The following is a 72,089-nucleotide window of genomic DNA, read 5'->3' on the forward strand; positions in this document are numbered from 1 at the left end:
ACCTACATAGAAGAAAAGACCTTTCCGGCGGGCAGATTCTGCCGGGGGGAACTCCTCCCAGAAGGGGAGATTGTCCTCATCATCATCACCATCGTCACGGGCATCATCAAGATCATCATCACCATCATCACCATCACCAGCACCATCTCCATCTTCATCCCATCTACTTCACCATTGCAATCGGAGTTGAACCTTGCACTATTCATCCCCTCTACTCTACCGGTGTTGATTACTCTTTTGTGGTGAATGCTATTGAGTTTTGTTGGAGAATTATTATTATGACCAAAATGTTAATCATATTTTCATCACCTATAATCATGATATCATTTATGTCTTTTGAGTAGTTTCATTAGTTCTCGAGGACATGGGAAAAGTCTAGATGCTAGTAGTCATATGATGTTGAAGTAATATGTGTTGATTGATATTTAAGTTATGGTGTTATCCTTCTAGTGGTGTTATGTGAACGTCGACTACATAACACTTCGCCTTTTGAAGGACCTAGGGGAATGCATCGTGTATAAAGAGTGCTTATGGTGGTTGCCGGAGTGACACAAACCTGAACCCCAGTTCGCATACTTTTGCATGAGGGAGTATTGGATCCTAAAGCTTATTGCTATGGTTAGGCTTCGCCTTAATTTCTCTGTTGTATTTGTGGATGCTTGCAAGAGGGATTAATCATAAGAGTGTACTTGTCTTAGCCTAGACGGTGCACTAGTTAAGATCCACCCACATAACACTTATGAATACAAAACATAGTACTAGACAGAGTATGGCGAAAGCACTTGACTATCTCTCCCGTGTGTCCTCTGGAACGCCTTAGTCTTTATATGTTTAGTCCATCGATTTATCCTTTCTGTTCAAAAGGATTGGGCCACTTGCTGCACCTCGACACCATTAACTTTCCTTTCATTTATTTCCTTGTTGCTATTACTAGAAAACCCATAAAAAGTTACCTTTCAGTACTTGCAGTTATTCCTTGCTCAACATCACTTGTCAGTACCTTCTGCTCCTCATTGGGTTCGACACTCTTACTTATGAAAAAGGCTATGATAGATCCCCTACACTTGTGGGTCATCAAGCACTATAGGTGAAAATAGAATATGGTGGAGGTTGCAAAAAGAAAGAGGAGAAGATAGTCTCACATCAACTAGGCGTATCAATGGGCTATGGAGATGGCCATCAATAGATATCAATGTGAGTGGGTAGGGATTGCCATGCAACATATCCACTAGAGCTATAAGTGTATGAAAGCTCAAAAAGAAAACTAACTGGTCGTGCAAAATATGAAATTCCACTATTTATATGAAAATGACAAAATAGGAGACTCTCTATGAAGAACATGGTGCTAGTTTGAAGCACAAGTGTGGAAAAAGATAGTAGCATTGTCCCGTCTCTCTTTCTCTCACTTTTTTGGTGGGCATCTTTGGCCTCTCTTTTTAATGGACTTCGCTGGCCTCTTTTATTTTTTGTAAAGTCCGGAGACACATCCCATCTTGTGAGGGAATCATAGCTTCCATCATCCTTTTCTCACACGGGACAATGCTCTAATAATGCAAATCATCACACTTTTATTTACTTACAACCCAAAGATTACAACTCCATACCTAGAGCAAAATATGACTCTATATGTATGCCCCCGATGGTGTACCGGGATATGCTATGATCTAGCATAGCAATGACATAAAAAACGGACAAGCCATGAAAACATCATGCTAGCTATCTTACGATCATGCAAAGCAATATGAAAATAATGGTGTGTGTCATAAAAAAGGAACGGCGGTGTTGCATGGAAATACATCTCGGAATGGCTATGAAAATTCTATAATAGGTAAGTATGGTGTCTGTTTTGAGGAAAGTATATGGTGGATGTTTTGAGGAATGTGGGTTTAATGTACCAACGAAAGTTGTGCGGCACTAGAGAGGCTAGCAAAGGTGGAAGGGTGAGAGTGCGTATAATCCATGAACTCAACATTAGTCATAAAGCACTCACATACTTATTGCAAAAGCCTATTAGTTATCGAAGCAAAGTATTAGAAGAATGCTCGTAGGAGAAGGGTTGGTAGGAGTTAACCATCGCGTGATCCCGACTTCCACACAAAGGTTGACAATCATTACACAAATCATGCTCCGACTTCATCACATAACGGTTCACCATACGTGCATGCTACAGGAATCACAAACTTTAACACAAATATTTCTTTCAATTCACAATTACTTACTAGCATGACTCTCATATTACCATCTTCATATCTCAAAACTATATGCAAGGAATCAAACTTCTCATCATATTCAATGCAATTAAGATGAAAGTTTTTATTATATCCCTCTTGGATGCCATTATATTAGGACTAAATTCATAACCTAAACCAATTACCATGCTATTTCAAGACTCTCAAAATAATATAAGCGGGGTACGAGAATTTAACAATTTCTATAAATTAAAACACCCACTACAAGAAATATTCTAATACACGATGCTATATTTTCGTCGCTACATCGACACGGTTTTTAATTTACGATGATCTTACGATGAAAAACCAAGCGTCGAAAACGAGGCGTCAAAAACTGACAGCACCGACGTTCTGATTGAAATCGTCATAACTTCTATGACGATTCCTGGATCATCGTAACCTTTACGACGATCCTAAATCGTCGTTGGCAATCTAACCCAATCCTACGTGGCTGTCCTATGTGGCAAAATTACGACGAAATCAAAACGTCATGGCTGAAATCAGCCCAACCCATTTCATTTGATCACATGTGCTGGTTTTAGTTTTTTTGGGGGTGGGGGGGGGTTCTTATTGGGCTTCTTTTGGGGCCTTAGCCTATTTACATCCACTTCTAGTATTTTTTTGAATTTTGGTTTGTGGCCTTTTACTTTCTATTGATTTTATTTTTTGGCCATTTTATTTTTGTACTGGTCCCACATGTCATGCTGATCTCAAAATTAGTCCCACACGTCAGAAATTTCACATTTTGTCAAATAAATATCATAATTTGGTCCCCTTGTAAAGTTGCCATTTCATATGTATTCAAATCACATTCAGAATCAACATTTCAAACAGGCTAGGGAGAAAATGAAATTCGTCCAAACCAACATTAAATTTGTCTATTACAATCTTCACACTACACCACAACCCAGATATACCTACTACTGCCTACTATTACCATACATATGCTACTCTTTGTTGATGCGCTTCCTAGCTTCACACTTGGGTTTGTACTTCACCTGTGCAAAAAATAAGAATAAGATGTGAACTAACACTACAGGTATTTAAATAACAGCATGTACAAAGAAGTGTGAACTAACATATGTAAGAGACGTCGTCTTCTTCTCGGCAACGACTTGGTATTTGCATCAATTGAAATTACATATGCAAAACTAGTCATAATGGAAACTAGCAGGAGCTTCTGAATGCCAACAATACTAAACTACGCATGTTGTTACAATTAGGAAACAGACAGATTCAGCGAGCTATACTTAGGCCGAACCAAGGCACGGTTTAAATCAAGCCTAGAAATTGCAGTTGCATTGCGGAATAAAAGGATTAGTTTTGGCACTACTAAATTCACATCAATTTCTCGCAACTGAACTACCATTATAGCTGAATAAAAGGAAAAATGTGAGTGACTAAGTGAGTTCCGGAATCATATAGTTACCATGTTAGAGAGCCTCTTCCTATGATTGAAGTTCTTCTTAATGAGCAGATGTTGCGATTGACGTTTTTCCTGTGATTAATGCAAGCACGTAATTCAGAACCATAATATGAACCACACACATGTGGAACTAGCATTACACGTTAGTTAATTATTGGCAACTGGCACTGAAAGCTGCATGTATATAAACGACCAAAGATTACATCTATTTTAAATACCACAATGGAACAATAGTCACTGTGTGGAACAAATAGATTCCTCGAATCTGGAACTGTAAAAATATTCTCCACGGGAAGTGAGGACTATAACTAACATATACAAAAGGCACTTGGAAAGCAGATCTAACAGTACCATCACAAAACTCATAGGTCCTTTTGACATACTACGTGTTCTCATCGTCCAACCAACCCTGCAACGCGCTTGCTAGGCTACGAGTTTTAGTCATGGTTTAGTATAGTTTCAAAAGGAAAATTCATGGTTGGTTGGGTCATCTTCGGCTGGGTGAGCCTGTCATCAAAATTGAAAATATACACTTAAAAGACTGGTCGAAATCAGTTGCCCGCGTAACAGAACGAATGCAATTACATAAGAGGTAGCAAAACCATCTAATGCGAATATGTTGTGTTTTTTGGGGATGTATAGAGAAAAATAATTTTGTCCTTGTTGATTTGATCATACAAAAACCAGCACTGTGGTTTATCTGTAACACCAGAGCATGAAAAGTATTAGTAATCCGTAGCAAGATAAGAGATGGGTGCCAGCTACCTCTAAAGATCCATTACTAGTTAAGTTACTACTAAATCAACTATGCAAGGCAACAACGGACAGTTCAGAACTTCAGGTAGTGCTTACAGTATCATCTTGTTAGAATCAACAAATAAATGTATATGCTAGCAGGTAGCATTCCACGGGAAAAATAACAATTTCTTACTGAATCATGCTTATAGAGCTAGCCATTAATATCTATACAACCTTTACTAAATATATGTATTTACTTAGTTTCTTTAGCCATCATGCTCAAAGGTTCTAAACATGTCTTATACATCAATTAAACCTGCAATTAGACAGCAAAGTGAAGCAAGCAAACAAACAAACAAAAACAAAAACAGAAATATTGGCATGAGCTTAGAAAAATGGATCAGAAGAGAGAGAGAGAGAGAGAGAGAGAGAAACCTGAGAGCATGATTGAGTCCACCAAGTACTCCTTCCACTTCCTCCTGCCTAATCAAAATATGGAAGGATGTGATCTTTGATTAGTTCCATGGAGAAAATCAAACTTTATAAGTAACCAGAAAATGAAAATAAGAAGGAATAACATTACTGCTATAAGCTGAAAGATCAGAAGACCATAGTCTACTTGCAAACTTGGGTCGTCAGCGATTCAAAGGAACATCCTATATTTAATTTCTTGCTGGGCTTATGGTCAGATTCAATGCAAGATATATGTGCAGTCCTGCCAGATTTTTTTATTCGGTTTAGAGTGGAATAAGCATTCTTTACAGTGGAGCTTTTTACAAACCAAAGCCATTCTATACAGAGCTAGCTTCATTTGCAATAATGGTAAACAGTTTGACAGTCACAACCTGAAAAGGACGTGGATGTCGCCTAGAGGGGGGGTGAATAGGCGCTTTAAAATAGTTAAGGTTTAGGCTTGAACAAATGCGGAATAAAACTAACGTTTAATATGTCAAGCACAAAACCTACAAACAACTAGGCTCACCTATGTGCACCAACAACTTATGCTAAGCAAGATAAACAACTAAGTGATAGCAAGATATATTACAATAAACAATATGTCTATCACAAAGTAAAGTGCATAAGTAAAGGGTTCGGGTAAGAGATAACCGAGGCACGGGGAGACGATGATGTATCCCGAAGTTCACACCCTTGCGGATGCTAATCTCCGTTAGAGCGGTGTGGAGGCACAATGCTCCCCAAGATGCCACTAAGGCCACCGTAATCTCCTCACGCCCTCGCACAATGCAAGATGTCGTGATTCCACTAAGGGACCCTTGAGGGCGGTCACCGAACCCGTACAAATGGCAACCCTTGGGGGCGGTCACCGAACCCGTACACGTGGCAACCCTTGGGAGCGGTTACCGGTACCCGTACAAATTGCTCGGGGCAATCTCCACAACCTAATTGGAGACCCCGACGCTTCCCGGAGCTTCACACCACAATGATTGAGCTCCGAGACACCACCAAGCTTCTAGGACGCCAACGCATCCACGAAGAACAATATCAAGGGTACTAAGTACCAAAGGTAGTAAACTTCTCAACTTCTCACTTCCACGTATCACCGTGGAGAACTCAAACCGATGCAACTAATGCAATGGCAAGAACACATGAAGTGGTCAAGTCCCTCACACTCAAATCCCTCCACAACAACAAAAGCTATGGAGAAATATGAGAGGAAGAACAAGGAGCTCACAAAGAACTCCAAGATCAAGATCCAAGGGGTTCCCCTCACATAGAGGAGAAAGTGATTGGTGGAGATGTGGATCTAGATCTCCTCTCTCTTTTCCCTCAAGAACAAGCAAGAATCATTGGAGGGATAGAGAGTAATCAAGCTCTAATAATGTCAACAATGGAGGTAGAACAAGAGCTCAACGGATGGATAAGACCAAGGGGGAAGAAGACCCCCTTTATATAGTGGGGGAAGGAATCAGACCGTTACCCCCACTTTCTGCCCGAGCTCCAGCGGTACTACCGCTGGCTGCAGCTGTACTACCGCTGGCACTCCAGTGGTACTACCGCTGGCCCCAGCGGTGCTACCGCTGGGCCCCTGGTAGTGCAACGGCACTACCCGCCAAGAAAGTCTTCGCAAAAAGGTCCGTCCACGAACAACCGCTAGGCAGGCGGTACTAAGCTCCTGGAGCGGTACTACCGCTGACCAGGGGCGGTACTACCGCCAGCCAGCGGTACTACCGCTTGGGCCAGCGGTACTACCGCCAACTCTAGCGGTACTACCGCTAGGTCCAGCGGTACTACCGCTCGCCACTGAAACAGCCATAACTTTCGCATACGAGCTCCGAATCGAGCAAACCCAAGCTTGTTGGATTCAGGATGACACGCTTTATCCTGGAAATCTTAAGACCATGCGGTTATGAAAATGCCAATGATATAAAGATGTGAGTCCTCTAAGAATGAAGAACCGGCAAAAACTCCAACATCGGAAACATCATAGTAGTTGCATATGGACTCCGTTTTCGATGAACTCGAGCTTGTCATGAAGATGACCATAAGCTCTAAAACTCACAAAGAGAAACACCAAATAAGAACCAAGAAGTATGATGCAAGGATGCAAATGGTTTGAGCTCTCAACGAACGATACGATCAAGCTACTCACTTGAGAGCCCCCCTTGATAGTACATCAATCTATCCTAAACAGAAAACCTATCAAGGGCAAACCTATACCTTGCACCTCGTCCTCTTGAGCTAGATGATGATGATCTTGGCTTCCTCAAGATGGACCACCTTTCTTGATTGTGTTGGCTTGACGAAGACTAGTTGATTGCTCCCCCATACTCACTATGGGTGAGCCACTCTTCAGCATATCTTCACAAGTCCATTGCCACCACAATGAACAGCAGGCTTCAAGCAAGATATCTTCGTGTTGATCCACTTGAACTTGCACACCGCCATGTTGATGACGATCACCACTTGGCGTCATCCTTCATAGGTTGTATGAGATCTTCCTCTAGACGCAAGCCCATGGAAACACACCTAACCCCCACATAGAACTCTCACAAAGACCATGGGTTAGTACACAAACACGTAATGGACAATGCTTACCATACCATGGGATCACTTGATCCCTCTCGATACATCTTGTACACTTTGTGTGTTGATCATCTTGATTTACGCTTTGTCTGAGATCTTGATCAACCTTGTGTCTTGATGACGATCACCACTTGACGGCATCCTTCATGGGTTGTATGAGATCTTCCTCTAGACGCAAGCCCATGGAAACACACCTAACCCCCACATAGAACTCTCACGAAGACCATGGGTTAGTACACAAATACGTAATGGACAATGCTTACCATACCATGGGATCACTTGATCCCTCTCGGTACATCTTGTACGCTTTGTGTGTTGATCATCTTGATTTACTCTTTGTCTGAGATCTTGATCAACCATATGTCTCTATGACCATTCTTTGGATAATACCTTGAATACCATCTTGGTCATCATATAAACTCCTTGAACCCAACAGATGGACTTCAAGAAGTGCCTATGGACAAATCCTATAAATGTAACTTAAGGCAACCATTAGTCCATAGGAATTGTCATCAATTACCAAAACCACATATGGAGATATATGCTCTAACACAACCAATTACAAAGTGTGAGATACTTGAAAGTGCACGGACTGGCCCAGTAACAATTTATGCACACAAAAACTCTTTCATAATTAAGCCAAGCCCCAAATACTGTTATACATGTAGAAAAGAACAAAAACATCAACATTCCATGCACAAAGGAACAATAATTGTCGGAGAAGGATCTTATTCGCCAGCCTGCACACTAAGCATATGTCTAACAATAAACTGAAAATACAAGCATACGCATATGAATGTAGATAGCAATAACCCATGATAGAAAGTAGGACAACACTTACCCATGCGTAACAGAGAAACCTCTATCAGACCATTGTCCACTCATTACTGTAAACCTCTATCAGGCCATTGTCCACTCATTACTGTAATTACTATAAAATTACACATCACCAAGTGAAACAGAAATGAGTGAGTGATGGGACCAAAATCACTTGGCTGAACAGATGTAGTAGAGATGGAGAACAGTTGTTTACCCAGTACTAGTCGAATGACCAGATCGGCAACTTCTTCTACTTCTCCTCCATCGGCATGCAGCGGGTCGTTGGGGGCTTCGGCCTCATCAGCGTCGTCAGCCATCTCCTCATCCTGATCCCCTTCGACCCCCCGCCGACGACCTGCAGGTCGTCATCCGCGACTGGTACACCAAGGACCACGTCGTCATGGCCAGCCTCCTTGACGTCAGGCATAGCTTCGGCCGCCCCGTGGGCGTGCTCATCAGCGGCAGGGGCGGCAAGGAGGCCACCAACCCACCCATGTTCACCTGGTAGGCCGCCAAGACGTACCGCCTCCGCATCTGCAACGTCGGCATCAAGTCGTCACTCAACTTCCGCATCCAGGGCCATGACATGAAGCTCGTGGAGATTGATGGCTACCACACGCTGCAGGACTCGTACGGCCACCGCATCGGAAGCGGGTGGGGACGCGGTCGACGCGGCGGCGACGGCAACGAGCTCGACATCGGGGCACTGGAGCCACAAGCCTATGGGGAAATCTGGATCTGCAATGGACGGAGGAGGGCCGAGAGGAGATCAAGGATGGCAAGGGCTAGGGAGGATGGCAGGGGCTAGGGCGACGGTTGTGGCAAGGTGCGAGAGGTTGCGGCGTCGACCTAGATCGGGGAGGCGGCGGCGATGTGGGAGACGAGGGGAGGGGTGGATCTGGGTAGGGTTTGCATTTGTTTTTCTTTTCTGTGTTTGCATCTGGATCTGTTGAGAGACGTTGGATCTGGTTAGCTTTGACGGCTCAGATCAGCTACACTCGTGTGATCCGTGGGAAGGATAGTTCTACGCTCTGATTGGTCAGTGATATGTTTCATTTAAAATGCATTTTAAAACAACATAAAAATTCAAAAAATGAAAAACTTTCACATTTATCATTACATGTGACCAAGTTATGAGGAAAGATCGCAAACTTGGAATACGGCAAATATTTCAAAAAAACAATTCTCTAAAATGAGATGTTATGTATAAAGATTTGTACTTTCCAAGTTAAATGACCAAAGTTATGTTAAAATTCATGCCATGGTTTATTCAAATGATGTAATATTGTGGACAGGGGTGCATCTTGGAATGGCAAACAATGTTGCCTAAGGAAGTTTTTATTTTCTTTGGACAAAAAATTCATTTTCCATTTTTTGAGTGCCCAAAATGAGTTTCTTTTGTGAAGGACCTACCATATATTTGTTGAAAAATTGGACCAAATCATTTTTCTAAAATACTAGGCCATATTTAATGTACAATTGACAAAATGGTTGGGTGCTAAAGGCTTTTATCCACCTCTCGTGGAAAAGACAAATTTATGTCGATTCAGCTGGAAGCGGGTCAAATTTGAACTACAACTTCCTCATACTTTGCTCTTTGTTTTTTCCAAAAATAATTTCTTGGTACAAAAGTATCTATTTAATCATAGAAACACCAAAAGTTTTTTAAGATTCAATCCCTAGATAGGAACGGCCATGCCCTCCGCTTTGACCGCATTTTGAAACACGCATGCAAAATTCAAAAAAAATCAAAAAATTAGAAAACCTTCGCATTGTGTAATTATATGTGACCAAGTTACCAGGAAAAATAATAAAGTTGTAATATGGCAATTATTTAAAAAAATGTTCTCAGAAATGGGCTATCATGTGTTTCAAGCCAAATGATCAATCTTATGGCCACATTCATGACATAGTTTGTTCAAATGATCTAATATTGTGCACAAGAGTGCATATTGGAATGGCAAACAATGTGGATTAAGGAAGTTTTCATTTTCCTTGTATGAAAAATTCATTTTCCATTTTTCAAGTGCCCAAAATGAGTTTTTTGTGAAGGACCTACCATATATTTGTAGCAAAATTGGACCAAATCATTTTTCTAACATACTAGGACATATTTAATGTACAATTGACCAAATGGTTGGGTGTTAAAAGCTTTTATCGACCTCTCGTGAAAAAGACAAATTTTCGTTGAATCAGCTGAAAGCGGGTCAAATTTGAACTATAGCTACATTATAGTTTGCTCTTTATTTTTCCCAAAACTCATTTCTAGGTAAACAAGTATCTATTTAATCAGAGAAACACCAAAATATTTCCAAGATTCAACCACTAGGTAGGAACGGTCATACCCGCTATTTTGACCGCATTTTGAAATGGCCATGAAAAAATCAAAAAATGCAAAAAAAATGGAAACCTTTGCATTGTGTCATTATATGTGACAAAGTTACCAGGAAAAATAATAAACTTGTAATACGACAATTATTTAAAAAAAATGTTCTTAGAAATGGGCTATCATGTGTGAAGATTCACGGCTTTCAAGCCAAATGATCAATCTTATGGCCACATTCATGACATAGTTTGTTGAAATGATATAATACTATGCACAAGGGTGCATATTGGAATGGAAAACAATGTTGATTAAGGAAGTTTTCATTTTCCTTGTATGTAAAAATCATTTTCCATTTTTCCAGTGCCCAAAATGAATTTTTGTGTGAAGGACCTACCGTATATTTGTTTCAAAATTGGACCAAATCATTTTTATAAAATACTAGGCCATATTTAATGTAAATTTGACAAAATGTTTGGGTGTTAAAAGCTTTTGTCCACCTCTCATGAAAAAAACAAATTTATGTCGATTCAGCTGGAAGCGGGTTAAATTTGAACTGCAGCTGCATTATAGTTTGCTCTTTATTTTTCCCAAAAAAAATTATAGGTATATAATTATTTATTTAACCATAAATACATTGTGTGGTGGCTTGACGTCGAGATTTGGATGGTGGTCGAGGGCCCCAACTCGAGAACGCGTGAACTTGCATGCCAGCCGCATGGTCACCGCCTGACCGTTGTGTTGCCACGCGTTCTAGCTGGAATAGGCATGTCTGGTAGGTTGGAGAATCCCTCGGTAGGTGTTAGGAAGAAGAATACAATAGAATAATATCACGAGGAGACTGAACTAAGCTCAAACATGAATTAGCAGCCAAGTGTTTGATTAGCGGTGCGGGTAATGCACATAGACAATGGGCCTAAATTTTGGCTGAGGATGATCAACTACTAAGGAGACTCTCTTGGCAAATTTTTAGCTCAAATGGATGAATCTAGGTGGCACTTGCTCTGCAAAGTAACACACTGTGCAGAAATATGGATGTTGAAGTTGGGATCAAATGAATGAATGGATTAAGCTAAAATTTGATATACGATGTTAATTTCGGCATATGAAGGCACTGTAAAAAAATTATACCATTCGGACATGCCAAAGTGACACTTCCTTCACAATGTGCCAATCTGAACAGAAAATGACAATTGAAACTGGGCTCACATAGATGATTGGATTCAGCTAAAATTTGGAGGAGGATGATAATTTGGGCACATTAAGACACTGTAAAAATTTCATAAAATTTGGATAAAAAAATTGTACTTCCTTCACGATGCTCTCTACTGAACAAAATATTGGGAAAAATATTGAGGGAAACTGGCTGAATTAAATGAGCTAAAATTTGGTGGAGTGAGGTTATATGGTCAGTTTCATCCCGTGGTAAATTTTCATCAACTATAAAGCAATATAAAATGTAGTTCCTTCACAAAATGAAAATATTACCAGAAACAAAGATTGGATGATGAGCTCACATGATTGTTAGATGGGGCTAAAATTTTGTGGAGGGCTATGTTTTGGGCACATAGAAGATGTGGAAAAAATCAAATCATGGGGATATTCCTATCTAATACTTCCTTCACAAAGTTGTTAGCTGAACACAAACTTTGGAAATTTGCTGAGAAAGATTTACTAGGCAAATCATTATGAAAGTTTTCATGAGGCAATGATTTGGATTGGAAAGAGTGCCCAAAAAATATGAGGGTAATCAAAGAAATAGAAATAGCACTTCCTTCACAAAGTGCTATTCTGAACAGAATAGGAAAATGAATATTGCTGAATTATTTTTGAAATATGGAAGGAAATGTTTTCACATATTTGAGGAATATATGATCCAAAGTATTTATGAGAATTTTTTGAGAATTTTTGGAATGACAGAATAGTAGGTTGCTTCACAAACTAGGATGAGGTGGGATAGAATGGACCCACGAGTGACATGTCAACATAGTTAGAACATGTTACGACATTTTTACAATCGTCGTAAAAGTTATGAGGATCTCATCTTATGCAGTTACGACGTTTTTGACTCACATCATCGTAATTTATATGTAGATTTGATCCCCTCAAACGGCTTACGACAATCTCGGATGAAATCGTCATAGATTTATGACGAATTCATCAACGACATCTTAAAGAACATCATGTATGAGCATATTTCTTGTAGTTACCGCCGTGCTCTAAAAGATATAAGTGAACTTCTAGAGCAACATTGCCTAGCTCAAAAGATATAAGTGAAGCTCATGTAGTATTCTAATAAATTCACGATTCAACATGTCCTTCTCAAAAGATGTGTGCATCAAGGATGATTGTGGAAAAATAAAAAGTGAAGACTCATATCATACAAGACGCTCAAAGAAAAACACATATCATGTGGGGAATAAAAATACAGCCTCAAGTAAATTTATCGATGGATTGAAGACGAAAGAGGGGATGCTCAAGCTTAGGCTTTTTTGTATCCTTGAATATGGCTTGGGGTGCCCTGTGCATTTGCATGATATGAGTCTTTACAACAAAAGTGCTGCATCTTGGTCGTTCCCAGCTGGTAATCAGAGCCTTATGACCATAGGAGCCTTTGTGTGATCGAACTTGGCCGAGTCGAGTCAGCAAAAACTATTTTAATTCTTAGTTATATCGGCGAATAGGTTTCTTTTTTCTCCTCTTCTATGCTCTGGTGAGGTTCATGACTTAGGAAATTTTAATTCTACTCCTCTTCTCACTCAAAAAAAAATTAGGATCACCTGGATATTTTGGAATCTATATGATACCGATGTGACAGAGTTCTGTATTGGTGCCTCCTGTTGTGTTGATTTTATTCTGGGGAGTTGAGCTACACGGAATTCTTGAGCACATCATTATCATTCAGACTTCTTAGTATCTCAGGACGGAGGATGTTCGAAATTACTTCAATACTAGTAGTGGTGAGATAACCTCGACATCCCCAGTACTGGTGCAGAGAGTTCGGGAGTACTGCCACACTTTGTATCATTGTGATTATGAGGGTCTGATATAGATGAAGTTCCGAGATTCTGGTTATGTGTTGACGGATGTGATACACTGGACGGGTTAGTATAGGATTTGAGTGATATATTACTCCTTGTATACATGGACCAGATTGCATGACCACAAATTTCGGGAGTTCTTAGGTGGGATTGGGGTAGTTACTTATAGGACAATCTTCCAACAAATGCATGATGTGAGGTTGGGATTCGACATACAGTGGATTCGTTTGTTCACGGTCATCTTACAGCGGTTCTCGTTGTGTCCTAAAGAGTCCTTGTAGCTTGCTACGACTCGCGGATGCTTCGTATGTCGTGTGCACTACCTTGTACATGATGGCTACTGTAGGGTAGAGCTCGTGAGATCATATCCACGAAAATATCGGATGGAATCTCTGTCATACATTTGTTCTGAGAAATCCTAGCTCATACTTGGTTTACGAGCGGCTTTGAATCACTTGTTGTGAGCATTTACTTTGAGGAAGCATTCTTACTAATTATTGTTCGAGTGCAGTTGCTAAGTATTCTTGTTCACATATTTATGTTCGTTGATTCAGCTTATCTTTGAATTTAATCTCTGGTCTAACGTTGTTGTCCGTCTCCAGGATGGCTCCACCAACTCGCCAGAATCCGGGTCGTGAGAGTGCTGATCCTCCACCACCCCCTCCTCCGCCACCTCCTCCGACATCGCCTCCTCCTCCAGAGGCATTGCAAGCAGTGATGGCTGCAACCAATACAAACACTCACATGTTACTTCAGTTGTTGCAAGAGAGGAACAATCAGCAGCAGGGCAATTTCAACTATGGTGGACATCAGTTTCCAACTCTGAATCAATTCCTCGCGAACCAGCCGAAGTCCTTCACTTCATATGACCAGCCATTTGATGCAGATGACTGGATTCGTGACATGAACAAGCACTTCGAGTGCAGTAATGTGCGACCAGAGGACTTCGTCAAGTTTGCAACTTTTCAGCTCAAGGCTCAGGCAGCAGAATGGTGGCAACATTTGAAGGATTCCAGAGGCGACAGAATGATCAGTTGGGATGATTTCTGGAGGGATTTCACGGCTCACTATATTCCAGCTAGCTTCGTGGAAGAGATGCGTGATAAATTCACGCGCTTGAAGCAAGGGGGTTCATCTGTGTACAAGTACAATGTGGAGTTCCAAGAGCTGGCTCGGTATGCTAAACAGGACATCCCAGATCAGAAGAGCAAGATTTATCAGTTCAGAGGTGGTCTCAAGGAAGACTTACAGCTGTCCCTTGCCTTGCACGAGCCTCTTGAGTTTGACCAGTTCTACAACTTGGCTTTCGGGGCTGAAGCGGCTTTGCTCAAAGTGGAGAACTCAAGGAAGCGTTTCAGAGATTCCAGTTCCTCGTCCTCAGCTCAGGTGGTTCAGAATCAGCAGAAATATTGGGTGTCTCCTCCTCCTTGGCAGATTCAGCAGTTCAAGCAGTCAGGTGGTCGTGGATCTTCCCATCCACCCAACCCAGCCTTCCAGTACACGTTTCACCAGCAGAAGCAAGGTAATCCTCAAGTGCAATTCCGTCCGCTGTCAGAGGTGACTTGTCGCAAGTGTGGGCAGAAGGGTCATTACTATAACAAGTGCACCACTCAGCAGCGTCTTTCGCCTCCTCCTCCAGTCAAGCCTCCAGGCAATGCAATGGTGAAGTTCAATCCCAAGTCTGCGAGAGTCAATATGGTGAATGCAGCAGAAGCACAAAACTCCTCAGATGTGATCATGGGTAATCTCTCAGTTAATGATATTCCTGCTAAGGTTTTATTTGACTCTGGTGCATCGTGTTCGTTCATTTCCAAGCCTTTTGCAACCAAGCATCATTTGCATCATGATCAGTTGCCTAAACCTTTGTTAGTGGTTTCCCTGGGTTTATTTATGCATGCAAACATGGTGGTTCCGGATGTCTCTATCAAGATGTGCGGCTATTCCTTCTCGGCTTCTCCAATTGTCCTTGGCAAGTCCGATATTGATCTGATCCTTGGTATGGATTGGCTGGCTATGAACAAGGCATTTCTTGATTGTCAAGCAAAAGAAGTCAAGCTAGCTCATCCTTCGGAGGACGTGATTATCTTCGCTGCGCGCGATGACACGGTCTGACTCTTTTCCTTGAATGAGAAGGGTGAGGTCTCTCCACTTTCTAAAGTCCCGGTGGTCTATGAGTATGAAGATGTTTTTCCGGAAGAACTGCCAGGAATGCCTCCGCACCGGGCAGTTGAGTTCGTAATTCAGCTTGAACCGAGAACTGAACCAGTATGCAAGCGGCCATATAAACTGGGTCCAGAAGAGCTGAAAGAGTTGAAGAAGCAGCTTGATGAGCAAGAGCATTTGGGTCTGATCAGACCAAGCTCATCTCCTTGGGTTTGTGGAGTTCTGTTTGTCAAGAAGACGGATGGAACGGACCGACTCTCTGTCGATTACCGTCCATTGAATAAGAAGACGATCACAAACAAGTATCCACTTCCCAACATCAATGAATTGTTTGAGAAATTGAAAGGGGCCAAGATTTTCTCTAAGCTTGATCTCCGGATGGGCTATCATCATATTCGCATTCGTGAAGAAGACATTCCCAAGACTGCTTTCAGGACAAGCTTTGGCTATTATGAGTACATAGTGATGTATTTTGGTCTTGCCAATGCTCCACCGACCTTCTATCGGATGATGAATTATATTATCTCCCCATTCAAGAATGAATTCGTCTTGCTGTATCTTGATGACATTTTGGTCTTTTCTGAAACTGAGGAAGAACATGAAGAACATCTCCGGCTTGTGCTTGATAAGCTAAGAGAGCATAAGTTCTATGCTAATTATTCCAAATGTGAGTTATGGTTGAAGGAAGTTGTGTACCTTGGGCACATTATCCCTGCCGAGGGCATAAAAGTTGATCCGTCTAAGGTGCACGCCATTGTTGAGTGGGAACCTCCTCAGAATGTGAAGCAGCTTCGAAGCTTTCTCGGGCTTGCAAGCTATTGCAGAAGGTTTGTTGAGAACTTCTCCAAGATTGCTAAGCCTCTGTCAAGCCTTCTTCAGAAGAGTGTGAAGTTTGTCTGGTCTCCAGAGTGTCAGTTGGCCTTCGACGCACTCAAAGAGAAGCTCACTTCTACTCAAGTCTTGGCTCCTCCTGATGATTCCAAGCCCTATCAAGTGTTCTGTGATGCCTCTCTTCAAGGTCTTGGTGCAGTTCTGATGCAAGAGAAGAAAGTGGTAGCTTATACCTCGAGGTAGTTGAAGCCAAGTGAGAAGAATTACCCCACTCATGATCTTGAGTTGGCGGCGGTGGTACATACTCTGATGACTTGGAGACATCTCTTGTTGGGCAGACAGGTTGAGGTCTACACCGATCACAAGAGTCTCAAATACATCTTCACCCAGCCTAGTCTCAATCTTCGGCAAACTCATTGGGTGGAAATGATCCAAGATTATAATCCGAGCATTGACTACACTCCAGGCAAAGCAAATGTCATTGCACATGCTTTGAGCAGAAAGGCTTACTGCAACAGTCTCATTCTCAAGCCTCTCCAGCCTGATCTTTGTGAATCTTTCAGGAAGCTCAACCTTCAGATAGTACCTTAGGGATTTCTTGCTAATCTCCAGATTTCTCCTACCTTGGAAGACCAAGTCCGACAAGGTCAACTTCTTGATGTGATGGTGAAGAAAGTTAAGATTGGCTTGGCAAAGAGTATTCCGAAATATAAGTGCTTCCATGTTGATGACAGGGATACTTTGTTCTTCTAGGACCGCCTTATCGTTCCGAAAGGAGAGCTCAAGAAAGTTATCATGGATGAAGCCCATAATTCCATTCTCTCGATACATCCAGGAAGCTCCAAAATGTATGAGGATGTGAAGCAGACCTTCTGGTGGACTCGCATGAAACGTGAGATTGCTCAATTTGTGAACGAGTGTGATGTGTGTCATAGAGTGAAGGTGGAGCATCAACGTCCAGCGGGTCTCCTGCATCCCTTGCCTATACCCGAGTGGAAATTCGAGCATGTGGAAATGGATTTTGTCACTGGGTTTCCGAATTCCAAGAAAGGCAACGATGCCATCTTCGTCGTCATCGACAAGTTGACCAAAGTTGATCATTTCCTACCGATCAAAGAGTCTATCTCGGTAGCTCAACTGACAAAGTTGTATACGTCAAGGACAGTCTCATTGCACGGTATTCCTATGCTCATTTCTTCAGGTCGTGGAAGTATCTTTACTTCCAAGTTCTGGGATTCCTTTTAGTCTGCAATAGGTACTAAGATCCATTTTAGTACGGCTTTCCATCCTCAAACTAGTGGGAAAGTCGAGAGAGTCAATCAGATCCTTGAAGATATGCTCAGAGTTTGTGTGATTTCTGTTAGCATGAAGTGGGAATATTGCCTACCATTTACCGAGTTCTCATACAACAATAGCTTTCAAGCAAGCTCAGGCAAGGCTCCATTCGACATTCTATTTGGCAGAAGTGTCGTACCCTGCTCAATTGGTCAGAGACTAGTGAGGTCAGATTCTTGGAAATGACATGATTGCAGAAGCAGAAGAAATGTGTCGTGTCATTCGGGATAATGTCAAAGCAGCTCAGTCCCGTCAGAAGAGCTATTACGATAGCAAGCATCCTGACATGACTTTTCAGCTCGATGATTTTGTGTATCTAAAAGTATCTCCCATGAAGGGCACTCAGCACTTCGGAATCAAAGGAAAGCTCGCTCCTCGCTTTGTTGGTCCTTTCAGAATTGTTGGCAAGAGATGTGATCTTGCATATCAGTTAGAGCTTCCATCCAACTTCTCCAATGTGCATGATGTGTTTCACGTCTCTAAGCTCTGAAGATGCTTCAAGACTCCCAAGCGCACAGTTGATATCCAGGATATCGATCTCCAGCCCGACCTATCCTACCATGAGCATCCGATGGCAATACTTGAAGAGACTGAGCGCAAGACCCACAATAAGTCAATCAAGTTCCTTAAAGTGCAATGGTCACATCATTCAGACAAAAATCTACTAGGGAGCGCGAGGACCACCTCCGTTCCGAGTACCCGGAGTTCTTCCAGTCAAAGATCTCGGGTCGAGATCCTCTTGTAGTGTGGGAGAGTTGTGACAGCCCCAATGCTTTTCCTTCCCCTTTGTAACTCCATACGATGTTTGGCAACCTTGTGATGCAATGTGATAGATGAGAGACTTGGTGATGTTGTCATTTCATGTGCATCATGCATCATGCATCATGCATAGCATTTATTTCTTGTCTTCCTTGTTTGATCTCGGTGTGGTTGTGTCCCCTTGGTGGTTATGTGATTGCATGTGTTCTTGTGTTTGATCTTGTGAAGTGTGGTGTCAGCGCAACAAGAGCCCTTCAAAACCCTTAGTTGCACCATGTCCAAAACCCTCTCTCTTTTCAAATGACTTAGGGCAGATTTGAAGTTTCTGTTTTGGCCTATTAAAAATGTTCAAGATCTTTGAAAACCCTTTTAAATAATTGTGGGAGGCAACACACACTTATTTGAATTTATTTTTCATTTTGTTTTATTTTAACACAGAGCCACATTCAAATAAAACATGTTATTTTTCTTTACTCTAAAATGTCCCACCTATTTTTATAAATAGGAGGTTCATTTTGTATTTACAAAAGTATTTTTACTTTGACAAAAACCATTTTTCTTTCCTCCCTGGTTTTTATTTCAAAGTTGTTGTGGGTTTTAATTAATTATCTCCCTAGTGTTTTAATTCTTTGAGAGAGAGAAAGAGGCCGAGGGCCCAACTTACCCCTTCGGTCCAGCCCGTTCCCGCGTCCCTTCTTCCTCCTGTGGTCGTCACCTCCTGTACTACCTCCTCCTCCATCGCTGATGCTCTCCAGCCATCATCAGACGCCCAGGAGCATGTGGATGGGGATATTTAGGAACCCTGCCATAGCCTAGGGTTGTGTGCATCCCTCCTCGCCGCCGCCATCTCCTCTTCCCCTCCTTCTTCACCCTCTGCAAAGTTAGATTGAGAGAGGTAGTGAGTATCAATTAGTTCAGAGAAAGAACAGGGGAGCTTCGCCGCCATCCCCGCATCCCCTCATCACCGGTAGCCTTCCCCTGTGGCATCCAAGATGGCTGCAAGGATGCACATGGCATCCTCCTTCATTCCTGCAGCTAGGGGAGGTCGGAGACCTCCCCGGCTCGCCTCCACCGTCGCCATCATCAGAGCTAGAGGAGCTCCGTCGCGGAGCCGCCTCTCCTATTTTTCCTCTTCCTCGTGCCGTTAATCCTCGTCTTCGTGCTCTTGGGTGAGCCGCCGTCGTCTCTCCCCCTTCCCCGCGCGCCTGTCCCCCTCTCTGTGCAAGAACGTTGCCGTCGTCGTGCTCTGCCATGACCAGGAGCAGCAGCTCGTTGCGCCGCCGTTGGGTTCCCGCTTCGAGTGAGTTAGGCACGGGAACGAGTTCCCCTATGTCCCCGCATCCCCCGCTGGTAGCCACCCCCGTCGATTAGTACCTGTAGCATCGTCACCATCCTCCCCTGTTCCGGTCACCGCCGTAGTAGGTGCAGGTGCAGAAGGGCCTGCTCTAGTGCACCTGTGTCCCCTCTCTGTCAAGTTCTGGTGCAGTAGCGTAGTGGTCAGAACCTTATCTGTTGGCCTTGGCGTCGCGGGTTCGAGTCCCCATCGCTCCCCTTTTTTATTGTGTGTGCACATGAGCAGAGGTGCAGGGTTCGAATCCCCTTCCTTGGACCATTCTTTTTCTTTCTTTTATTTTGTTTTGAGCGTATGTGTTGTGTTGTGTGTGTATGAGTGTGTGTGTGCCTTAGTGTGGATGGCATTGTGCTCATGCACAAGTGTGTGTATGAGTGTGTGTGTGTGCACCATGTGTGCAAGTCTGCACATGGGTGTGTGCATGTGTCTGTGGTGCACATGTGCATGTGTGTGGTGCACATGTGCGTGTGTGGGTGCACTTGTTCATGTGTGTGGGTGTATGTGTGTATGTGGGTGCACAATGTGCATGTGTGTGTGTGCATGTGAGTGTGAGTGAATGTGTGTGTGTCTGTATGTGGGCATGGCCCACTTGCATACACTCACTAGGGGCCATGGTGCAGGGTTCGAATCCCCTTCCTTGCACCATTCTTTTTCTTTCTTTTATTTTGTTTTGAGCTTATGTGTTGTGTTGTGTGTGTATGAGTGTGTGTGTGTGTCACATCCCTAACCCTTAAGCAAGATAGCATTGTGCTCATGTCTTCTTTGCATTTGCATCTAAGAAGTTTCAACAAAAACAACAAAGTGGCAAAGGAAAAACTCAAAACTCTAGCCACCATTTCAATTAAAGGAAATTTCAAACTAGTTCAAATCAGTGAACCCAAAATGGCCTCAAGAAATGTTCAAACTTTCTGATAAATCATGAAAGTAAATGAGCATTGGAGAAAACTATTTTCTTGACACTTTAAGCATTTTAAATAAATGCAAAAGCCACTCGTTTCAAATTTAAAAATTGAAATCAGAAACTATAATTTTCTAAAAATGTTGAAAACCTTGGAAATGAGTGGGGATATTATAACAAATATTTCAGGAGGGCTAAAATAGTTTTTACTTTTTGTTTTGGAGCTGAAATAATTAGCAAAGCAATAAATAGCAAAACAGAAAAACAAAAACAGAGAAAATGGGAAAAAACTTACCTGTCGCCCAAGCCTGGCCCAGCCCATCTCCCCGCTCGTCCCCTCCCTCGCGCCAGTAGGCAGCAGGAGGTGGCCGCCGCCTCCTCCGGCGCGGCCACGCACCTGCGTGCCTGCCTGGCCGCCGGTTCGCGCTAGCGATGACGGGGATAAGCTCCACAGAGCTTCCCCTATCCATTCCCCGCCTCGGTTCTTCCCCTCCTCCCGGATCCCCTCCTTCTCCGTGCTGCCGCCATTAGAGCCGAGCTCGAGCTCGAGCTGGCCGTGCCCCTGGCCATAGGATCCCCTCCCAGAGCACACCATTAGCTCTGCCTCGTCGCCCTGGTCGTCTCTGCAGAAGCCGAAGCTTCCTCGAGCCCTGCAACGCCCGCAACGCCGTCGTCTTCCTCCTCCGGCCGCCGGACCTCTCCCGTCGATTCGTCGCCCCAGGCCTTCCCCGAGCCGTCTAAGCTCTCCTCTGCACTCCCCGTGAGCATGCGGTCGTTTCCCCTAAGTTTTCCCCCTCGATACCCTCCTCTAGCCCTAGTTTCACCGGAGCCCGACGAGGACCGCCGCTGCCGCTCGTCGCCGGTAGCCCTCCGATGTCCAGCTCGTCCTTCCGATGGCACCAACAGCTCCAAGACGACGCGTAGATGCCGTAGCAGCTAAGAACTGAGCGTAGATCCCTCTGATTCAAAGCCCCCGACGACGCCCGAGCTTCGGCCGCCGCTCCGGCTCGTCGCCGACGCCTCTTCCGGCGACCCTAGCCTCCCCAGTTGGTCCTGCCAGATCGGCCACTTCGCGAGCATGCTGTAGCTGCAAACCGCGTGCGTTTTGGTGCTGTGCAGCGCCGTCTAGGTCGCCTTCGGCGAGCCCTCCGCCGCGGGTCTGGTCGCCGGCGACCACCCTCCGGTGGACGTCGACGTGGCCGACCATTAGGGCGTAATCGCCCTCCCCTCAGTCGTTGACAGAGGGCCCCACGCCTGGTCAAACCCCAATTAGGGGCTGGTCAGCGCGGGATTAGTCCCAGAGAGGCTGACCAGTGGGGCCCCCCTGTCAGGTTTGACCTGAACAGGTCGGCTGACCTGCTGACGTCAGCCTGATGTAATAAATGGAATTTCCAGTTTAAAACTAATTCAGGAAATTGCTAAAAATTGCAAAAATCATAGAAATTAATCTGTAACTCCAATGAAAATAAATTATATATGGAAAAGTATCAGAAAAATTCAAGGATTCTGATTATGCTATTTTCAACTATGTTTGAAAAAGTTACAGGACCCTAAATTGTGAAATAAGGAATAATTCAATTCTTTAATCACTTTATAAATGGAATTTGCAAAAATATCCAAATTTCATTATAAATACAATGATCACACACTGCCCTAGATATAAATCAGTACCATAACATGACATTTCATGCATGTTAACATTAGGTTGATCTGAGCATCAGGTCGAATCAATTAAACCGGTATCCGAGAATACCCGTTTGAATTGCTACTCGAATGTGATTCAAATCAACTCTAAACCTAAAACATCTTGATTATAATAACTTATCACTTTGCATTCTCATGCCATGCTCATGCATCATTTTGATTGCATATGATTGTTATTGAATGTTGCCATTCATTTCGGTAGGCTCCGCACCCCCGGATTCCACCGAATATCCGTCTGACGGATATCGTTCCTCCTCTAAGCAACAAGGCAAGCAACCCTTTTGATCATCACGATAACTCCTATGTTCTTGCTCCTGCACCTATTTATTGCATTAGGAACAAATGCTTCAACTGCTTTTGCCACGATAGTTGGACCCACTTCCTTTGCATGACTTAACCTTGTCACACTAAATAGCCGAACCTTGCAACCTAGCATACCTGGTAGTTGCTTGAGCTATGATGTGCCTTATCCTGCTATGCATGCTATGCTTAGAGTTGTGTATGGTCTGTCATCTGGGAGATGAACAGAAATGTGGAATGTGTTCGGTGAGCAAAGGTTGTGTGTTGAACTTGATTTGGTAAAGGTACCGGTGAAAGTCTGTGTAGGAGTACATGGCGGTTTGTTTCATTGGAACCGTCCTTAGGAACTGAGTTCCGTGTATGTAATCCAAGACTAGATACTACCACATGCTACGCCCTGAAATATGACCCCGCTCGGCCTATTAATCGCGTAGTACTCGGTCCAGGAGTTGCAAGTAGTTTCTGGTGTTTATAGTAATGCTGGAGGCCGTGCATGGTGCTGACCTGAGACGTGGACCGTGATGCGGTAGGCAGTGGCACGGTGTACCAAGTGGCACCCGGATGGTGGGCTTGGGAACCCTGCGCACATCGTTTGAGGCCGTGGCAGAAACCTCGGCCGGACTTCCGTACGGGTTACTCTTAGATAGGCGATAAACCTGGACTAGGTACTAGTGTGGTTAACGGTCGTGGCCGACTCCCTCGCTGGGCTTCCGCTTGAAGGTTGCCGAGGTGCATGACGTGCACATGGCGATAAGTGGCGGGAGCGTGTGTGACGAAGTACACCCCTGCAGGGTTATGATCTATTCGAATAGCCGCGTCCGCGGATATGGACTACTTGGAGACATATGTTGTTCATAGATAACTTCAATGGCTACTCATAAAATTGTCAAGATAAGCATGAGTGTCGTGGACGGCATTTCCGTATGGAGACGGAATGATTCCACGATAGTGTATTGTTGTGGTGTTAGTGGACTCGTGTGCGAGAAATCAAGTTGTCAAAACTAATTTCAAAAAGCAAGTTGTCTAGCCACGAGTCAAATGCTGGCTTCCCGCATGAAACCCCACAATACCCTTTTGATACCTTGCATGAGTAGTTAGTTCTCCTAAAGTCTTGCTGAGTACCTTCGTACTCATGTTTCATTAATAAATGTTGCAGAGGTTGCTAATGACCCTAATGGAGGGTTCTTCGTAGACATCAACGACGACGAGTAGCTGGTGTCCCAGCTACGATCTGGCCCTACGTCGGCTCTGTAGAAGAGTCAGGCCACATGCCTACTAGTTGCCCTGTCTGAACCCAGACAGTTTATAACTCTTCCGCTGGCTTGTATTGTATGACTGCTATTATGGGTCGTGAGACCCTTAATGTGTAATATTATGTGTGTGGCTCTTCCGAGCCTCTTAAATAAAGCTTGTATGGTTATGGTTATGTTGTGATGCCATCGATGTATCTATACATATCGGTATGCCATGCGTACGTGTGTCTTACTTGATATGTATGGGGTTCGAATACCTAGTCGTGTACTTTAGTGGCACTCCTTACAAGGAAATGCCCCTTTGTGATCCAACGAGCCTTGGTAGTTCGCTACTGCTCCGGACACATTGGTTGACCGGCATGTGTCCTTCTTAGCTGCTGTGTCTGTCCCCTTTGGGGAAATGTCACGCGACGTAATGGAGTCCTTGTAGCTTGCTATGACTCGTCTACGTTCGTTGATGACCGACACCTGCTTTGTTGGGTCATGTATGCCTGTCCTTGTGCGGAACTGCCACTTTGGTTTATGACTAGACATGTCGATCCGGGTTCTTTGACATTGGTTTGCTAGCGACACTATCGCATACGTGAGTCAAAAGACGCAAACGGTCCCGGCTAAGGTAAGGCTGCAGCCGTGGAGTTAACCGTGCGTGAGACCACAAAGGGATGCGATGTGTTACAGGCTGGATTCCTATGGCTTAGGATCGGGGTCCCGACAGCGTTGGTATCAGAGCCTGACTGACTGTAGGATTACTAAGCCAAACTGGTCGAAGTTGAGTATAGAATTTCTTAGTTATATATAAGGGAATTGTTTGTGGAAGGGAATGTAACACTCTTGTTCTCTTCTCAAGATATTCTATTCTGGTCATCCTCGTCTTTTCTGCGGGAATTAAGGACTAGGTTACTCATCTTCTCCTAGGCTCGTATTTCTGATCGGTAGATTATAGGACTACGGGTCGAGAGATATTGGGTTTCTTTTATCCCTAGGAAGCAGGAAGTAAGTTTGATGATCAGAGAGTTGAACTTGATAGTTGAGTGGTGACGCTATTTCATTTTGGGTTGCCTCAAAATTTGTTTTTGAGCATTTACAGCCGTTATGCTGCCCAATTTTTCATTCGGAGCTCTAATGCTTTTGCATTACTCTCTATTACAGATGCATGGCCGTCCTTCTCGTCAGGTGGTACGTCTGACCAGGTGCATTGATGTGCCGGGTCATACGGCCATGCTGGTCAGGGTGATGTCGGTGTGCGGTTACCGCTGGTACCCCGAGTACACGGTAGAGGAACGGTACCGAGACTTCAACCAGAGCCAGTACATCTGCACTGTTAGGGTATTTCCAGACTACCCTGGAGCGGAGAAGCCAATCCATTGGTCCTATGGGTTGGGAGTCACTGTTGACATGGCAGTACAAGATGCTGCCTATTCAATGCTGACTATTATGAGAGCGAGACATGCACTGCTTCAGAATTCAGAGTTCTGCTATGTTCCGGCCTCTCAGTCTGGTGAAGAGGGATACCTCAGTGGAGTCTATTTTGATTCTTCTATGGAGGACCCACTTCTGCAGTCCACTGTTGAGATGCTAGAGAACAGAGATAGGGATGCTCGTGCTCTCCGCATGGAGCTTTATGCTACCCGTGCCCGTCTGTGGACAGCTTTGACGCAGCTGGCACCGGTAGTCCAGACAGGGTATGGAGAGATGGAGATGCTAAACCCTGTTAGGAACCATCTTCCGGCCCACGTTGACTGGCCAGCTATAGGAGGAGTCACACCTCTTCGGGGACCCCTCTTACCACCAGTCAAGGGACCAAGGCCACATCCGTGTCCTTATGGATCCCAGGGATCTCAGGCTAGAGTGTTTCCTGATCCGCAGTTGAGCTTCCGGGTCATGGAGGTAATCTCTATGAGATGTTCTATGCGGATGCCTGAGCTATGAGCGGAAGGATAGTATGGTAGTAGCCGTATGTTCACAGTCCTGCGTGACTTGTGGAGTATGGTAGTAATGTGAAACGAATTCCGGAGGCCTAGATAAATAATGTATAGGAAGCTTGTAAGCCTCTGATGAGTAGTTCCACCATTTCAGTAGTTTGCTCTTCGAGTAAGTTTGTACTGAACTATGTAAGGGTGTGTATGAACCATGGTGTATATATAGCAGTTGCTTGTTACCATGTTGTTCGGATATTCATTTCCGCATTCCGTGTGTTCAGTACATTCTTAATCCATAGTTAGTATTGATATGATATTGGTCTAAGCTATGAGTTTGTTTGTCAGGATGGTGTTCACCAGGTTGAACCGTGCCCCTGCTCATGAGCAAGGTGAGGGTAGTCAAGCGTCGCAGGAAGACCTGCCTCACCCACCTTCTCTGGTAGAAGTGATGCTTGAGGCAGAAAGAAACAAAAGGGAGACCAACCGACTGCTAGAGCGTATTGAGCAGAATACGGCTCGACAGCCTAGGAATGCTGCAGTGTCCCTCAATGACTTTGTGAAGCTGAATCCTCCAAAGTTTCATCATTCCGTCGATCCCCTCGACGCTGATGACTGGCTGTGCAACATTTCACGCAAGATTCGCTCTGCGAATGTGTCTGAGGCCGACAAGGTGACCTTCGCGACGTATTTCCTGGAGGGACCCGCCAATCTGTGGTGGGAGAATTTTGAAGCTATGCGTCCCGCTGAACCAGTGGCCACATGGGCAGACTTCAGCGCAGCTTTCCGTCTGCACCATATTCCAGAGGGCCTGATGGACAGAAAGAGAGAGGAGTTATGTGCCTTCACTCAGGGCAAGTTGTCTGTGGATGCCTACAGCCGCGAGTTCGGTAACCTCGCCCGCTATGCAACAGAGGAGGTGTCTACTGACGCCAAGAAGCAAGCAAGATTCCGTAAGGGTCTAAGCCCTGAACTCTGTCGAGACCTGCGCCTTCATGAGTGTGCAAGCTTTCAAGCCCTGGTCAACAAAGCGATCAGTGCGGAGACTGGTCATACTGACTTCGAAGCCACAAGGAAGCACTCCCGTGACTTTGGCTCATCTTCTGGTTCCGCGTTTCAAAAACGCAGGCTGTGGGTTCCAAACAGTTCTCTGCCGCCAAGATAAACTCCGAGGCCATCCTACGTGGCGCCTCAGACGAATCAGGCCAACCCTCCATCGAAAGCTTATGGTGGTCCAGCTAGCAATGCTGCACCACGTGCCAACCAGGTGATATGCTACAAGTGTGGAGAACCAGGGCATTATTCCCGTGAGTGTCCTCAGAATGTGGGTGCCAAGCAACCCGGAAAGTCCGTCGGGCAGGCCAAGTCGGGCAAAGCGTTTTACGTGAAGCCAACTCCTGCACGTGGCCGTGTGAATTATGTGTCAGCAGAAGAAGCTGCAGAGGATCCCGACGTCATGCTGGGTATGCTTCTTGTTAATCATCACCCATCGTTCGTGCTCTTTGACACTGGGTCTTCTCATTCCTTCATTTCAGAAAGTTATGCACAGTTGCATAACATGTCATTTTGTGATATGCCAATCCCATTGGTTGTCCAAACCCCTGGTAGTAAATGGCAAACCTCTAGGATAACCTATGACAATGAAATTCTAGTAGACAGGCTAGTTTTTCTAGCCTCATTGATAGCATTGAAATCTTCGGATATTAATATCATCTTGGGCATGGACTGGATGTCAGCTCACTATGCCAAGATTGATACTCATTATAGAAATGTCCAGCTTACCCATCCCTCGGGTGAGATAGTAAATGTCTCTACTCGAGTTGCCAAATGCCAATTCTATTCCCTAAATGCCAACCCTCTTCCGGAACTTGAAGACATACCGGTAGTCCGTGACTTCCCGGATGTTTTTCCAGAGGAACTGCCAGCAATTCCACCTGACAGAGATGTAGAGTTTGTGATAGATCTTGTTCCGGGAACTATCCCAATAGCCAGAAGACCTTATAAGATGGCACCCCTAGAGCTAGCCGAACTTAAGAAGCAATTAGATGAGGCCTTGAACAAGGGTTTCATTCGTACTAGCTCTTCTCCTTGGGCTTGTCCCGTCCTCTTCGTCAAGAAGAAAGACGGAACGGATCGGATGGTTGTAGATTACCGACGAGTTAACCTGGTCACCATTAAGAACAAGTATCCGCTCCCCAGGATCAACGATCTGTACGATCAGCTCGCTGGATCCTCAGTCTTCTCCAAAATGGATTTGAGGTTGGGATACCATCAAATCAAGATTAAGAACGGGGACATTCCAAAAACGGCTTTTGTTACTCGTTATGGCCAATATGAGTACACCGTTATGGTCAATAAGATTACACGGTTTAACCAATGCCCCAGCCACCTTCTCTCGGCTGATGAATTCAATCTTTATGGAGTATTTGGATAAATTCATCGTAGTATACCTCGATGATATTCTCATCTACTCAAAGAATGAACAAGAACATGCCGAGCATCTAAGGCTGGTATTGATGAAACTTCGAGAGCATCGCCTTTATGCCAAATTTTCAAAATGTGAATTCTGGTTACCAGAAGTGACCTATCTAGGCCACGTAATCTCTGGTAAGGGTATTGCTGTCAATCCCGAGAGAGTTCAAGCTGTCCTTGATTGGACTCAACCCGAATCGGTTAAGCAAGTTAGGAGTTTTCTTGGTCTAGCGAGCTATTGTCGCCGCTTCGTCGAGAATTTCTCCAAGGTTGCAAAGCCTCTGACTGAACTCCTCAAGAAAGATAAGAAGTTCGAGTGGACACCACAGTGTGAGCATAGTTTTCAGGAACTGAAAAGACGCCTGACTTCCGCACCTGTGTTGCTACCACCAGATTTTTCTAAGGACTTTGTTATCTATTGCGACGCCTCGCGACAAGGATTAGGTTGCATTCTCATGCAAGATCGTCATGTGATCGCATACGCATCTCGACAGTTGCGTCCACATGAGGATAATTATCCCACACATGACCTTGAGCTTGCAGCTGTGGTCCATGCACTAAAAACCTGGCGACATTACCTTTTGGGTAATCGTTGCAAAATATTCACTGATCACCAAAGTCTGAAATATATCTTCACCCAGCCGGATTTGAATCTCAGGCAAAGACGGTGGGTTGAGTTGATCTCGGATTACGACTTAGGGATAACTTACACCCCGGGGAAGGCCAATGTTATGGCCGATGCACTAAGTCGTAAATCTTATTGTAACAATTTGATGCTACAACAAGGTCAACCACTTCTCCATGAGGACTTTCGGAAGTTGAATCTTCATATTGTTCCTCAAGGATTCCTTTCTACCCTGGTGGCGAAGCCTACTCTTAAGGATCAAATTATAGCTGGCCAAAAGCGTGACAAGGGTATATCACGGATCAAGGAGAATACTTTTAGCGGAAACGCTAAAGAATTTTCCATGAATGATCAAGGTGTGGTGTTCTTCCAGAATCGTTTAGTGGTTCCTAAGAACCCACATCTAAGGCAGTTAATCCTTAAGGAGGCTCATGATTCCCCTCTCACCATTCATCCTGGTAGTACTAAGATGTATCAGGACCTACGCCAGAGGTTCTGGTGGACTAGGATGAAGAGAGAAATTGTTGAGTTCGTTGCTAACTGCGACGTTTGTCGCCGAGTTAAGGCAGAACATCAAAGGCCTGCTGGCACCCTTCAACCTTTAGCTATTCCTGAATGGAAATGGGATAAAGTTAGCATGGATTTCATTACCGGATTTCCCAAGACCAAGAAAGGAAATAATGCTATCTTTGTGGTCATTGACCGTCTTTCCAAAGTGGCTCATTTTCTTCCTGTTCGTGAGAGTATAACAGCTAGCCAGCTAGCAGAGTTATATATCTCTCGAATAGTGTCTCTTCATGGTGTTCCCCTGGAAATTAACTCGGACCGTGGAAGTATCTTTACTTCTCGCTTCTGGGAAAGTTTTCAGAATGCCATGGGGACTCACTTATCTTTTAGCACTGCTTTCCATCCCCAATCAAGTGGTCAAGTAGAAAGAGTGAATCAAATTCTAGAAGATATGCTCCGAGCTTGTGTTATATCGTTCGGTATGAATTGGGAGAAGTGTCTTCCATTCGCCGAATTCGCTTATAACAACACTTATCAATCAAGCTTGGGCAAAGCCCCTTTTGAAGTTCTCTATGGACGAAGATGTCGAACACCTCTTAATTGGTCAGAAACCGGAGAGAGGCAACTCTTTGGCCCGGACATGATCCAGGATGCAGAAGAGCAGGTTCGCGTTATTCGTGAAAAGTTGAAAACAGCCCAGTCTCGTCAAAAGAGCCAATATGATCGTCATCATAAGGCTGTGACCTTTGAAGTTGACGAGAAGGCTTACCTTCGGGTTACACCTTTGAAGGGTACCCATCGTTTCGGTATCAAGGGCAAGTTGGCTCCTCGTTACATTGGACCTTTTCGCATTCTTGCCAAACGAGGAGAAGTTGCCTACCAGTTGGAACTTCCTCCACATCTTTCCAAGGTTCATGATGTTTTCCACGTCTCGCAACTCAGGCGTTGCTTTTCAGATCCTATCCGTGAAGTGGACCACGAAACGCTTGATCTACAAGATAACCTTTCTTACCGAGAATACCCCGTGCGTATTCTTGATCAAGCTGAGCGTACCACTCGACGTCGAAACCTCAAGTTTCTTAAAGTTCAGTGGTGAAATCATTCTGAAAAGGAGGCAACTTGGGAAAGAGAGGATCGTCTCCGACTCGAATATCCTGCGTTATTCCCGACGACTTCTAAATCTCGGGACGAGATTCTTTTGAGTGGGGGTGAGTTGTCACAGCCCTAACCCTTAAGCAAGATAGCATTGTGCTAATGTCTTCTTTGCATTTGCATCTAAGAAGTTTCAACAAAAACAACAAAGTGGCAAAGGAAAAAACTCAAAACTCTAGCCACCATTTCAATTAAAGGAAATTTCAAACTAGTTCAAATCAATGAACCCAAAATGGCCTCAAGAAATGTTCAAACTTTCTGATAAATCATGAAAGTAAATGAGCATTGGAGAAAACTATTTTCTTGACACTTTAAGCATTTTAAATAAATGCAAAAGCCACTGGTTTCAAATTTAAAAATTGAAATCAGAAACTATAATTTTCTAAAAATGTTGAAAACCTTGGAAATGAGTGGGGATATTATAACAAATATTTCAGGAGGGCTAAAATAGTTTTTACTTTTTGTTTTGGAGCTGAAATAATTAGCAAAGCAATAAACAGCAAAGCAGAAAAACAAAAACAGAGAAAATGGGAAAAAACTTACCTGTCGCCCAAGCCTGGCCCGGCCCATCTCCCCGCTCGTCCCCTCCCTCGCGCCAGTAGGCAGCAGGAGGTGGCCGCCGCCTCCTCCGGCGCGGCCACGCACCTGCGTGCCTGCCTGGCCGCCGGTTCGCGCTGGCGACGACGGGGATAAGCTCCCCAGAGCTTCCCCTATCCATTCCCCGCCTCGGTTCTTCCCCTCCTCCCGGATCCCCTCCTTCTCCCTGCTGCCGCCATTAGAGCCGAGCTCGAGCTCGAGCTGGCCGTGCCCCTGGCCATAGGATCCCCTCCCAGAGCACGCCATTAGCTCCGCCTCGTCGCCCTGGTCGTCTCTGCAGAAGCCGAAGCTTCCTCGAGCCCTGCAACGCCCGCAATGTCGTCGTCTTCCCCCTCCGGCCGCCGGACCTCTCCCGTCGATTCGTCGCCCCAGGCCTTCCCCGAGCCGTCTAAGCTCTCCTCTGCACTCCCCATGAGCATGCAGTCGTTTCCCCTAAGTTTTCCCCCTCGATCCCCTCCTCTAGCCCTAGTTTCACCGGAGCCCGACGAGGACCGCCCCTGCCGCTCGTCGCCGGTAGCCCTCCGATGTCCAGCTCGTCCTTCCTATGGCACCAACAGCTCTAGGACGACGCGTAGATGCCGTAGAAGCTAAGAACTGAGCGTAGATCCCTCTGATTCAAAGCCCCCGACGACGCCCGAGCTTCGGCCGCCGCTCCGGCTCGTCGCCGACGCCTCTTCCGGCGACCCTAGCCTCCCCAGTTGGTCCTGCCAGATCGGCCACTTCGCGAGCATGCTGTAGTTGCAAACCGCATGCGTTTTGGTGCTGTGCAGCGCCGTCTAGGTCGCCTCCGGCGAGCCCTCCGCCGTTGGTCTGGTTGCCGGCGACCACGCTCCGGTGGACGTCGACGTGGCCGACCATTAGGGCGTAATCGCCCTCCCCTCAGTCGCTGACAGAGGGCCCCACGCCTGGTCAAACCCCAATTAGGGGCTGGTCAGCGCGAGATTAGTCCAAGAGAGGCTGACCAGTGGGGCCCCCCTGTCAGGTTTGACCTGAACAGGTCGGCTGACCTGCTGACGTCAGCCTGATGTAATAAATGGAATTTCCAGTTTAAAACTAATTCAGGAAATTGCTAAAAATTGCAAAAATCATAGAAATTAATCTGTAACTCTAATGAAAATAAATTATATACGAAAAAGTATCAGAAAAATTCAAGGATTCTGATTATGCTATTTTCAACTATGTTTGAAAAAGTTACAGGACCCTAAATTGTGAAATAAGGAATAATTCAATTCTTTAATCACTTTATAAATGGAATTTGCAAAAATATCCAAATTTCATTATAAATACAATGATCACACACTGCCCTAGATATAAATCAGTACCATAACATGACATTTCATGCATGTTAACATTAGGTTGATCTGAGCATCAGGTCGAATCAATTAAACCGGTATCCGAGAATACCCGTTTGAATTGCTACTCGAATGTGATTCAAATCAACTCTAAACCTAAAACATCTTGATTATAATAACTTATCACTTTGCATTCTCATGCCATGCTCATGCATCATTTTGATTGCATATGATTGTTATTGAATGTTGCCATTCATTTCGGTAGGCTCCGCACCCCCGGATTCCACCGAATATCCGTCTGACGGATATCGTTCCTCCTCTGAGCAACAAGGCAAGCAACCCTTTTGATCATCACGATAACTCCTATGTTCTTGCTCCTGCACCTATTTATTGCATTAGGAACAAATGCTTCAACTGCTTTTGCCACGATAGTTGGACCCACTTCCTTTGCATGACTTAACCTTGTCACAGTAAATAGCCGAACCTTGCAACCTAGCATACCTGGTAGTTGCTTGAGCTATGATGTGCCTTATCCTGCTATGCATGCTATGCTTAGAGTTGTGTATGGTCTGTCATCTGGGAGATGAACAGAAATGTGGAATGTGTTCGGTGAGCAAAGGTCGTGTGTTGAACTTGATTTGGTAAAGGTACCGATGAAAGGCTGTGTAGGAGTACATGGCGGGTTGTTTCATTGGAACCGTCCTTAGGAACTGAGTTCCGTGTATGTAATCCAAGACTAGATACTACCACATGTTGGGCCCTGAAATATGACCCCGCTCGGCCTATTAATCGCGTAGTACTCGGTCCAGGAGTTGCAAGTAGTTTCTGGTGTTTATAGTAATGCTGGAGGCCGTGCATGGTGCTGACCTGAGAGGTGGACCGTGATGCGGTAGGCAGTGGCACGGTGTACCAAGTGGCACCCGGATGGTGGGCTTGGGAACCCTGCGCACATCGTTTGAGGCCGTGGCAGAAACCTCGGCCGGACTTCCGTACGGGTTACTCTCAGATAGGCGATAAACCTGGACTAGGTACTAGTGTGGTTAACGGTCGTGGCCGACTCCCTCGCTGGGCTTCCGCTTGAAGGTTGCCGAGGTGCATGAAGTGCACATGGCGATAAGTGGCTGGAGCGTGTGTGACGAAGTACACCCCTGCAGGGTTATGATCTATTCGAATAGTCGCGTCCGCGGATATGGACTACTTGGAGACATATGTTGTTCATAGATAACTTCAATGGCTACTCATAAAATTGTCAAGATAAGCGTGAGTGTCGTGGACGGCATTTCCGTAAGGAGACGGAATGATTCCACGATAGTGTATTGTTGTGGTGTTAGTGGACTCGTGTGCGAGAAATCAAGTTGTCAAAACTAATTTCAAAAAGCAAGTTGTCTAGCCACGAGTCAAATGCTGGCTTCCCGCATGAAACCCCACAATACCCTTTTGATACCTTGCATGAGTAGTTAGTTCTCCTAAAGTCTTGCTAAGTACCTTCGTACTCATGTTTGTTTAGTAAATGTTGCAGAGGTTGCTAATGACCCTAATGGAGGGTTCTTCGTAGACATCGACGACGACGAGTAGCTGGTGTCCCAGCTACGATCTGGCCCTACGTCGGCTCTGTAGAATAGTCAGGCCACATGCCTACTAGTTGCCCTGTCTGAACCCAGACAGTTTATAACTCTTCCGCTGGCTTGTATTGTATGACTGCTATTATGGGTCGTGAGACCCTTAATGCGTAATATTATGTGTGTGGCTCTTCCGAGCCTCTTAAATAAAGCTTGTATGGTTATGGTTATGTTGTGATGCCATCGATGTATCTATACATATCGGTATGCCATGCGTACGTGTGTCTTACTTGATATGTATGGGGTTCGAATACCTAGTCGTGTACTTTAGTGGCACTCCTTACAAGGAAATGCCCCTTTGTGATCCAACGAGCCTTGGTAGTTCGCTACTGCTCCGGACACATTGGTTGACCGGCATGTGTCCTTCTTAGCTGCTGTGTCTGTCCCCTTTGGGGAAATGTCACGCGACGTAATGGAGTCCTTGTAGCTTGCTACGACTCGTCTACGTTCGTTGATGACCGACACCTGCTTTGTTGGGTCATGTATGCATGTCCTTGTGCGGAACTGCCACTTTGGTTTATGACTAGACATGTCGATCCGGGTTCTTTGACATTGGTTTGCTAGCGACACTATCGCATACGTGAGTCAAAAGACGCAAACGGTCCCGGCTAAGGTAAGGCTGCAGCCGTGGAGTTAACCGTGCGTGAGACCACAAAGGGATGTGATGTGTTACAGGCTGGATTCCTATGGCTTAGGATCGGGGTCCCGACAGCGTGCCTTAGTGTGGATGGCATTGTGCTCATGCACAAGTGTGTGTATGAGTGTGTGTGTGTGTGTGTGCACCATGTGTGCAAGTCTGCACATGGGTGTGTGCATGTGTGTGTGGTGCACATGTGCATGTGTGTGGGTGTATGTGCGTGTGTGGGTGCACTTGTTCATGTGTGTGGGTGTATGTGTGTGTGTGGGTGCACAATGTGCATGTGTGTGTGTGTGTGTGCATGTGAGTGTGAGTGAGTGTGTGTGTGTTTGTATGTGGGCATGGCCCACTTGCATACACTCACTAGGGGCCATGGTTCAATGACCATTGAGCGCATGTGTTTTTCTTTTGTTTCATGTTGTTTTGAGTGTTTTTCCTCTTTAGGTAAATTCCAATTGGTGAGATAGATAGATTTGGAAAGTTTCCACTTTAGGCAAGATTTGACTTATAAGTTGAATTGGAAACTAGGTGCAATTTCTTTTCTTGTTTGTGGTGTTCTCCTGAATGCAACATGGGCAGTATGATATATGGATTTGGGGTAGAAAATCCAAAGGAATCCAATGGTGTTACTGGAATCTAGTTTTGACCATTTCTATAGAAAGTTCCCTTGTGGTGAGGTGGCAATAGTGTTATGTGTGTAGGGTGGTTTATGTGCATGGTTAGAGGTAGTGCATGCATGCATCATTATGTCCGTGGCATCATCTACTTGCTGGTATTTATTTCCTGCTTGTTTCTTTTGGGTAGCTACTGGGACCGGAAAAAAGTTCGAAGATTCCGGTGAGTTCATGCAGGAAGATCAGGATCAGTTCCATTCTGAAGAAATCACAGGCAAGATGATCGTGACCTTGACACCGTTTCCTTCGTTACCCCTACAAGTGTGTGTATGAGTGTGTGTGTGTGTGCACCATGTGTGCAAGTCTGCACATGGGTGTGTGCATGTGTGTGTGGTGCACATGTGCATGTGTGTGGGTGTATGTGTGTGTGTGGGTGCACTTGTTCATGTGTGTGGGTGTATGTGTGTGTGTGGGTGCATAATGTGCATGTGTGTGTGTGCATGTGAGTGTGAGTGAGTGTGTGTGTGTATGTATGTGGGCATGGCCCACTTGCATACACTCACTAGGTGCCATGGTGCAGGGTTCGAATCCCCTTCCTTGCACCATTCTTTTTCTTTCTTTTATTTTGTTTTGAGCTTATGTGTTGTGTTGTGTGTGTATGAGTGTGTGTGTGCCTTAGTGTGGATGGCATTGTGCTCATGCACAAGTGTGTGTATGAGTGTGTGTGTGTGTGCACCATGTGTGCAAGTCTGCACATGGGTGTGTGCATGTGTGTGTGGTGCACATGTGCATGTGTGTGGGTGTATGTGCGTGTGTGGGTGCACTTGTTCATGTGTGGGGGTGCACAATGTGCATGTGTGTGTGTGTGCATGTGAGTGTGAGTGAGTGTGTGTGTGTCTGTATGTGGGCATGGCCCACTTGCATACACTCACTAGGGGCCATGGTTCAATGACCATTGAGCGCATGTGTTTTTCTTTTGTTTCATGTTGTTTTGAGTGTTTTTCCTCTTTAGGTAAATTCAATTGGTGAGATAGATAGATTTGGAAAGTTTCCACTTTAGGCAAGATTTGACTTATAAGTTGAATTGGAAACTAGGTGCAATTTCTTTTCTTGTTTGTGGTGTTCTCCTGAATGCAACATGGGTAGTATGATATATGGATTTGGGGTAGAAAATCCAAAGGAATCCAATGGTGTTACTGGAATCTAGTTTTGACCATTTCTATAGAAAGTTCCCTTGTGGTGAGGTGGCAATAGTGTTATGTGTGTAGGGTGGTTTATGTGCATGGTTAGAGGTAGTGCATGCATGCATCATTATGTTTGTGGCATCATCTACTTGCTGGTATTTATTTCCTGCTTGTTTCTTTTGGGTAGCTACTCGGACCGGAAAAAAGTTCGAAGATTCTGGTGAGTTCATGCAGGAAGATCAGGATCAGTTCCACTCTGAAGAAATCACAGGCAAGATGACCGTGACCTTGACACCGTTTCTAGATTTGTTTTGCTTAGTGCTACGTTTCCTTCGTTACATCTCCGTTGCCTACCACATGATATATAGGCCATCAAACATTGCCATGAAACCTCAAACACCTCCCCTCCTAGCAAATATTGTTTGGCTAAGTAGGCTTGCTCAACCACTAATTTGTTAGCGTTGCTAGTTGCAGGTGCCAGTTGGTTCATGTGATAACATGGGCACTTGATATCATCCTATTTATATGGTAGTTAATTAATGCACCTATATACTTGGTAAATAGCGGAAGGCCTAGCCTTTTGCTGGGTGATTTGTTCCGTTGTTGTCGCCTTAGTTTCGGCTACCGGTGTTTTATTCCATAACTCAGCGCTCCAAACACGTTCGGGTTGTTATGGGGACCCCCTTGATAACTCGTTTTAGATTAAAGCTTTTCCAGCCAGGCCCAACTTTGGTGTTAAATTTTCTAATAACTTAATAAAAAGCATAGGGAATAGCTACCCCGAGGAATTAATCAACAACCCGGGCCAGTGCTCCTCATGAGTGTTGGTCCAAACCGGGCGATGTCCGGCGCCCCCTGGTCACCCAGGGTTTAGCCAACTCGACGTCTTGCCCATCCGTTGTGTCCTGAGAACGAGATACACGGCTCCTGTCGGGTTCGTCGACACGTCGAGCGGCCTTGCTGGATTAGTTTTACCTTTTACGAGATATCTTGCGCATTGGGATTCCGGTGAGACTTTGGGCCTTATCAGAGTTGAGATTTTCCTCTAAGGAATCCGACGAGATCACGAGTTTTGTGGTAAAGGATTACTATGCGGCATGTTGTAATTTGTGATGGACTAGTTGGAGCACACCTGCAGGGTTTAATCTTTTGGAAAGCCGTGCCCGCGGTTATTTGGCGAACATGGATATTTTGTTAACATCCGGTTCCAGATAACTTAAAGTAATTCAAATAAAACTTGTCAATGGTGTGTGTAACTGTGATTGTTTCTTTCAGAGCTCCTTCTCTGATCGAGAACACGGTGGGGTTATGAATGACGTAAGTAGGTGTTCAGGATCACTTAGTGATCATCCTAGTCTTCGACCGTTTTACGTAGACCACCATATGTTAATTCTGTTCTGGGTAAGTTAGCCACCATATATGCTTAGCATGCTGCAAACCCAAACTCTTAACCTACCTCGCCTATTTAACTTAGTTAGACTCGATACCAAGGTCATGAGATTGTTGAGTCCTCGTAGCTCACAGTTTACTACAAACCCCCATAGGTACAGTTACCCCAGATGCAGGTGTTCCCGATGATAACCAACTGAGGTGGGAGTTCGATGAAGACACTGGCAGACTGTATGTGATGTATCCCGAGGACTAGAGGCGCATGGTCGTGATCGTGGGACTAGCAAGATGGGATAGCATGATTTTGTCGTTCATCTTGTTCGTAGTCGGACCCTGTTTTATGTATCAATAATGAATGCTTGTGTGGATTGTAATTTAGCATGTGGCGAGTGTAAGCCGAATCTTATACTCAGCTCTCTATTTATCTAATGAAATTGTTATCCTACTTGCGATACGCTTAGATGTGACCCTTTCCCCTTTTGAGGTCTCGTGCCGCATCTCGGTCATTACACCTACCAAGGAGCTCCGATCCGATTCAGAATCGCAATTCTGACAACCTTGGAAGTACGTCTCTGTTGGAGCGGTGTGGAGGCACAATGCTCCCCAAGAAGCCGCTAGGGCCACCGTATTCCCCCACGCCCTCACACAATGCGAGATGTCGTGATTCCACTAGTGGTGCCCTTGAAGGCAGCGACCGGACCTTTACAAACAAGGTTGGAGCAATCTCCACACAAAGCTTGGAGGCTCCCAACAAGACCACGGAGCTTCACCACAATGGAATGTGGCTCCGAGGTGACCTCAACCGTCTAGGGTGCTCAAACACCCAAGAGTAACAAGATCCGCAATGGATTAGTGGGGGAATCAAATATATCTTGGTGGAAGTGTAGATCTCGGACTTCTCAACCAATCCCTAGAAAATCAACAAGTTTGATTGGCTAGGGAGAGAGATCGGGCGAAAATGAGCTTTGGAGCAACAATGGAGCTTAGAGAGATAGAAGAGGTAGTCTTCTTGGGGAAGAAGACCCCTTTATATAGTGGGGGAAAGAATCCAACCGTTACCCCCACTCACAGCCCGAGCAAAGCGGTACTACCGCAGATAGGAGCCGTACTACCGTTGCTAGGAGAAGTACTACCATTGCTAGGAGCGGTACTACCGCACGGTAGATCCAACTGCCATGGAAGTAAAAAATTACTTCCGTTCCTACCTCCGTTGAGGCTGCGGTTGTGCAACAGTCCGACCCGGTAGTACTTGACGGTACTACTATGAGAGAGTGGTAGTAAAACACTACTACCGCCCATAGAGCAGTACTACCGCTGGCACCTGCGGTACTACTGCTCCCACCTGTGGTACTACCGCTCACACTTTGCACAGACATGGGAAAACGAACCAAAGCTCCATTGAAGCGAAGGAAAGGTGGTGCAAAAGAACAGATGTGTACGTGATGATTCCACCCTAACCTTTCCGAAGTGGACCCCCTCTTAATAGTACGGCTTTCCTACAACTCAAATCCACCGAAAAGAAACATAGAAAGCAACCGTCTAAGATAGACTCCAAGGGGCACCGAATCGTCTTGTGCCTAGACATGAATTATCTGAAATGCTCAATGCACACGATTAGTCCGCACATGCATTGTCATCAATCACCAAAACCACGTAGGGAGAAATATGCCCTAACACCTCCTTTCTTAGGAACACGGTGAATGGGACTTACCCATCTACTATCAACTATGGGATAAATTATACCTGCTTCCAAAAGCTTTAATATTTCATTTCTTACCACTTCTTTCGTTTTGGGATTCAATCTTTGTTGGTGATCAACAATGGGTTTAGCATGTGGTTCCATATTAATCTTGCGTTGACACAGAGTGGGACTAATGCCCTTAAGATCATCAAGAGTATACCCAATAGCAGCTCGGTGCTTCCTTAGAATTTTTAACAATTTTATTCTTCATGCTCTGTAAGGTTAGCACTGATAATAACATGATATATCTTATTTTCATCAAGATAAGCATATTTCAAAGTGTCAGGTAACTGCTTTAATTCAAACACATGATCACAATTGGGTGGAGGAGGACCTCCTAGAGTTTCAACACACAAGTTGTGTTTAAAGAAAGGCTTTTGCTTAAAGAACATATTATCTAGTTCATTTCTTTCACGCATATGCATATCATTTTCATGGTCTAGCAAATATTGTTCTAATGGTTCATTGGGAGGAATGGCAATAGAAGAAGGACCAATTACTTCATCATTACTAGGCAATTCTTTATCATGGGGTTGCTTACTAAACTTGGAGAAATGAAATTCATGAGACATACCACCAAAATTAACACTCTAAGTTTCCTTTTTGCAATCTATTAGAGCATTGATAGTGTTCAAGAAGGGTCAAGCAAATATCATGGGACAAAAATCATCTTGTGGTGAGCCAAGTAATAGAAAATGAGTATGGTATTTTACTTTTTCACACAAGACTTCAACATCTCTAACAATCCCAAGTGGTGTGCGGGTGTCTCTATTAGCAAGTCTAATAGTAACATATATGTCATCTATTTCAACGGGTGTTATCTCATGCATAATTCTTGATATGAGGTAAAAGGAATAGCGCTAACACTAGCACCCATATTACATAAACCATGATAGCAATGATCACCTATTTTGACTGAGATAAGCATGCCAACAACGGGTCTATTTTTATCTTTAGTATCGTGTTTGGCAATTCTAGTAGTTTCATCATAGAAATAAATAACATGCCCATCAGTATTATCTACTAAGAGATATTTAACCATTGCAGTACTAGGTTCTACGTTCATTTACTCAAAGGGTTTGGTTGTTCTAACATAACTTTTGTTAACCACGGTTAAAGCTTTAGCAAGTTCCTTTATCCTAACACGGAAAGGTGGTTTCTCAATATAAGCAGTCAGCACAATTGGGTCACATGGTAAATGATAGTTACATCCTCAAATTTAATTGGTTCTTCAACCTTTTGTTTAATAAGTGGATGATATTTAAACCATTTTTCTTCAAGGAGATGAACATGAGCAGCAAAGGTTTCATAGAATGAGGCTACCATCTCAGAGTCAAGTCCATATTTAGTGCTAAAGTCATTGAAAGCATCGGTATTCATAAAAGATTTAACACAATCAAACTTAAGTTTTATACCTCACTCTTTACCTTCTCGAGTTCCCAATATTCAGAGTTGCGTTTAATTCTTTCCAAAAGATCCCACCTGAATTGAGTAGTCTTCTTCATAAAATAACTAGAACAAGAAGTATCGAGCATGGTTCGATCATTACGAGAAAGTCAAGCATAAAAATTGTGAATAACAATTACCCTCGGGAGCTCGTGATTGGGGCATGAATATAACATTGACTTTAGCCTCCCCCAAGCTAGAGCGATACTTTCTCCTTCACGAGGCCAAAAATTAGAGGTAAAATTCCGATCACGATGAACAAGATGCATAGGCTATTTTTTTGGTGAAATTCCAATTGCAATCGATTCCAGTTCCAAGATCATGTATGATCACATAGCATATACCATGTCAATGATTTTCCACCCAAAGGTAAAGGGAAAACCTTCTTCTTGACTTCATCTTCGGATAAACCTGCAAGCTTAAATAATCCACAAACTTCATCCACATAGATTAGGTGCATGTCGGGATGTTTTGTTCCATCTCGTGCATAAGGATTAGCTAGCAGTTTCTCTATCATACCCGAAGTAATTTCATAATAAACATTTTCAATAGGTTCGGTAGGTTGAGGGACAAGTATTCTTGTTTTCGGTGGAGGTGAAGATACCCCGAACAAACCCCTCAAAGGATTATTTTCCATAGTGACAAGTAACAGTAAATTTCAGCATGTAATATAAATTTTCCCTTACCAAAGGTGCTTCACTCCCCGACAACAGTGCCAGAAAAGAGTCTTGATGACCCACAAGTATAGGGGGATCAATCATAAACCTTTCAATAAGTAAGAGTGTCGAACCCAACAAGGAGCAAAAGCAAATGACAAGCAGTTTTCAGCAAGATAAATTCTGCAAGCACTGAAATAGCGGTAACAAGTTGTTTTACAGCAAGATAATTGTAACAAGTGACAAATAGCACTAGTAAGAATCGGTGCAGCAAGGTAGCCCAATCCTTTTGTGGCAAAGGACAAGCCGGAATAGTTTCTTATAGTAGTCAAAGAGTTCTTGAGGGCACACGGGACTTTCATCTAGTCACTTTCGTCATGTTGGTTTAATTCGTGTTCGGTACTTTGATAATTTGATATGTGGGTGGATCGACGCTTGGGTGTTTTTTTAACTTTAACAAGCCTCCCACTTATGATAAACCCTCCCAGAAGCATCCGCAACTATGAGAAAGTATTAAGAATAAATTCTAACCGTAGCATTAAACATAAGGATCCAAATCAGCCCCTTACGGAGTAGCGCATAAACCGGGGTTTAAGTTCCTGTCACTCTCGCAACCGACCATCTAATTACTAATTCACAATGCATTCCCTTAGTCCCAAATATGGTTAAGTGTTATGTGTTCCACGTTCACATAACACCACTAAGGGAATCCCAACATTCACATCATCAAAATATCGAACGAATATCAAGTTCACATGACTACTTGCAACATGACTCCTCCCTGGCGTCAAGAACAAAAGTAACTACTCACGAGTGATAAACATGCTCATAATCAGAGAGGTGTTAAATAGCATATTGGATCTGAACATATGATCTTCCACCAAATAAACCATAAAGCATCAACTACAAGATGTAATCAACACTACTAGTCACACCCTAGGTACCAATCTCAGTTTGCTCTACAAGACTGAGCACAAGAGATGAAGTAGGGTTTTGAGAGGAGATGGTGTTGATGAAGATTGGCCTCCCCAAGATGATAGGGTTGTTGATGATGATGGTGGTTTCGATTTCCCCCTCCGGGAGGGAAGTTCCTGCAGCGGAATCGCTCCATCGGAGGGCAAAAGTGCTCCTCCCAGGTTTCGCCTCGAGACGGCAGCTCTTCATCCTGAAAGTCTTCTCCCGATTTTTTTCAGGTTAAAAGAGAATTTATACCAGAAGATGGTTGCCAAAGGTAGGCCAGGGGGGCACTAACCATTAGGTCGCGCTTGGGGGGGGGGGGGCTGGCGCGCCCCGGTGCCTAGTAGGCGTTTGGTAGCCCCCCTATGGTACTTATTTTCTCCAGTATTTTTCATTTCTTCCAAAATCTAAATCTTTATAAAGTTTTTGTCCATTTGGAGATGTTTAGAATAGGTATCTTTGATGTAGCTTTTTCAGGTCCAGAATTCCATCTGTCGGCATTCTCCCTCTTGATGTAAAAAAAGGCATTAGAATTACTCCACCAAGTGGTAGAATGCATAAAAACACCATATATAATAGTAACAAAACATGATGCAAAATGGATGTATCAGTGATCACCAAGCTAGACGAACGCCTAAGCTTCGGGAGTACGTATTTCCAACCGACATTACATTCAGGTTCACACAGTGTTCATCCTCTTTCATTGTATATCCATGTTAGCTTTATTTTCTACTTTATTATTGTGTGTTTGAAAAACTTTGAAAATCCAAAAATATTTCTAGTTTATTTTCTTTTCTTTCCTATTAATTACTTGTAGTACTAAAAGAAAACCTAAAAATATTTCCTTTGCTTGTTGGGAGCATTCCCGTGTAAATAGTTTTTCTTATTTATGTTTTTCCCTTGTTTGTTTGCTTTCTTCAAAAAAAACTCCAAAAATATTTCACTGTGTTTCTGTGAATTTCTTTTGTTTTCTTTGAGTCATTGAAATGTGAAGACCATGATGAAAATGTTGAGTGTCTCTCATGTGCATTATTGTTGATCTAACAAAAGAGCCAATATGACCTTGTCTTCTCCTTTGTATAAACCGTTTCAGAGATTCCAGCTTAGTCCATGGCACACTTGCACTATTATCATTTTCACATCATTCGGTCATGTAAGTGAAAGGCAATAATAACGATATTTGATGAAGTGATTGTGGTAAAGGAAGCTCGTATGAACTCTCATTGTTTTTGTTTTTGTAAATACGTTTAACTCGTTTGATCTTGATTTAGTATATCATGAGTGAACATGTTTATGATGAAAATTAGAGATTATAGCTTCTCATGTCGTGATTAAATATCTAGGAGTGGATAATGGTTTATCTTATGTGTAAACATGCATCAAAATGATTATGATGTAATATGGCAGTATGGTATTTCCTATGAGTAATTCAAGTGGTTTGACTTCGGCCATGTGCAAACATGTAGTTGATTCAAAACCAATGCAGCCTTCATGATGTTTAAATTCAGGGTGTTTCTTACTCATGCTAATTTTCAATGATAATTATTCGCAATGCATGATTATGACTGTTTTCGCTCTCTAGTTGGTCGCTTCTCAACGTATAGCTAGCCTTCACGTGTACCAAGCGAGAATGTTGCTTGTGCATCCAAACTCCTAAACCCAAGTTATGCCAAATGAGTCCACCATGCCTACCTATATGCGGTATTACCATGTTGTTCGAAGTAAATTTGCATGTGCCACTTCTAAATATTCAAGTAAACATATGTTTGTGTGCTCATACCGCTCATGGAGCGATGTGCGGTTGGTATTTTCCATGCTAAGTTAGTTATTCTCATGATAAGAGTGTACTCGCATGTCATTGCATGAGAGATGTTGGTAAAAAGGATGCCCCATACTGCATAATCAAAATTAAATTAAACATAACTCCTGGAACAGTTGACATGTTGGAGGGCACCCATGAATTCGGCTAGCCATGGCTTGTGTTTGGATGGTGGAAAAGGAGTCAAGTTTATATTTCTCCTTGGGAACAGCCAATAATGTGTTTCGCATGGAAGATATCGAAAACTCTATTGTAAGGTTGACAGGAAAAGCACACCACTCAAAATTACAATTCATCTATGTTTTAAAAACTTTGAGCTCTGGCACCTCTACAAATCAATGATTCCCTCTATGAAGGGGTCGTATATTTATTTTAATTCTTATGCTTGAGTCATCACCTTCTTACTAAAGCACTAGATCTGAGAGCATTATTCTCATTCTTATGCATTGAGTCTAGTTAATGTTGGGGGTGAGCAAGACTAGATCTCTTCTACCCTAAACTATAATGTTTAGTCGCTGCTTGAAACTCAAAGGTGCTCTGCATTTATGTTTTGCGGTCTCAGAAAGGGCTAGCAAAATACCATGTCATCATATTATATCATGACTGTTTTGACAAACTGTTGGCATGTGAGAAATTTTATTATTTCTTGCTATTTGGTTATGTATTGTCATGGGTAAATATGATGTTTGATTGTTATCATGGATATGGTTATTTATGACTTATGCTGAAGACCTGAACACTAGCTAAGCATGTGTATAACGACGAAAACAGAAGAGTTGTAATAGTTTCCTTTTATCACTTTTAGTTTATCTACTGAATTTCTTGAGGACAAGCAATGAGTTGGTTAATATGTCTCAAACGTATCTACTTATCCAAACACTTTCCCCCTAGTTTTGCCCTCAATTTGCATGATTTGAATGGAACTAACACAGACTAGTGTTCTTTTAGCAGAACTACTATGGTGTTATTTTTATGCAGAAATAAAATTCTTGGAACCAGATGAAACTTTTTGTGAATTATTTCTAGAATATTGGAGCGAAGAAGTATCGAGGGGGCTGCTAGTGGGCCAGCACACATGAGGGCGCCCACCCCCTAGGCGCGCCCTCATAGCTTGTGTGGCCCACGCGGCTCCTCCGACCCTAATTCCAGTCCTATAAATTCACATCTTCGGAGAAAAAATAGAGAGAATATTTCATCATGTTTTACAAGACAGAGTCGCCGCCACCTCGTGTTCTTCCAATGGAGGGCTGATGTGGAGTCTGTTTTGGCCTCCGGAGAGGGGGATTCGTCGCCGTCGTCATAACCAACCCTTCTTCATCAACAATTCCATGATGTTCACCACCGGGAGTGAATAATTCCTTTGTAGTCTTGCTATATGGTGATGGGGTTTGGGTGAGATTGATCATGTAATCCAGTTAAGTTGATAGGGCTTGATCCCTAATATCCATTATGTTCTGAGATTGATGTTTCTATGACTTTGCTATGCTTAATGCTTGTCGCTAGGGCCCGAGTGCCATGATTTCAGACCTAAACTTATTATGTTCTCTCTAAATATGGAAGTGTTTAGATCCTATCTTACAAGTTGTATGCACCTATTACGTGTTATGATCTGCATCCCCCCAAGGCGACAATAATTGGGATTATTTTTGGTAATTATGGTAGTATAAGGCGTTCATGTATTCACTATGTGTTAATGCTTTGTTCTGGTCCTCTATTAAAAGGAGGCCTTAATATCCCTTAGTTTCCACTAGGACCCCGCTTCCATGGGAGGGTAGGACAAAAGATGTCATGCAAGGTCTTATCGCAAGCACATATGACTATATACAGAATACATGCCTACATTATATTGATGAACTGGAGCTAGATCCATGTCGCTCTAGTGTGTAACTGTTACATGATGAATGCCATCCATATCTATCCATCGCTGATCCATGTGCCTATGCTTTACATATACTGAATCTTGCTAAGTTACTACTATTGCTGCTACTATCACAACTGCTACAAAATTACTACTTTTACTACCGCTATGAAACAGTTGCTATCACTGTTACTATTACTACTACTATTCCTTACCGTGCTACTAAAAACTTCGCCGCGGAGAGACATCACGGGTGTGAATTGACAACTCAACTACTAAGGCCGATAAATATCCTTTGGCCCGCCTTATGTCGAATCAATAAACCAGGGTGAAATACTACCCATGAATATTGTCGCGATCGCCTACACTTGTGGGTTATCATCCCACTTCTAACATTGCAGATTTGAAGCCTTATTTGGGTGAGGAAGACGAGCTTCCATCGAGGACGACTTCATTCTAATAAGGGGATGATGATGAGGACAACAATACCATTGTTACACCCACAACCCATGTTGCAATACATACTCGACCAATTACCAGAGCTCGTGCATCCCAATTGAATTACGAAGTGCTTTCGTTCCTTGGAAATCCTTCTAATATTCATGAACATATGATGTTGCCTAAATTAAATACTTTTGTTTTACTTATGAATGAAGGACTTAGCATGGACAAGAACGATGGTCATTGGAGCGGGATCAAGCATGGAGAATAACAATGGAGTTTCGAGTGGTGATTTTTGCTCTTTTAAGCCATCATAACGAGAGCATGAAGGCTTGGATGAAATATACAAGATGCCACTTCATAAATTTTGTATATAGGCTATTATAGGTGTTGCATCACCTTATTTTTGGGGCAGGCCCATGTAATTTCGAAATACTACATTATAGGTTGTTTTTAGAGTCCGTGTGTGTGGGGAAACTGAGTTAGGGTTGGTTTCGAACCCCTCCTCTAAGGGGTCATGAAATTCCCCTTCTGTTTCCCCATATATACATCCCTTAGGGAGCTGTTTAGACCTGGGTTTTTTTAGGTTACAAGTTTACCTTAGATGCAACTTCGCATCCTTCTTTTGTGTTATACGACAAGACCAAGACGTGATTGAACCCCACTTTCATCAATAAAGATTTCCTCTTATATTTGCAATATCCATATTGCAATTTCAGTTTCTTGCTTATTCTTCATTTGCGTGCAGGAAATAGACCCTCGTGGTCAGATTGATCGTGCTCCCACATGGTCAATAACCTCTCGAAGTTGGTTTAGGGATTGCTAAGGGTGATGTCCTCACATGTTCGTAGTCGGATCATCAAAGCCTACTCCAACATAAATGATAGTCACATCTCATCGAAAGACAAGGACATTTTGCCTCTACCAGGCTTCGAGCTCTGCCGCTCATAGAGCGCTGACGCTACCCAGATCCGTCGCTGGCTCACCGAATCCAAATGCTCCCTCGTTGTCCGTCCTCGCCAAGGTCCGGTGGAAGCCGGAGCTCCATGCCATGGATCTTCCAGCGCCACCATGGCTTCCTTATAACACCCAAGTTATTATATTATCATTATTTTGGCTCGAGGGCCTCGACATGGGTAGAAGCGCCTCTCATCGTTTCGCAAGAATGGATACTTGTACAAGTACATGTAAAGAAGATATGAGTATATGGAATTGGCTTACACTCGCCACAAGCTAATCATGTTCATATCAATACAAACATACATTCAATCATCATTCAGAAGATCAAGGTCCGACTATGAACGAAATCAAACAATAAAAATGACGTCCATCCTTGCTATCTGAGGCTGCCATCTTGGAACACTACCTAGATCAAAGAAGAAGAAGAAGAACTCCAAATAGATTAATCAGCTAAAGAGAAGAGAGAGGATTGTGGCCCGGCAACGAAGTTTTAAAACCAAAAACGCCCGCTAATTTAAACGGGCTATAGTGTCGTTATATGTTTAATGGTTAGGGTTTCAAAGAGACCCCGAATGCGACAAATTTGGCAGGCGGTCTATCCACACTACATTAAGACCACATGCCAACTTTTAGCCCATTCCAAGAAATTTGTGTACGCATTTTTTAAACAATATTTTTAAGATGTCGTGGATGCGTGCGTGTGTGGTTAGTCACAAAATGGTTAATGACGAGAACACGGAGAACCGGCAACTATTAACGGATGGAAGTTTTTGAAACTGACAACGACGAGTGCTGATGCAATGTGGATGATGCAAATGATGTGATCATGAATGCGACAAGCAAATAAAACACATCGAAGCAACTCGAATTACCATACTCCAACAAAATGAAGGATGATGCTTCAAATAAAGCTAGAAACAAATACATAACCCACGATGCATTTGTTGGAAGGATAATCCTAGGTAACTGATATGTCTCCAATGTATCTATAATTTTTTATTGTTTCATGCTATTATATTATATGTTTTGGATGCTTTATATGCATTTATATGTTGATTTATATTATTTTTGGGACTAACCTATTAACCTAGAGCCTAATGTCAGTTTCTGTTTTTTCCACGTTTTTGAATATTGCAGATAAGGAATATTAAACGGAGTCCAAACGGAATAAAATCTCCGGAAAGATTTTTCCTCGACGAGAAGACACACAACAGACTTGGAGTAGGAGGCAAGGAAGTTGCCGGGAGGCCACAAGCCTGTACGGCGCTGATACGTCTCCGTCGTATCTACTATTGCGAACTCTTTTGCCCTTGTTTTGGACTATAATTTGCATGATTTGAATGGAACTAACCCGGACTAACGCTTTTTTCAGCAGAATTACCATGGTGTTGTTTTTGTGCACAAATAAAAGTTCTCGAAATGTCCTGAAAATTTACGGAGATTTTTTCTCGAATAAAAGAAAAATACATGCGCAAAGATCCACCGGAGGAGGTGGACCAGTGGGCCACAAGCCCACAGGCCGCGGCCACCCCCCCTGGCCGCGCCGTGAGGGCTTGTGGGGCCCACGTGGCTCCACCGCCCCCAAACTCAGCTCTATATTTTCCATATCGCCCGAAGAAAAATCAAAGAGAAGGTTTCATCGCGTTTTGCGATACGGAGGCGCCTCCACGTCCTGTTCTTCATCTGGAGGGAAGATCTCGAGTCCGTTTCGGGCTCCGGAGAGGGGAAATCGTCGTCATCGTCATCATCAACATTTCTCCATCGACAATTCCATGATGCTCTTCATCGTTCGCGAGTAATCTCATCGTAGGCTTGCTGGACGGTGATGAGTTGGATGAGATCTATCATGTAATCGAGTTAGTTTTTGACGGGGATTGATCCCTAGTATCCACTATGTTCTAGATTGATGTTGCTACTATTTGGCTATGCTTAATGCTTGTCACTAGGGCCCGAGTGCCATGATTTCAGATCTGAACCTATTATGTTGTCGCCAATATATGTGTGTTTTAGATCATATCTTGCAAGTTGTAGTCACCTACTATGTGTTATGACCCGGCAACCCCGGAGTGACAATAGCCGAAACCACTCCCGGAGATGACCATAGTATGAGGAGTTCATGTATTCACCGCGTGTTACTGCGTTGGTCTGGTTCTTTATTAGAAGGAGAACCTTAATACCCCGTAGTTTCCATTAGGACCCCACTGCCACGGTAGGGATGGACAATAGATGTCATGCATGTTCTTTTCCCTAAGCACGTATGACTACATACAGAATACATGCCTACATTAGATTGACGAACGGGAGCTAGTCACATATCTCTCCGTGTTATAGCTGTTACATGATGAATCACATCCGTCATACTCATCCATCACCGATCCACTGCCTACGAGTCTTTTACTACTGGTCCTCACTACGTTACTTTGCCTAGGCTTGTCCCTTGCTACAAAATGGATTGGGCCACTTTGTTGCTACTGTTGCTACTGATGTTACTCTGCTGTTGCTGCTGCTGCTGCTGCTGTTCCTTGCTACTCCGTTGTTACTTGTTGCAAGATTCTTTTCCGACACTGTTGTCGGGGAAGAATAGTTACTCGCCTACGTGCAACCTTCTGGCGCCATTGATACAACAGTTAGGAATAGTCTGCGTTGTCAACAGATCGTTTCTGGCACCGTTGCTATCATACTACTTTGCTACTGATACTTTGCTTGCACACACTAATCTTTCAGGTGTGGTTGAATCTGACAAACTCAGATGCTAATACTTGAGAATATTCTTTTGCTTCTTCTTTGGCGAACCAACAAATTTGGGTTGAATACTCTACCCTTGAAAACTGTTGCGATCCCATACGCTTGTGGGTCATCAAAGGCTTTTTCTGGCGCCGTTGTCGGGGAAGCACAGCTATATTCTCTGAGTCACTTGGGATTGATGTCTGTTGATCACTATGAGGAATCCGAAAGATCCAAGAACTAAAATCTTACCTTCCACTACGAGGAGAGGTAAGGAACTGTCATCTAGCTCTGCACTTGATTCACCTTCAGTTATGAGTAAGTTTGCGACTTCGCCTCCTGCTAGAAATCTTGATATGTCGCCTGTGCTTGATGATGCTACTTCTGCTGCCCGTGATGCTTATGATGCTGCTATGCTTGATACTATGTGTGATGATGCTATGCCTGAAACTGCTTTGCCACTTGGTGCATTCCTTGATGCACATATTGCTAGAGCTGCTGCTAGATGTGATGATACTTCTGATAATGCTGATACTATTGAAGTAGAACCTGCTACTATGCCTGTTATGCTTGATACGTGCTATGTTATGGAGGGAGAGATAGCTGAGGATTTTCTTGCGTGTAAGGATAGCTATGATGTTGAGAAATTACTGCGCAAGTGGAAAGAAAAATCTCTGAACGCTAGGATGAAATACGACCCGAAGTTTGCTACTTCGCCTATCTTTGTGACCGATAAGGATTACGAATTCTCTGTCGACCCTGAGTTAATCACTCTGGTCGAATCTAATCCTTTTCACGGTTATGAGTCTGAAACGGTTGTAGCCCATCTTACCAAACTGCATGATATAGCCACCCTATTCACTAGTGAGGAAAAGATCCGCCACTACTATATGCTCAAGCTGTTTCCTTTCTCGCTAAAGGATGATGCTAAGACTTGGTTCACTTCTCTTGCTCCTGGATGTGTGCGTAGCCTCTAGGATATGGTCTACTACTTCTCTGAAAAATATTTCCCTACCCATAAGAAGCAAGCTGCCTTGCAGGAAATATACAACTTTGCTCAAGCTGAGGAAGAGAGTCTCCCACAAGCTTGGGGGAGGCTCATCCAGCTACTGAATGCTTTGCCTGATCACCCTCTTGAGAAGAACGAAATACTTGATATCTTCTATAATGGACTTACCGAAGCTTCCAAAGACCACCTAGATAGTTGTGCCGGTAGTGTTTTTAGGGAACGGATCGTAGAACAAACTGAGATTCTGTTGAATAACATCTTGTGCAATGAGAATGCTTGGACTATTCCCGAACCACCTCCTAAGCCAACTCCGAAGAAAAGAGGTATTCTATTCCTCGGTCCTGAAGATATGCAAGAAGCCAAGAAATCTATGCGAGAGAAAGGCATTAAATCGGAAGATGTCAAAAATCTACCACCTATCGAAGAGATCCATGGTCTCGATAACCCGACACAGGTAGTAGAAGTAAACTCTCTGCGTAGGCTTGATGAGAGTGATATTCCTTTTGATAAACCTGCTAGCTTATGCCTGGATGAATTTGATAACTTTGTTGCCAAACAAGAGAGTTTCAATGATTATGTTAGCAGACAATTGGAAAAGAATGCGCATATGCTTAGTCATTTAAGTGCTTGTGTGGACAGAAATGTCAATGATCTTAAGCTTCTGAGTAAACATGCCTCTATGGTTACTACTCAGGTAGAACAAGTACCTAAAGCTCAAAATGACTTGCTCAATGATTTGAATGACAATTCTGTCAGAGTCATTACTAGAGGCCGTAGAATGACCCAGGAACCTTTGTATCCTGAGGGTCATTCGAAGAGAATTGAACAAGATTCTCAAGGAGTTAGCACTGATGCACCTAGTCATCCTAGAAAGAAGAAGAAAGATGATAGGAACCTGCACGCTAGCAACCCTGTTGTTGCTACACCTGAGAGTCCAAACGATGCCTCTGTCTCTGATGCTGGAACACAATTTGGTGACGAACATGAGCCTAATGATGATATCAATAGTGATGTTCATGTTGATGCTCAACCTAGCAATGATAAGGATGTGGAGATTGAACCTGTTGATCTTGATAACCGACAGCCTAAGAATAGAAGATACGATAAGAATGACTTCACTGCTAGGAAGCATGGTAAAGAAAGGGAGCCATGGGTTCAGAAACCCATGCCCTTTCCTCCCAAACCATCCAAGAAAAAGGATGATGAGGATTTTGAGCGATTTGTTGAAATGATCAGACCTGTCTTTCTGCAAATGTGTTTGACAGATATGCTCAAAATGTCTCTGTATGCTAAGTACATGAAAGATATTGTGACTAATAAGAGGAGGATACCTGAGGTTGAGATCTCCGCCATGCTTGCCAATTATACCTTCAAGGGTGGAACTCCTAAGAAACTAGGTGATCCCGGTGTGCCCACTATACCTTGCTCCATTAAAGGTAACTACGTTAGAACTCCTTTATGCGACCTTGGAGCCGGTGTTAGTGTTATGCCTCTCTCTCTTTATCGTAGACTTGAACTGGATAAGTTGACACCCACTGAAATCTCTCTGCAAATGGCCGACAAATCAACTGATTTCCCTATCGGCATTTGCGAGGATGTGCCTGTTGTGGTTGCTAACACCACTATCTTAACAGACTTTGTTATCTTGGATATTCCCGAGGACAATGTCGTGGCTGTCATCCTCGGAATACCCTTTTTAAACACTGTAGGGGCTGTTATAGATTGCAACAAAGGCAATGTCACTTTCCATGTCAAAGGTAATGAGAATACGGTGCACTTTCCGAAGAAACAATATCGAGTACATTGCATCAATGCTATCGAAAAAACTTCATCGATTCTTATTGGGAGCTTGGAATGCCCTATTCCTCGTGCCAAGATGAAGTATGATTTTCTTGTTGGGGAGATACACATCCCCATTGGGGTGACTTAGTGACTATTCTAAAATTCTCCGTTCTCTTTTGCGATTCGAAAAGGTTTGTCAAAGAGACTTGATCAACCTCACTGACGGATTTCTTTCAATGACCATGAGATGGATGAATCGAGGAGTCACAAACCTCTGTTCCAAGCTTTCACTTTTGGTTGCTTAGAAGAAAATGATATATTTAGTTTAGTTTTCCCTGTTTTCTGTCTTAGTGTCCGGTAGAAAAGTACCCCGAAAATAAAAGTACTCCAAACACCGTGAAAATCCAGTATGATTTTTTCTGGATTTTTTGAAAAATACTGGCACAAAGAGTCTGTCTGGGGGGCACACCAGTGGGCCACAAGCCCTAGGGGCGCAGGCACCCCCTGGCCATGCCACCCAGGCTTGTGGGGGCCACAGGCACCCCCTCCACTCATTCTTGCTCTCACCTGGTTCTCGTACCTCCATAAAAAATTGTTTTGCAGCTCAAACCCGTGTTCTTGCTCCTCTTGCTGGGATTTTTGATCTCTTTGCTCAAATCACCCTTATCTGAAATATTTTGGGGAAATTACTCCTTGGTAAGTGACTCCTCCATTGGTCCAATTAGTTTTTGCTCTAGTGCCTTATACTCCGCGTATTTTTGCTCCCTTGGTGACCATGTTCTTGAGCTTTGCATGCTGATTCTAGCTCGTCCCAAGTAGTTTTGATGCGTAATATGGCCTCTAGGCACTGGATGGAGTAGTTGCTACAAGTTTTGTTGAGCCTTGTTCACTTTTCCTTAGAGTCACTAAAATTTTTAGAAATTTTCAGAGATAGAAAAGGGAAAAGATGAGGAGGTTCTTAAGAGACTCTTCAAGCCGTGACCCCAAGGATGATGGGAGTGAGAAGAAGCCCAAGTATCCGGTCCCTCGAGTCGCAGAAGTTCGAGCGTGCGAATGGCCAAGCGATGTGTTCTTATGCGCCGCTGGAATTTATGAGGACTTTTATCACTTGCTGGAGAACGCACGCCTTACCGCCTTCGTTGAAGATAAGTGTCCGCAATACCTCCTCCTCACTAATATCCTCGTACGAAGCTTTAACTTCTATCCGAGGAAGAATCCTCCTATGGTTGAGTTTAAACTTTATGATATCCCCCAGCGCATGTCACTCCAGGATTTTTGCAATGTTTGCAAATTGCCTTTTGTTGGGGATATTCATGAACCTTGTCCATGGGACTTGGAAGCTTTCATCGGTACAATTGTTGTAGGAGAGGAGAGAGGAGTGTCTTTCGCTAGAGCTGCTAGCATTCATTTTCCCGTGCTTCGGTACTTCTCATTATTTGTGGGAAAATGTTTGATTGGCTGTGGGAAAGCTGGGTCACTTAGTTCTCCAGATCTTGCGGTCTTGCGCGAAGCCCTTTATAACGATAAAACTTATAGCATGGGCGCTATAGTAGCTCAACGGTTGAACCTGAACCGTTCTAAAGGTGTTGCCTATGGAGGTATCTATGCTGCCCGTCTTGCCAGACATTTTGCGATACCCATTAGACTGGAGGAGGAAGAAGAGGTTCTTCTTCCCGAGAGATATCTAGATTACGATAGCATGGTTCGCCATGACTTTCTTGATAGAGATATAAATAGAAGGATGATTTATAACCTGGTATTTAGTCAGGGTACTTGTGAGACTATTAATTTGCCTGCTCCTTCCTTGTTCAATCTTCATGCAGGCAGGTACATTATTATGCCCTCGGACATCTACGCATATTGGGGCCTAGCCCAACCACAGGTGCCCGTGCCCGAGCCACCAATCGAGTACCAGACGCCAGTTTATCAGTGGGAGCCAGAGGAGCTCACGCAGCAGTGGCATCCTCAGTCCACTCCGGAGTACCCCGGAGCTGGTTATTTCCCTCCTTGGGAGTAGACCAACTTAGGCCAAAAGCCTAAGCTTGGTGGAGTACGTGTTTCTCACCGACTTTACATTCTTGCTTATGCTTTCACTTTGTTAGCCGGTGTTCACACTTTGCCACTGTATCATCCATGCTAGTTTATTTTCTTTTTCTCGTTTTCTTTTCGTGTGTCTGTCCAGTTTGAGAAAAACCAAAAATATTTTCTTTTTCTTTTTTTGCTTGTTGGGAGCTTTCCCGTGTAGATAGTTTTATTTTTCTTTGGGTCAAGGTAGAAGATATTGGTTACAATGTTTAGTGGCTCTCGCATGCATACCTGTTTAGCTTTCATAGAGCCATATTACTTTGTTTTCTCCTTTGTGTTTGCCTGCAGATTCCAGCTATAGTCCAATGCACGAGCACGCTTATTATTGTTCACATCGTTCGGTCGTGCAAGTGAAAGGCAATAATGACGATATATGATGAAGTGACTGAGCCTGGAAAAGCTGGTATGAACTCGATTTATTTTGTTTTTGTAAATATGACTAGCTCATCGTGCCTGATTCAGCTTTGTTGTGAGAGAAACATGTTCGCAATGCCAACTTACAGATCATAGTTGCTTATGCCATGCTTACTTAGCTAGGAGCTTATAATGGTATGTCTTGGTTGCCCACATGAATGTTGAGATGATTGTGTTGTAGTATGATAGGATGGTATCCTCCTTTGAATGATTCAAGTGGCTTGACTTGCCGCATGTGCACGCATGTAGTTGAAACAAAATCAACATAGCCTCTATGATGTTCATGTTCATGGTGATTTATGTCTACTCATGCTTGCACTCAATGTTAGTTAATCTCAATGCATTTTGATGACTGTTGTCGCTCTCTAGTTGGTCGCTCCCTAGTCTTTTGCTAGCGTTCACTTGTACTAAGCGGGAATACTACTTGTGCATCCACCTCCATAAACCCAAAGTTATTCCATATGAGTCCACCATACCTACCTATGTGCGGTACCTACCTACCGTTTCAAGTAAATTTGCATGTGCCACTCTCTAAACCTTCAAGAAATAATCTGCTTTGCATGCCCGAACCGCTCATGTGGTGACAGGGGGCTATTGGTATCTTCCATGCTAGGCATGTTGTCCTCGATATGTGTTTATTCACTATCATTCACGAGAAAGGGGCCGGTAATTGGAATTCCCAGTTCCATGCTCAAATCGAAAAGATAATTGCAAACAAAACTCCCCCAGGATTGATGTTGGTATGGACGGTACCCGAGGATTCGGCTAGCCGTGGAGTGTGATTGATTGGTGGTGGGGGAGTCAAAACTTCACTTTTCTGTTTGGGAACCACCTATAGCATGTGTAGCATGGAAGATGTTGAGAACTCTTAGTCATTGCGTTGACAATGAAAGGATGCCACCCAAAATTATTATCTCTGTTTTCAAAGCTTGAGCTCTGGCACCTCTACAAATCAATGCTTCCCTCTGTGAAGGGCTTGTCTACTTATGTTCCTGTTGAGTCATCCTCCTCTTACAAAAGCACCAATTAGAGAGCACCTCTGTCGTTTTTATGCTTCGCTTTTAACTGTGTTGAGTATGACTGTGACTAGATCTTCATTGCCATGAATTACCATATTTAGTCAGCCCTTGGTCTTTGAAGGTGCTCTGCATTTATGTTTTGCAGTCTCAGAAAGAGCTAGCGAGATACCCTCTATTCGTACTGCTTCATGTTGTTTTGATTGAAGTGTTGACATTTGAGACTTATCATTATTTGCTCGCTAGTTGATTATGCCATTGATATGAGTTTACCGTGAGACCTAGATGTCATTTGCTTATGTGGTTTGCTTGTGATCTTGCTGAAATTCTGGTTATGAGTTAGACATGGTTGCAACAACAAGATCAAATAGAGTTCGTCAAAGTTTTTCTTTTGTCTCTTTCAGTTTGTCAACTGAATTTCTTGAGGACAAACAAGGCTTTAAGCTTGGGGGAGTTGATACGTCTCCGTCGTGTCTACTTTTCCGAACTCTTTTGCCCTTGTTTTGGACTCTAATTTACATGATTTGAATGGAACTAACCCGGACTAACGCTGTTTTTGTGCAGAAATAAAAGTTCTCCGAATGTCCTGAAAATTTATGGATATTTTTTCTAGAATAAAAGAAAAATACCTGCGCAAAGATCCACCGGAGGAGGTGGACCTTTGGGCCACAAGCCCACAAGCCGTGGCCACCCCCCTGGCCGCGCCGTGAGGGCTTGTGGGGCCCACGTGGCTCCACCGCCCCCAAACTCAGCTCTATATCTTCCGTCTCGCCCAGAAAAAATCAGGGAGAAGGTTTCATCGCGTTTTGCGATACGGAAGCGTTGCCACATCATGTTCTTCATCTGGAGGGCAGATCTTGAGTCCGTTTCGGGCTCCGGAGTGGGGAAATCGTCGCCATCGTCATCATCAACCTTTCTCCATCGACAATTCCATAATGCTCTTCATCGTTCGTGAGTAATCTCATTGTAGGCTTGCTGGACGGTGATGAGTTGGATGAGATCTATCATGTAATCGAGTTAGTTTTTGACGGGGATTGATCCCTAGTATCCACTATGTTCTAGATTGATGTTGCTACTATTTGGCTATGCTTAATGCTTGTCACTAGGGACCGGGTGCCATGATTTCAGATCTGAACCTATTATGTTGTCGCCAATATATGTGTGTTTTAGATCCTATCTTGCAAGTTGTAGTCACCTACTATGTGTTATGACCCGGCAACCCCGGAGTGACAATAGCCGGAACCACTCCCGGAGATGACCACAGTATGAGGAGTTCATGTATTCACCATGTGTTAATGCGTTGGTCCGGTTCTTTATTAAAAGGAGAACCTTAATATCCCGTAGTTTCCATTAGGACCCCGCTGCCACGGGAGGGATGGACAATAGATGCCATGCAAGTTCTTTTCCCTAAGCACGTATGACTACATACGGAATACATGCCTACATTAGATTGACGAACGGGAGCTAGTCACATATCTCTCCGTGTTATAGCTGTTACATGATGAATTACATCTGTCATACTCATCCATCACCGATCCACTGCCTACGAGTCTTTTACTACCGGTCCTCGCTATGTTACTTTGCCTAGGCTTGTCCCTTGCCACAAAAGGGATTGGGTCACTTTGTTGCTACTGTTGCTACTGCTGTTACTCTGCTGCTGCTGCTACTGCTGTTCCTTGCTACTCCGCTGTTACTTGTTGCAAGATTCTTTTCCGACACTGTTGTCGGGGAAGAATAGTTACTCGCCTACGTGCAACCTTCTGGCGCCATTGATACAACAGTTAGGAATAGTCTGCCTTGTCAACAGATCGTTTTTGGCACCGTTGCTATCATACTACTTTGCTACTCATACTTTGCTTGCAGACACTCATCTTTCAGGTGTGGTTGAATCTCACAAACTCAGATGCTAATACTTGAGAATATTCTTTTGCTTCTTCTTTGGCCAACCAACAAATTTGGGTTGAATACTCTACCCTCGAAAACTGTTGCGATCCCATACGCTTGTGGGTCATCAGGCGTGCCCTGGGAGGTGGCCGCGCCCCCTGGCTTGTGACCCCCTGCAGGTCTCCTAACCCTAATTCTTGGCCTATAAATTCCCAAATATTCTAAAAACATCACAAAGAACCACGAAAATACTTTTACGCTGCTGGGAGCCTTTGTTCCCGAGAGATCCAATCTGGGAGCTTTTTTCAGTAATTTGCTGGAGAGGGAATTGATCACGGAGGGCATCTACATCAACTCCATTGCCCCTCCGATAATGTGTGATTAGTTCACCACAGACCTACATGTCCATAGCTAGTATCTAGATGGCTTCTTCTCTCTCTTTGATCTTCAATATCATGTTCTTCATGTTCTTCATGATCTTCATGGAGATCTATCCGATGTAATGCTCTTTTGCGGTGTATTTGTTGAGATCCGATGAATTGTGAGTTTATGTTCAAATTATCCACGAATATTATTTGAGTATCTTCTAAATTCTTATATGCATGATTTCATATCTTTGCAAGTCTCTTCGAATTATTTGTTTGGTTTGGCCAACTAGATTGGTAATTCTTGCAATGGGAGAAGTAGTTAGTTTTGGGTTCAATCTTGCGGTGTCCTCACCCAGTGACAGTAGGGGTAGTGAGGCACGTATTGTATTGTTGCCATCAAGGGTAAAAAGATGGGGTTTTCATCATACTACTTGAGTTTATCCCTATACATCATGTCATCTTACTTAATGCGTTACTCTGTTCTTCATGAACTTAATACTCTAGATGCATGCAAGAGTCGGTCGATGTGTGGAGTAATAGTAGTAGATGCAGAATCATTTTGGTCTACTCGATACAGATGCAATGCCTATATGCATAATCATAGCCTTGGATATCTTCATAACTATTTGCTTTTCTATCAATTGCTCAACAGTAATTTGTTCACCCACTGTATTATTTTCCTTTATGAGAGAAGCCTCTAGTGAAACCTATGGCCCCCGGATCTATTTTCCATATCATATTTTCAGATCTATAAACAAAAAATACTTTGCTGGAATTTATTTACTCTAGTTTTACTTTCAAATCTATTAATATTTTATATCTATCTCTATCAGATCTCATCCTTGCAAATAACTCGGAAGGGATTGAAAACCCCTTAATAGCGTTGGGTGCAAGTGTTCGATTATTTGTGTAGGTACTGCTATTGGAGTCTTGTTTGTTCCTCCTACTGGATTGATACCTTGGTTGTCAACAAGCTAAGGGAAATGCTTATCTACTTCGCTGCATCACCCTTTCCTCTTCAAGGGAAAACCAACGCAAGCTCAAGAGGTAGCAAGAAAGATTTCTGGCACTGTTGCCGGGGAGGATACATAGCAAGATTACCAAGTACCCATCACAAACTCATCTCTTGCATTTACTTTATTTGCCATTTGCCTATCGTTTTCCTCTCCCCCACTTCTAAAACGGTTTTTAGAAAATACCAAAAAGATTTGCCTTTTTATTCGCCCTTTTTCCGTTCGTCTTTTTGTTTGCTTGCTTCTGTGCAAGATTGCTTGCTTTGTCACGATGGCTCAAGAGAATACCAAGTTATGTAATTCTTCCACTACTAATAATAATGATTTTATCAGTACTCCAATTGCTCCCGCCACTAGTGCGGAATCTTGTGAAATTAATGCCGCTTTGCTCAATCTTGTTATGAAAGAACAATTTTCTGGCCTTCCTAGTGAAGATGTCGCATCCCATCTAAATACTTTCGTTGAGTTGTGTGATATGCAAAATAAGAAATATGTGGATATAGAAATTTTTAAATTAAATCTATTTCCTTTCTCATTATGAGATCGTCCCAAAACTTGGTTTTCATCTTTACCTAAAAATAGTATTGATTCATGGAATAAGTGTAAAGATGCTTTTATTTCCAAATAATTTCCTCCCGCTAAGATTATCTCCCTTAGGAACGATATAATGAATTTTAAGCAACTCGATCATGAGGATGTTGCACAATCTTGGTACAGGATGAAACTAATGATTAGGAATTGCCCCACGCATGGTTTGAGTTTATGGATGATTATACAAATTTTTTTATGCGGGGTTGAATTTTCCTTCTAGAAATCTTTTAGATTCAGCCGCGGGTGGTACTTTTATGGAAATCACATTATGAGAAGCTACTAAACTCCTAGATAATATTATGGCAAATTACTCTCAATGGCATAGCGAAAGATCTCCTACTAGTAAAAAAGTGCATGCTATGGAAGAAATAAATACTTTGAGTGGAAAGATGGATGAATTAATGAAATTGTTTGCTAGTAAGAGTGCTCATATTGATCCCAATGATATTCCTTTGTCCTCTTTGATTGAAAATAATAATGAATCTATGGATGTGAATTTTGTTGGTAGGAACAATTTTGGCAATAACGCGTATAGAGGTAATTTCAATCCTAGGCCATTTCCTAGTAATTCCTCAAATAATTATGGTAATTCCTACAAAAGTTCTTATGAAAATTGTAATAAGATGCCCTTTTATCTTGATAATAATATTAAAGAATTTATTAGCTCTCAAATAGATGATTTGGCTAGGAACGTTGATAGAATTCCTCTTGAGATTGATTATTTAAAAATTATATATATTCCACCCAAGCATGATATTAATGAGTCTTTAAAATCTATGGGAATTTCTATTAATGAGTGTAAAGAAAGAACCGCTAGAATATGTGTTAAGCGTGAATGGCTTGAAAAGGTGTTTTCTCGTGATAATATTGATGAAGATCTATAAGTGATTGGTGTGACACCTATTGAATCTTTGTTTTCTAGCATAATTCTTGAAAAATATGGTACTGGAGATGAGTCAACTTTAGCTAAAAGGCATCCCAATGATTCAGAGTTCATAGATCTTAGTGATAAAATTAATAAAAGTGGGATGGACGAGGTCAAAACTTTAAATAGCAATGAACCCACTCTTTCATATTTCAAGGATTTTAATTATGATAGTTTCTCTTTAATTGATTGTGTTTCCTTGTTGTAATCCATGTTAAATTCTCCACTAGCTTATAGTCAAAATAAGGCTTTTACTAAACATATTGTGGATGCCATGATGAAATCTTTTGAAGAAAAACTTGAGTTGGAGGTCTCTATACCTAGAAAACTTTATGATGAGTAGGAACCTACTATTAAAATTAAAATTGTTATTATGAGTGCCATGCTTTGTTTGATTTAGGTGCTAGCGTTTCCCCAATTCCAAAAACTTTATGTGATGTGTTAGGATTCCGTGAATTTGATGATTGTTCTCTAAATTTGCATCTAGTGGATTCCACAATTAAGAAACCCGCGGGAAGGATTAATGATGTTCTTACTTTTTCTAATATGAATTATGTGCCCATAGATTTCATTGTTCTGATATAGAATGCAACCCTACATGTCCTATAATTCTTGGTAGACCTTTCCTTAGAACAATTGGTGCAATTATTGATATGAAGGATGGTAATATTAGATTCCAATTTCCATGAAGGAAAGGCATGGAACACTTTCCTAGAAAGAAAATAAGATTACCTTATGAATCTATTATGAGATCTACCTGTGGATTGCATACCAAAGATGATAATACCTACATCTATTGCATTATGCCTAGCTAGGGGCGTTAAACAATAACGCCTGTTGGGGGCAACCCAATTTTATTTTCTTGCTTTTGTTTTTGTTTATTCTTTTGTGTGATGCACATATTATTACCTCTGTAATAATTGTGTTTCCTTGTTTTAATTAGTGTTTGAGCCAAGTAAGACCTTTGGGATGATCTATGGTGCTTGCAAGTTGATTTTGCTGGAAAGCAGAAACTTTCGCTCTCAGTCCAGGAATTTTATAAATTCAGTGGAACATTCTTTTGATCTGATTTTTCAACACAAGATGTGTTTGCAAATTTCCCAGTTCTTCCTAAGTTTTCAGAATTTTTGGAGGTACATAAGTATTTGAAGTAAACAAATTGCTACAGACTGTTTTGTTTTTGACAAATTCTGTTTTATTTGTGTTGTTTGCTTATTTTGATGAATCTATGGGTTGTATCGGGGGTATGAACCATGTATAAGTTAGAATACAGCAAATATTACATCAATATAAATAAGGAATGAGTTCACAACAATACCTGAGTGGTGATTTATCTTTCTTATACTAAAGGATCTCACAAGTTTTCTGTTGAGTTTTGTGTTGTGAAGTTTTCAAGTTTTGGGTAAAGCTTTGATGGACTAAGGAATAAGGAGTCGCAAGAGACTAAGCTTGGGGATTCCCAAGGTATCCCAAGCCATATTCAAGGATAGCAAAAAGCCTAAGCTTGGGGATGACCCGGAAGGCATCCCCTCTTTCGTCTTCAATCCATCGGTAAATTTACTTGAGGCTATATTTTTATTCACCACATGATATGTGTTTTGCTTGGAGTGTCTTGTATGATATGAGTCTTTAGTTTTTAGTTTGCCACAAATATCCTTGCTGCACACATATTTTGAGAGAGAGAGAGACACTGAATCATGAATTTATTAGAATACTCTTTATGCTTTACTTATATCTTTTGAGCTAGGCAATGTTGATCTAGTACTTCACTTATATCTTTTAGAGCACGGCGGTGTTATGCAATTATTAAACTCTCGTACTTCACTTAAATTATTTTGAGATTTCTTTAAACAACATGGTAATTGGTTTAGGTTATGAATTTAGTCCTAATATAATAGGCATCCAAGAGGGACATAATAAAAACTTTCATATTAAGTGCATTGAATATGATGAGAAGTTTGATTTCTTGCATATAGTTTTGAGATGTGAAGATGGTGATATAAGAGTCATGCTAGTAAGTAATTGTGAATTAGAAAAAAAATACTTGTGTTGAAGCTTGTGATTCACGTAGCATGCACGTATGGTGAACCATTATGTGATGAAGTCGGAGCATGACTTGTTTAATGATTGTCAACCTTTGTGTGGAGGTCGGGATCGCGTGATGGCTGACTCCTACCAACCCTTCTCCTTGGAGCATGCGTCTAATGCTTTGCTTTGATAACTAATAGGCTTTTGCAATAAGTATGTGAGTTCTTTATGACTAATGTGGAGTTCATGGATTATACACACTCTCACCTTTCCACCTTTGCTCGCCTCTCTAGTACTGCCCAACTTTCGCCGGTACATTAAACCTACCTTCCTCAAAATAGCCATCATATATTTTCCTCAAAACATCCACCATACCTACCTATTATGGATTTTTCATAGCCTTTCCGAGATATATTTCCATGCAAAACCACCGTCTCATTTTTAGGACTCACACTGTCACTTCCACATGCTTGTAGAATCATACCTTGTTCTAGCTATCGAGTTGTAACCTTTCGAGTTGTAAGTAAATAAAAGTGTGATGATTTGCATTATTAGAGCATTGTCCCGTGTGATAAAAAAGGATGATGGAAGCTATGATTCCCTCACAAGTTGGGATGAGTCTCCAGACTTTACAAAAAATAAAAGAGGCCAACGAAGCCCATAAAAAATAAAAGAGGCCAAAGAAGACCATTCAAAAAATAGAAAAGAAAAAAATGAAAAAAATGAGAGAAAGAGAGAAGGGACAATGCTACTATCTTGTTCCACACTTGTGCTTCAAAGTAGCACCGTGTTCTTCATAGAGAGTCTCCTATGTTGTCACGTTCATATTACTAGTGGTACACATCTTTTGCACAACCACTTAGTTTTCTTTTTGAGCTTTCATACACTTATAGCTCTAGTGCATTTGTTGCATGGCAATCCCTACTCACTCACATTAATATCTATTGGTGGGCATCTCCATAGCCCGTTGATATGCCTAGTTGATGTGAGACTATCTTCTTCCTTTTTTTGCAACCTCTACCACATTCTATTCCACCTATAGTGTTATATCCATGGCTCACTCTCATGTATTGTGTGAGAGTTGAAAAGGTTTGAGAACATAAAAAGTGTGAAACAATTTCTTGAATTTCATCGGGGTTGTGCATGATTTAGATACTTTGTGTGGTGAAGATGGAGCATATCCAGACCATATGATTGTGTAGGGATAACTTTCTAAGACCATGCTATTTCGAAAGGAAGCAATTACCTTATTAGTATGCTTGAAATATTATTGTTTTTATGTCAATATAGACTTTTGTTTTGAGTCTTATGGATCTGAATATTCATGCCACATTAGAGAATATTACATGGATAAATATGTTAGGTAGCATTCCACTTCAAAAATTCTGTTTTTATCATTTACCTACTCAAGGACAAGAAGGTATTAAGCTTGGGGATGCTGATACGTCTCCAACGTATCTATAATTTTTTATTGTTACATGCTATTATATTATATGTTTTGGATGTTTTATATGCATTTATATGTTGTTTTATATTATTTTTGGGACTAACCTATTAACCTAGAGCCTAGTGCCAGTTTCTATTTTTTCCACATTTTTGAATATTGCGGATAAGGAATATTAAACGGAGTCCAAACGGAATAAATTCCCCGGAAAGATTTTTCTTGGACAAGAAGATACGTAGCACACTTGGAGTAGGGGGCAAGGAAGTTGCCAGGAGGCCACAAGCCTGCAGGGCGCGCCGTGGGGGGGTCGTGCCTCCTGGCTTGTGGGCCCCCTACAGGTCTCCTAACACTAATTCTTCGCCTATAAATTCCCAAATATTCCAGAAACGTCAAGAAAAACCACAAAAATACTTTTACGCCGTCGGGAGCCTCTCTTCCCGAGAGATCCAATCTGGGAGCCTTTTTCGATAATCTGTCGGAGTGGGAATTGATCACGGAGGGCATCTACATCAACTCCATTGCCCCTCTGATGATGTGTGAGTAGTTCACCAGAGATCTACGGGTCCATAGCTAGTAGCTAGATGGTTTCTTCTCTCTCTTTGATCTTCAATACCATGTTCTTCATGATCTTCATGGAGATCTATCCGATGTAATACTCTTTTGCGGTGTGTTTGTTGAGATCCGATGAATTGTGAGTTTATGTTCAAATTATCCACGAATATTATTTGAGTATCTTCTGAATTCTTATATGCATGATTTCATATCTTTGCAAGTCTCTTCGAATTATTTGTTTGGTTTGGCCAACTAGATTGGTAATTCTTGCAATGGGAGAAGTGCTTGGTTTTGGGTTCAATCTTGCGGTGTCCTCACCAAGTGACAGTAGGGGTAGCAAGGCACGTATTGTATTGTTGCCATCAAGGATAAAAAGATGGTTTTTTCATCATATTGCTTGAGGATATCCCTCTACATCATATCATGTTACTTAATGCGTTACTCTGTTCTTCATGAACTTAATAATCTACATGCAGGCATGAGTCGGTCTATGTGTGGAGTAATAGTAGTAGGTGCAGAATCGTTTCGGTCTACTTGATACGGACGTGATGCCTATATGCATAATCATTGCCTTGGATATCTTCATAATTATTTGCTTTTCAATCAATTGCTCAATAGTAATTTGTTCACCCACCGTATTGTTTTCCTTTATGAGAGAAGCCTCTAGTGAAACCAATGGCCCCCGAGTCTATTTTCCATATCATATTTTCAGATCTATAAACAAAAAATACTTTGCTGCAATTTATTTACTCTAGTTTTACTTTCAAATCTATTAATATTTTATATCTATCTCTATCAGATCTCATCCTTGCAAATAACTTTGAAGGGATTGACAACCCCTTTATAGCGTTGGGTGCAAGTGTTCGATTATTTGTGTAGGTACTACTATTGGAGTCTTATTTGTTCCTCCTACTGGATTGATACCTTGGTTCTCAACAAACTGAGGGAAATACTTATCTACTTCGTTGTATCACCCTTTCCTCTTCAAGGGAAAACAACGCAAGATCAAGAGGTAGCAGTAACTACTTGAATTCCCACCCGAGAACTCCCAAAATCTTTCTCGTTATGCAATCTGGTCCAACGGATACACAAAGAAATTACTAAATAAATCACTCAACTCCTAGCAATAATACTACAGATCCAGTGTGTCACATCTGTCAACACATAACCAAAGGTGTTGGAAACTCATCTACCTTACACCCCCGTAATCACAACGATACCAATTATGGCAGTACATCTGGACGCTCTCCCCAATACTGGGTTGTTGGCGAAGTTGCATGGGAAACAAAAAAATGCTATGCACACGAAAGACCTATCATGGTGATGATCATCTACGAGAGGGGAGATCGGATCCACATACCCTTGTAGATCGCTAAGTGGGAAGCGTTAAGAAACGCGCTTGATGTAGTCGAACGTCTTCGCGATTCGATCATGATTCGTCCCACGAACTCCATCCCAATCTAGTACTGAATGGACGGCACCTCCGCGTTCATCACACGTACAGCTCGATGACGATCTCCGCCTTCTTGATCCAGCAAGAGAGAGGAAGAGGTAGCTGAATTCTCCGGCAGCACGACGGCGTGGCGGTGATGGTGGTGGAGCTACTCGAGCAGGGCTTCATCGTGTCGTATTGAACTAGCTACAGGTTGTCACGAAGTAGTGGAGGGAGAGAGGGCTGCACAAAGGCTTGGGGTGCAAAAATCCTCTCAAACCTCCACTATATATAGGAGGAACAAGAGGGAGGGTGGCTTGCCCAAGAGGGAGGAGTTCTCCTCAAATTCGGTTTGGTGGAGAACTCCTTCCCATCTTGTCCACCTCCTTCCTTTTATTTTTTTTATTTTTCCTTTTATTTTGCTTTCAGCCGAAACAGGCTTGGGCTGGTGCCCCACCCATGGGCCTATTAGGTCCTCTCCCGGGTGGGTGGCCCCTCCCTCTAAAACCCCGGTACCATTCGTCACTCCCGGTACTTTACCGGTAATGCCCGAAATCTTTCTGGAAGCCAAATGCAACCATCCTATATATCAATCTTCGTTTCCGGACCATTCTGGAGACCCTCATGGCGTCAGGATCTCATTCGAGACTTCGAACAACATTCGGTTACCAACATCAATAATTCAATTATAACATTCTGTAGAGCACCTTTATAGTCACCCACTAACGTTGCGACGTTTGATACACACAAGGCATTCCTCCGGTGTTAGAGAGTTACATGATCTCATGGTCATAGAAATGTACACTTGACATGCAGAAAACAATAGCAACAAAATAACACGATCACATGCTACGTTTATAGTTTGGGTCTTGTCCATCACATCATTCTCCTAATGATGTGATCCCGTTATCAAGCGACAATACTTGTCTATGGCTAGGAAACCTTAATCATCTTTGATCAACGAGCTAGTCAACTAGAGGCTTACTAGGGACAGTGTCTTCTATACGTATCTACCCATGTATCTATGTTTCCATTCAATACAATTATAGAATGGATAATAAACGATTATCTTGAAACAGGAAATATAATAATAACTATTTTTTATTGCCTCTAGGGCATATCCAATAGTCTCCCACTTGCACTAGAGTCAATAATCTAGTATCACATCTCTACGTGATATACAATGTAACAAATTTAACACCCATAAAGTTCTGGTGTTGGTCATGTTTAGCTCGTGGAAGAGGCTTAGTCAGCGGGTCTCCAACATTTAGATCTGTTTGCACTTTGCAAATATTTATGTCCTCCTCCTTGATGCACTCGCGGATGGCATTGAAGCGTCGTTTTATGTGCCTGGTCCTCTTGTGAAACCTTGGTTCCTTGGCTAGAGCAATGGCACGAGTATTGTCACAGAACAGATTTATTGGATCCAATACGCTCGGCAGAACTCCAAGCTGTGTCATGAGCTGCTTCATCCAGACACCCTCCTTAGATGCCTCTCAGGCAGCCATGTACTCCGCTTCACATGTAGAATCAGCTACGACGCTTTGCTTGGAATTGTACCAGCTTACTACACCTCCATTAAGAATAAATATGTATCCGGTTTGCGACTTAGAGTCATCCGGATTAGTGTCGAAGCTTGCATCGACGTAACCCTTTACGACGAGCTCTTCGTCACCTCCATAAACGAGAAACATTTCCTTACTCCTTCTCAGGTACTTCAGAATATTCTTGACCGCTGTCCAGTGCTCCGCTCCTGGATCACTTTGAAACCTTCCTACCATACTTATGGCAAGACTAACATTCGGTCTTTTGCACAGCACTGCATACATGATAGACCCTATGGCTGAAGCATAGGGGACAACACTCATCGTTTCTCTATCTTCTGCAGTTACTGGGCATTGAGTCTTACTCAACTTTATACCTTCTAACACATGCAAGAATCCCTTCTTGGATTGTTCCATTTTGAACTTATTCACAAATTTATCAAGGTATGTGCTTTGTGAAAGTCCTATTAAGCACTTTGATCTATCTCTATAGATCTTGATGCCTAATATGTAAGCAGCTTCTCCCAGGTCCTTCATTCAAAAACTCTTATTCAAACAACCGTTCGTGCTTCCCAAAATTCTATATTGTTTCTAATCAGCAATATGTCATCCACATATAATATTAGAAACGCTATAGATCTCCCACTCACTTTCTTGTAAATACAAGCTTCTCCAAAACTTGTATAAACCCAAACGCTTTCAGCACCTCATCAAAACGTTGATTCCAACTCCGAGATGCTTGCACCAGTCCATAAATGGATCGATGGAGTTTGCGTACTTTGCTAGTATTCTCTGGATCGACAAAACCTTCTAGTTGCATCATATACAACTCTTCCTAATCGTTTTGACATCCATCTGCCACATTTCATAATCAAAAAATGCACCTATTGCTAACATGATTCAGACGGACTTAAGCATCGCTACGGGTGAGAATGTCTCATCATAGTCAAATACTTGAACTTGTGAAAAATGCTTTGCCACAAGTCGAGCTTTATAAACGGTCACCACAAGTCGAGCTTTATAAATGGTCACATTACCGTCCACGTCCGTCTTCTTCTTAAAGATCCATTTGTTCTGAATAGCCTTTCGGCCTTCAGGTAATACTTCGAAAGTCCATACTTTGTTTTCATACATAGATCATATCTTGGATTTCATGGCTTCTAACCATTCGTTGGAACGCAGGCCCACCATTGATTCTCCATAATTCGCAGGCTCATTGTTGTCTAACAACATGATTGACAGGAGAGGATTCTCGTACCACTCACGAGCAGTACGTGCCCTTGTCGACCTACGAGGTTTGATAGCAACTTGATCCAAAGCTTCATGATCACCATCATTAGCTTCCTCTTCAACTGGTGTTGCTTTGACAGAAATTTCTTTCTGCCCTGCGCCACCATCTTGTTGAAGTTGAGGTTCTACAACCTCATCAAGTTCTATCTTCCTCCCACTCAATTCTTTCGAGAGAAACTCTTTCTCAAGAAAAGCTCCGTTCTTAGTGAGAAACATTTTGCCCTCGGATCTAAGATAGAAGGTATACCCAACTGTCTCTTTTGGGTAACCTATGAAGTCACACTTTTCCGCTTTGGGTTCCAGCTTTTCAGGCTGAAGCTTTTTGACATAAGCATAACATCCCCAAACTTTAAGAACTGACAACTTTGTCTTCTTGCCATACCATAGCTCATATGGTGTCGTCTCAATGGATTTTGATGGTGCCCTATTTAAAGTGAATGCAGTTGTCTCCAATGCATAGCCCCAAAATGATAACGGCAAATCGGTAAGAGACATCATAGAACGCACCATATCTAATAAAGTATGATTACGACGTTCAGACACACCATTGTGTTGCGGTGTTCCAGGTGGCGTCAACTATGAAACAATTCCACATTGTCTTAAGTGAGCACCAAACTCGTAACACAGATACTCACCTCCTCGATCAAATCGTAGGAATTTGATCTTCTTGTTACGGTGATTTTCAACTTCACTCTGAAATTGCTTGAACTTTTCAAACGTTTCAGACTTGTGCTTCATAAAGTAAATATAACCATACCTACTCAAATCATCAGTGAAGGTGAGAAAATAACAATTTCCACCGCGCGCGTCTATGCTCATCGGTCCGCACACATCAATACGTATGATCTCCAACAAGTCACTTGCATGCTCCATTGTTCCGGAGAACGGAGTCTTAGTCATATTGCCCATGAGACATGGTTCGCATATGTCAAGTGATTCGAAATCGAGTGACTCCAAAAGTCCATCAACATTGAGTTTCTTCATGCGTTTTACACCAATATGACCTAAGCGGAAGTGCCACAAGAAAGTGGTGCTATCGTTATTAACTCTACATCTTTTGGTCTCAATGTTATGGACATGAGTTTCATCACTATCGAGATTCAATATGAACAAACCCCTCACATTGGGTGCATGAACATAATAGATATTACTCATATAAATAGAACAACCATTATTCTCTGACTTAAATGAGTAACCGTCTCACAATAAACAAGATCCATATATAATGTTCATGCTCAACGCAGGCACTAAATAACAATTATTTAAGTTCATCACTAATCCTGATGGTAACTGAAGTGAGATTGTACCGACGGCGATCGCATCAACCTTGGAACCATTTCCCACGTGCATCGTCACTTCATACTTCGCCAGCCTTCGTTTATTCTGCAGTTCCTGTTTCAAGTTCCAAATGTGAGCAACAAAATCGGTATCAAATACCCAGGCACTACTACGAGAGTTGGTGAGGTACACATCAATAACATGTATATCAAATATACCTTGTTTGGTGTTGGCCACCTTCTTATCGGCCTAATACTTGGGGCAGTTACGCTTCCAGTGACCAGTCCCCTTGCAATGGTAGCACTCAGTTTTCGGCTTGGGTCCAGACTTGGGTTTCTTCGTCAGAGGGGCAAAAGCTTTGCCACTCTTCTTGGAGTTACCCTTCTTCCCCTTGCCATTTTTCTTGAAACTAGTGGTCTTATTGGCCATCAACACTTGATGTTCCTTCTGGATTTCCGACTCTGCGACTTTCAACATCGCAAACAGCTCGGCGAGTGACTTATTCATCCCTTGCATGCTATAGTTCAACACAAAGCCTTTGTAGCTTGGTGGCAGTGGCTGAAGAACTCTGTCAGTGATAGCCTCTGGCGACAGAGCAATTCCCAGCTCAA

This window comes from Hordeum vulgare, chromosome 6H, assembly GCF_904849725.1.
Source record: "Hordeum vulgare subsp. vulgare chromosome 6H, MorexV3_pseudomolecules_assembly, whole genome shotgun sequence".
NCBI classification, from domain to species: Eukaryota; Viridiplantae; Streptophyta; class Magnoliopsida; order Poales; family Poaceae; genus Hordeum; species Hordeum vulgare.